This window comes from Xenopus laevis, chromosome 8S (assembly GCF_017654675.1).
Source record: "Xenopus laevis strain J_2021 chromosome 8S, Xenopus_laevis_v10.1, whole genome shotgun sequence".
In the NCBI taxonomy this organism is placed as follows: domain Eukaryota; kingdom Metazoa; phylum Chordata; class Amphibia; order Anura; family Pipidae; genus Xenopus; species Xenopus laevis.
This window is the reverse complement of record NC_054386.1, coordinates 22,242,757-22,314,845: the sequence shown is the minus strand read 5'-3', so window position 1 is coordinate 22,314,845 and position 72,089 is coordinate 22,242,757. Positions and strand designations below refer to the sequence as shown.

The window sequence follows — 72,089 nt, the reverse complement described above, 5'->3', positions numbered from 1 at the left end:
GCACTTAGGAGTTGCAGTGGCTCAATAGGAATCATATTAAGATCATTATCAACATTTGTTTTCTTGTTAAAGTTAATATTCAAGTTACTGATGGATCATACAATCTTATTAAAGAAAGAATATACTTTTATATATATAAAAAAAAAAAAAAGGTTGTGTAGTACTTGATGGCTACTTAATGTTTAAATTGAGTGTAATACAGCCCTGCCCAATTTTGATTCAAACATACGAAAACAGAATTTTTAAATATTTGTTTTTTTGATTACAAGTTTGTTAAGGCACCATTCCATGTCAAGGTAAACCCCACATGACTGTCCTAATTATTTACCTGCAGTCATGTTTTTTATGACCTAGCAACTCCTTGATTGGCTGAATTAATTACAGAGCAGAGAAAAGATTGTAGATTAATAATAAAATAGATGATAGAATAAGCCAGGTCTTAAGATGACCTTTGATACCCCACTGCACCCCACAAAAAAGTAGCAATGCAGACAGCAAATAATTTTAACAGGTTCAGTCTACATCTGGCCAACCTACTCCATTCTGTGCATCTTTGAAAATATTTCACTGACAATAAATGTTTCTATATTTGTCATTTTTATTATTTTCTTGTCCTTAACTGCTCCAATATTGTGACTGCAACATTTATGAACCACCTACTTTCTATTATGCTGCTATGGTTGTGTTCTTGGTTAACCAGTGATATCAGAATCCTCTCCTGAATTGAAACCACAAGAGCAGTACATTCAATTAATATGGATAGAGAATATGCATTGGATACCCTGCCTAAGAACATTGTAAAAAAAGAACAGACAGCCCAGACAAGCAGTATTTTCACATAAATAACAGAATGAGATCACTGGGTCGGTATCTGCAATAGATAGCAGAACACTACACACTACAGCACCTTGCCTATGGTATTTCAAGCAGAACATATATTGGTGGTCTTGAAGGACAATGCAGACTACAATCACTGTTGGGCACTTCCCCCAGAGATAATAATCTAAATACAGAGACCCCATGTTGGCACTACTTTCTTTTAAAAAATGAACCAGCCTTGGGTTAATTTTACCACTCACAGTGGGAATGAGAACAGGAGCATTGGCCAGGGATATCAGGATATAAGTGATTACAATCACTATAAGTTGCAATTTTAGCCCCCCACAGTGGTTAAAGATTTAGGTTTCTTTAATACAGTGTATAATCTAACTGAATATATATAGGGGTTCTAGACAGTAGTATCTATTATAAATAATGATAACTTGTCCATACAGACAGCTCTTTCATAAAAATTATAAAATGTATATGTTTTTATAATACACATGAATATCCTATTAAATTATATCCTTATAAATGGTGCTTAGTGATGCCACCAGTTATAATTGGAGCTTAGTGATGTAATTTCTGTTACATGACTCATTGAGACTTGTGTATTATAATAAATAAATCACAGCCCTGTTAAAAACTAAAGTATGAGACTATTAGAAGTAACCTCCGAGTTCCACGGCCCCATGCTTTTATATGGTCATGGAACTCCTTGGTGACTTATAATATCCGTATATTTTACAATAAGGGCTATATTATTCAATATATTAAATATTATGTGGGTTCTGTCTCTTTAGAAATACACAATGTCATGCTCTTCAGCTGTAAAATTAATAATTCGCTACTCAACGGTGCAAACTAATAGCAACAAATCACCATTCTGGTTTTTATGGTCTAGTGCCATTTTTATAAGGTTTTTCAGACTTAAGACTACATGTGACATTGATAACTCCCCTCTCTTTAAAGTATAGGGCTCATTAACAAGTGTAGTGTGTAGAGTGGGCACAAGTCGCCACAATATTTACTTACAAGGCAGCGTTTTTACCACAATTCCAGCATAATTGTGGATACGAGGTAGTGGTGCATTTCATGTACAGTACTTGCAGTTGAAGCATTGAAACATGCACAATTGCACATGTACTTTGACACATAGTAGAAGCAATTGCATCATGATCAGAATAAAGTGCGCTGTATAAGTTGACACAGAGGGATCCCCTGTGTCAATAGGTGCATTGCTCATAATTCTTTCAAACAGACTGGTGGGGCACATTGGCACCAAAATGCCTAGTTGCAAGAAGTGTGCTGATTCACATTTCTACTGTGACAAAAGCTGCAAAACTGCAACTGTGGTTGTACTTAATAAATTTGTCTTTATGTCTCTGGGACTCAAACAAGGCAACAGCAATGTAATGGAAATCAGCTACAAATTGCCTTTTGTAGACTCTTGTAGATCTTGAGTAGGTACAGTCTAACGGACCTTGCAGTCAGTGTTGGCAGGCCCTGGTCATTTTTGAGCATATTTTACTAGTACCTCATTTTTCTGTAGAGCAAAATGGGAACCCTGGGGACCAAAATCAAGATAGAAAACAGTCTGGAACCAAAAGACACAGGGGTTCTTGAAAAGAATTGATGACATAACCATGGTCTACAATGAAAATTAGGTTTGAAGATTTACAAGAGTCTCCTACCCCCAAGAATTGTTATCAAAACTTGTACTCTATTTGCATCTTTGTAGTCATCTTTCCTACTAATGTACTGAAGGCTGAATGTGCTTGTAGCACTAAACACAAAATTTGACTTCTCATTTTTTTTCCTTGTCAAGAAAGGTCCCAAAAATTGCCAGAAAGTTGTGTAGAACTTGGTGAAGACACAATAGTACAGAACACATGCTTAAAGTGGTTGTATTGGTCTTTTCAACAAAATTATTTGGTCCGCTGTATGTGAAATTCAGAATTGGATTCCACCTCCCACAGGGTGAGCAAATATGAATATCCACCCTCTTGCTCCCCTTAGTGCTCTAGCACTTGCACCCAGGGAACTGTAAGTGACCACTAATAACATCACCTCTAAAAATCCACTCCACTCGCCTTTTTCCTTTACAGGCATTCAGGGTCAGACTGGGCCCCCGCCGACCCAGACCTGCTGCCTGATGGGGCGCAACAAAAAAAAAAATATTTGCGGTGCTGAGGATTTTGCGCATTCATTTAGGGCCCCCAAGGTTTGGAACCCAATGGCTCCCAGATGAGCCAGCAGACCCTTCAGGCATTCCTTATGACTTGCAAACAGGAGATTGTAATAATTTACTTAGAATCCCCCTAAATTAATCCCATTAAATGGGACCTGTCACCCTAAAAATCTATTGAAAATCCTATTTTAAGATGTTAGTCAAGCAAAATAAACTTCACTTACACTATAAAATTGATGTGAGTGTTGTTTCTTTTAGTCTTGGAATTCACAATCACATCAAACAGGTAGGTGCCTTTTTGTGGACACTTTTATTAAGACACCCCAAAATCTTGTTTATTTGCCATAATGAGGCACCTGATGTCTATGACTATGCACTGGCTACACAGCTAGATGCTGAGAAAGAAGGGGGAATATGGGGAGTGCAGTGATATTTAGACAGTGCTGAGTAGAAAGTCAAAGTAATTGCTTGCCCTGCCTAAGGCATAGAGTGGGGACAGGCATTATATGATTGACAGCTGATACTATTAAAAAGTATATGATTTTTGTTCAATATGAAAAAGACTTTATTATACAGCTTTTTAGGTGATGGGGCTCCTTGAAGAGTACACATGGCTTGCGTATTTTTAAATCCCAACCTTATCAGCACTGAATCTCATCTTCCATTTATCTGCCAAGATGGTCAGTTTGCCCAATGCTTGTTGTAAGCATAGCAAGCCCTGGATGGATTCGAATGGCCTGTATATATCTGTGTCATTGGCAAAAAAAGTGATATGTTGCATTGAATACCTTCCCAAATGTAATTAATCAAACAATTAAATAAAATTGAACCCAGTACAGAACCTTGCAGCACCCTCAAAGAACTTTACTCCAATTAGAAAATGCAAGATTAACAACCATTCTCTGTACTCAACAGTTTAGCCAATTCTCTGTTCATCCACAATAAACATTAGGGGGTAATTTACAACCCTGGGGCAAGGGCACCATGGAGCACATGAGCCATCTGGGTTGAAGTTCCCTGCCCAGAAACATTTCTGTGAAACTGCATCAAAATCATTGCCAAATAAGCAGAGTTCTGGGAATAGCTGCTGTCTTGCAACTTAGGGTTGTAACTGGAGAATCCAGAAGGTTTCAGTCTGTTATAGAATTGATGTAACATTTCCTGAGTCAGGAAAATTTTAATGGCTATATAGAGATGTAAATTCAGCAGAAAGTGTGTAGCTGCTTTTGGGCAGTTGAATGCCATTCTGTCCTATGTAATGTAGTGTTCAGATCTAGTCAGTGCTGAGCTGACAATCACTTGTCTGATTTTCCTTCACAATGTCTATAGAACAAATTGAGTGCGGAAATAATTTTTTAGTCATGGATCCCAAATATTTTCTTCATTGAACATAGTGATTGCTACCACTTAATATAAAATCATTTGCATTGATAAATTGCCCCCACATACAATACATTTGCATTGTTGCTCTTAGCAACTGTATAGGCGCTATATATATCAAATTTGTGATCAACATACTAAGGGGGTTATTTAGTAAACTTCGAATGCAAAAATCTGTGATTTTTTTTTTTTATAAAATCAGACTTTAAAAAAAATATCACAAATTTTTTGGAATTTATTAAACCGCGAGCATGGAAAAGTCAGAATCAGAAAATCCGGCATCCCAGACCTGTCGATGCTGCATATAAGTCAATGGGAGAAGTCCCAATGATTTTTTGATGTGCGCTGGGTTTCGTGCACTACCCCAAAGTTTTCAGAGTTTTTGGGCAAAAAAGCATAAGAAATCTGAGATTTCGGGTGAAAAATTTGGAAAAATCGTGAAAATCTGAATTCTTCCTGCAAAGCAAATTTCTTGGAAAATTTAATAACAGATAAGCGTAAAAAACCCAAGCGGATTTGATTGTTTGTCGCAGAAAATGTTGAGATAAAATCGGACTTTGATAAATAACCCCCAAAGAAGAGATCTGATTGTTTGCTATAGCCCCAATGACTTTGTTTCATGATTTATAAATGACAGATATCCCAGTCTCCAAGCATTTTTAAGTATGACAAAACAGAATACACTGGTCATGGAATCATTACACTGTACTGTATTTTTGCCTTGCATACATCACATGATACATAATCTGACAATTCACCGTATATGGCGCATTAGTGTTCATAACTGCATACCGAACAAGTAAGTGCAATGCAGCTTTTCAGACAGTGCTTCCATCTTGAGACTCCTTGAACAAAGGTTCTTGTTGAGACTTGAGTTTTCTTAGTTCAGCTACAACCATTTCAGTGCAGAGAGAGAACTTCAGACGGTCACTGAAAGGTTTCCAATTGGTTATCTATACCGCATACCTTGAGGTCCTATGAGCAATGCATAAGAATTCTGCCACAGAGTTGAAAAAACAGCCATGGAGAACTAAGTGGAATTTGGTGTGTCTAGACCAAAGTGTAACATTCACTACTGACTTCAATGACTGAAAGTTCAGGTTCAAAAGTTAAGATTCCAGCGGTAGTTGTTTTTTTTTGTTTTCTGAACAGCTCTCTCTTCTAGTGAAAAATGAATGATGCTAGAATTTCCATCTTTACCTCAAAATCAGCAGTTATAGTTAAAGTAAACGTATTCACCAGTGTCTCATAACATATTATGCAATTATTTGTTTGTTTAATAAATGCATACAAGATGGAAGTCTTTGCATAGTTTATTGCTTTCTTGAATCCCACACTACTGATGGGAGACAACAGTGGAACAGGCAAGGAACCTGGACAGAACAGACTTTTTGCTATTACCAGTTGAGCAGAATTTGAGTATTTACTATACAAACATCTAGCTGCTGTATATGATTCCAGTGAGCACAATTCTCTCCCCGCAAGATAATGTTGATGTTTTGGCCATGGTCAGACTTTAACCCAGGTTATTTCACTCTCCCATAATTTGCCAGTGACCATAAACCAATTGTGAAAAGGTCCCTGACCTAGAGAAAGTGCTGGTTTTGCAAAATTTCTGCCCCTCAAAGGGTCCACGTTGGCATTTGCCACTGAAATGGAGAAAGCACAGACACAGACTTCCCACCTGCAATTTCCTAGACTGTAAAGGTGGCCATAGACGCAAAGCCACACGAGCGGATTTTTCCTCGATATGCCATTAACGAACATGGCTATATCGGGGGTAATCTGAACGTTCGGCCGCATGGCCGAACTATCCGATTACGATGGGTTTCCGGCGGGATCGGTCGGTTCAAAATCAAACCTGTCCGATCGACCAAACGACTGATCTCGGCCGGACGAAAGATGTCGGCACTCTCCACACACGATCCGAAAAGCGTATGAATCCTCGATTCGTACGATAGGATCTGTGTGTCTATGGCCAGCTTAAGGGCAGAGACACACGCCCAGAATCAGGGAGATTTAGTCTGACGATAAATCACCTCTTCTTCGGGCGACTAATCTCCCTGAACTGCCTCCCACCGGCTAGAATCTAAATCGCTGGCGGGATGGTACTCGGATCGCTTCATTTTCCAAAGTCACCTGAAGTTTCCTCATGAGGCAACTTTGGGCAACTTCGGAAAACAAAGCGCACCATTTCCCATCCCGTCGTCGATTATAGCCGGCCGGGAGGCAGTTCAGGGAGATTAGTCGCCCCGAAGAAGAGGATATTTGAAGCGCACCGATTGCCATCCCGTCTGCGATTTACATTCTAGCCGGCGGGAGGCCATTCAGGGAGATTAGTCGCCCCGAAGAATAGGAGATTTGACGCTGGCCAACTAATCTCCTCGAATCTGAGCGTGTCTTTGCCCTAAACAGTAGCAGATGTGATTAGAAGATAAGGACATAGACTAGTATGAATTTGCATACAACAAAAGAGAATCAGGTTTTTTTAATGTTTTACCAATGAAATCCTGCACCATACCTGTTAAGGGTTGTGCTGTTCATTTACAACATTTTATTGTTTGTGTGTTTGTTTCTGATGACAGTTTATGCAGTCTGTTTAAGCACTGCAACCCTTGTTTATCTGCCAAGTTCCTAAACTATACTATTTTAGTAGAGGGCTTGATTTAATGACCACGTCCAGACATTAGTGTTAAAAGGAACAGTAACAACAAAAAATGAAAGTGTTTCAAAGCAATTTAATTCATTTCATTATAAAGTACTGTTGTCCTGAACTGGTAAAAATGTTTTAAAAAGAAAGCTGAAAAAGGCTCAGGTTTACGTAGCAGAAAACAGATTAGGGCCTCTCCCGCCATGAGGCAAGTTGAGAACCTTGCCTCAGGTGGCAGTTAGTGGCCAGTTACAAGGGCCGGCAAAAAGCTGCCTGTAGAACACAATGGGATTCTGTTAGCTACTACTTGTGCCTGTTCTTTTTTAGACTGAATGTCTGGCCTCATGTCATGAAGCAAACACACCAGTTCTACCAGAGCATGGCGGATGGCAGCTCTACAATATCATTGAATCACTTTAAAATACTGGTACTTTAAAAAATCTTTTTTTTGGTGTTACTGTTTCTTTAAAGGGATACTGTCACGGGAAAAAAATTTTTTCCCCAAAATGAATCAGTTAATAGTGCTACTCCAGCAGAATTCTGCACTGAAATCCATTTCTCAAAAGAGCAAACAGATTTTTTTATATTCAATTTTGAAATCTGACATGGGGCTAGACATTTTGTCAATTTCCCAGCTGCCCCTGGTCATGTGACTTGTGCCTGCACCTTAGGAGAGAAATGCTTTCTGGCAGGCTGCTGTTTTTCCTTCTCAATGTGACTGAATGTGACTCAGTGGGACATGGGTTTTTACTATTGAGTGCTGCTCTTAGATCTACCAGACAGCTGTTATCTTGTGTTAGGGAGCTGTTATCTGGTTACCTTCCCATTGTTCTTTTGTTTGGCTGCTGGGGGGGAAAAGGGAGGGGGTGATATCACTCTAACTTGCAGTACAGCAGTAAAGAGTGATTGAAGTTTATCAGAGCACAAGTCACATGACTTGGAGCAGCTGGGAAATTAAAAATATGTCTAGCCCCATGTCAGATTTCAAAATTGAATATAAAAAAATCTGTTTGCTCTTTTGAAAAATGGATTTCAGTGCAGAATTCTGCTGGGGCAGCACTATTAACCGATTCATTTTGAAAAATTTTTTCCCATCACAGTATCCCTTTAAGTACCACATTGTAAACTGCCACTTCATCGTAAAGAAGGAATTGTGCAGACAAGGATTTCTTTCAAGTGCTAAAACGTAACCTGCCCAACTAAATGTAAATAAAGCAAACTAAATATACCTGACTCTTGCACCTTATATATTAATTGTATACACAACATCTGCAGGCGACTATTACATTATACATGAGCAGCAGTAATTTGTAGCATTATATGCTTATTTAAGCAACCAGTATGTTGTTATTTTTATAAAAGTTGTATGGGGAACTGCAATATGTGTGAATAGGCACACTAGGGAGAGGTAATGGCTTGGCTTTACCATGGATTTCTGCACATAATGTTTAAGATAATGAGAGTGTATCAAGCTACTAAAAGCTTTTAGCTAAAATACCATTTAATATGCCATAGTAGACCTGGCATTAGGTCATTTTAGCATTTCTTCTGTTGCTTGTGCATAAAAATACACTATACATGATAGGATGTCCTTCTTTCCTCTTATAGCAATATTTTTTTTTAATTCTTGTAAGACTATTATATTACATGTTTAGTTTTACATAAATATAATGAAATAATTGTGTGTTATATTTTTCCACATTTTCTTGTAATTATCTGTAAGTACAAAGTAATGGATCTAACTGTGCCAATATGCTTGTTGGATTACTCTGGTCCTGATATTTTACAGCCATCACCAAATTAGTTAAATAGTAGTTATGATAAAATATTATATATTGAGGTTTTTATTTGTTTATAGTGAAAAACACTTATTCTGATAAATTTGAAATTGTTGGTTCATTTTAATGTTGTCCAACACTTGGTGGAACAGATTTTGAATATTTCACTTTTTGGCTTAGTTATGGGCCACAATTGGACAGTACCCTGAACTATTAAAAAAGAAAAGAAGATTCAGCATGCAGAACATGATTTGTAAATGATCAGTCATTATTAATGGTAAAAAAGGTGTTGAACCCAAACACCACAAGCCGAGAGGTCTGTCTATATTCATTTGCACCTATGTTTTGCTTTAGGAATGTGGCCTTAAAGGAGAAGGAAAGGTTAAAATTAAGTAAGCTTTATCAGAAGGGTCCACCTAAATATACCAGTAAACCCTCAAAGTAATGCCGCTCTGAGTCCTCTGTCAAAATAAACACTGCATTTCTTTCCTTCTATTACTAAATACTAAATTCTATAGTTAGTATAGATATGGGTATATATAAATATGTGAAAGTAGGGAAGGGTGTGTGTGGATGCTGGGTTTACATTTGGAGGGGTTGAACTTGATGGACTTTGTCTTTTTTCAACCCGATTTAACTATGTAACTATTGTGTACACATTGGCTTCTGTATCATACTTCCTGCCTTCAGCTTCAAACTCCTTGCCCCGGGCTTGATCATGCTCAGTTTGCTCCTCTTCCCCCCTCTGCCTTCTCTGCTGTAATCTGAGCCCAGCGCTATAAGTGAGCAGGTAGAGATTTAGGCAGGAAGTGATGTCACACCAAGCTAATACAGCAGCTGCTATCCTAAACAAACAGAGAGCTTCTAGAGCTTTTTACTCAGGTATGGTAAAACATTCTACAGAATAAATATAGCATTCTAGCTTGCACTATTGCAGCTAATCTATTGGCGATGAAATGCCTCCGTAGCTTTCCTTCTCCTTTAAATGCCACTCCCTAATATTATTCTTACATTACTACATCATTACAGAGTTTGTAGCTCAAAAATCTTCGCCTATACTAACCTTTGTGTAAGTTGTATGTATTGGTTCAGTGGGGCTGAATTAGCACCAAGATTCTGAATAAACCCTCCTTATCCTACCCGTTTCCATTAGTTTCTCACTAATAAGATACTTATTTTAAGAATCCAAAGCAAAAAAAAAAAAGAAACCTTGGAATAAAAGATACATTTAATGATTCATTAAGGAAAGCTTTCTGCTCTTGACAAATGATTTGATGTTTAAAGGGGACCCGTCACCCAAACAAAATTTTTCCAAATCCTATTTTATCATGATAGTCAAGCAAAATGAACTTTAATTACACTGTATACATTATTTAAATATTTTTTCCATCAGTCTGGGAACTCATAATTATAGTAACCAGGAAGGAGCCATTTTGTGGACACTGTTATTAAGGCAAGCCTTGTATCATCTCAGAATCTTGTTTGTGCACCAGGGGACAGGGACCCAATGTCCATCCCCATGTCCTGGTTACACAATTAAATCGTTAAGAGAGCTGGGGGAATGTGGAGAGAGCAGTGACATCTAGGAAGTGCTGAATGGAAAGTGAAAGTAATTGTTTGCCCCGCCTCTATGCCTAGGCATAGAGGCGGGGAAGGCAATATTTGATTGACAGCTGATATTTTTAAATGAGTTTACAACAGCTATGAATGCTTTAATAAAAAAAAGAAATTGGCTTTCATGTTTAATTTAAAAAGGACTTTTATTATACAGATTTTTATGTCTGGGTGACGGGTCCACTTTAAATTTCAGAAGCAGGGTCATCTGGGGATTGACGTTTTCTTACAAATTTAATTAAACGTCGCAGAACCTTTTTGCTCTTGTATGCTTTTGCTGTGCTGGAGCAACTAAAAATATTTCATTTTTCACATCTTTATGGCTGCCTTAGGGCAAAAGTGAATAAGCAGGCAGCTTCTCCAGTAAGAAGACATTCAGCAAATCCACAGTCTTCCCTAGTATTGAAAATCTGGACCCATTTCACTTTCGCAAAGCTTTCCAAGTAACCCTATCACTTTAAATTAGAACCATTGCAAAAAAATCCGGATGCACACCTGTTTGTTGAAGCTGTGTCAAAAGTGATTTATTGAGCCCACATATACATCACAAAAGGGCAATGTTTCGGACCCCTCCGGGCCCTTTATCAAGGCCCTTTTTTGATGTATATGGGGGCTCAATAAATCACTTTTGACACAACTTCAGGTATGCATCCGGATTTTTTTGCAATTACTCTACTGACCCCTATGCAAGGGAAGGGTCTTCTAGGTAAGCACTCTGCACTAACAATAAGGGGCAAATTCATCAAGGGTCGAATATCGAGGGATTAATTAACCCTCGATATTCAACTGGGGAATGAAAATCCTTCGACTTGAATATTGAAGTCGAAGGATTTTGCGCAAATACTTCGATCGAACGATCGAAGGAATAATCGTTCGACCGAACGATTAAATCCTTCAAATCAAACGATTCGAAGGATTTTAATCCAACGAATATCCTTCGACCAAAAAAAGTTAGCCAAGCCTCTGGGGACCTTCCCCATAGGCTAACATTGAGTTCGGTAGCTTTTAGGTGTCGAACTAGGGGGTCGAAATTTTTTCTTAAAGAGACAGTACTTCGACTATCGAATGGTCGAATAGTCGAACGATTTTTAGTTCGAATTATTCGATTCAAAGTCGTAGTCGAAGGTCGAAGTAGCCCATTCGATGGTCGAAGTAGCCAAAAAAAAACTCTTAGAAATTCAAAGTATTTTTTATTCTATTCCTTCACTCAAACTAAGTGAATGGGCCCCTAAGTGTTATTTTTGGGATTGGGTTGAGCTCTCCATTATCGTGCATTTAAATTAGATCCAGAGAGGAATTCGATATGGACTTAATACCCCTCTTTTCTAAATCAGCTTCTAATATAATGAGATCTATTTTAAACATGGCATTCAATCATTTTGATTCCCAGCTATCACCGTGAAAACATTCAAAATACTGATTCTCCTTATATTGTTTGTTGGATCACTAGCTTCTTGTTTTGGCATTTTAAAGAAATGGACAACATAGTATAAATCAATTACACACAAAAAAAAAAAAATCTTTAACGGTTTCATTAAAAAATGTAAAATGAAATGGCACAAATTGGTAAGCACTTCAATATTTGATTCTTACTCCATTAGATATTTCAGTTCATTAAAGACTTTACCAGAGAATGACAGTGCCCGTCAAATCTTTGCTTTATGAGAGGGACACGCAGCCCTGAGTATTTTACTTGAACATCGCACAATGAAAATATTTTGTATGTACTTAATGGATAGAAAGAAAGGCAGGCAATCCCACACCACATGCAAGGTGACTGCTCCTTCCCTGTATTACAGTATTATTAACTGATTTTGTTCAGCAATATAAAGTGTCTAGAAGATATAAAAAGACAACACATATGACAACTTTTGCTTTTTTTCCCCAAAACTCACATCCTTCCAACACACAGAGTTTGGAGAGAGCCTCCATCTAAGATGTAGGGTTGAGTTTATATTATCAAAGGATATGGTAGCCACCGCAGTGCTAAGTATGATTGAAAAGCTTGAGCACAATAATTTTGCAGTGTGTGTTCAGATGTTGTTCCAAGGAGGGTCCTGCTGGCTGATACTGAGGTTAAAAGATATAAATAATTGTTAAACTTTCTTATTGTACCCTGGGTCCATAGGAGAATACCTCCTCCAGCTTACAAGCTATCTGCAAACTGCAAAATGCCATCTATAAAAATACTAGCTACCAGTTTTGAAGTGCATGTTTCCAGGTGGAGATCCATTATGTTGGAGTTACCCCCTACGTATGTTTTATTTTATATTTTATTAATGGGCATGGCCAATGCCACCGTGTTGAGTAAAAAAAAGAAACTTGAGCAGAAACATTTTATGGAGTGTGCTAACGTCGTTCCGGGGCAGGGTACATTTACCCTGACATGTAGGTTAGAAAGATAGTAATCATTAAAACATTTCATATTGTACCCATTGCCACAAAAGAAGGATACCTCTTCCAGCTCACAAGGCATTTTAAAACTTCCTTTCAGACAGAGTGTAAATAAACTGCCATCTATAGAAATACTGGGCACCATCTTGAGGTGCACATTTCCTGGTGGAGATTCTTCATAGTGCAGTTATCCCAGCAGGGTCTTTACTTTCCAACATTTTCCACTGCTGCTGGGGCTCTTGGCAGTCATTTATGGCACGGTAAAAGTCTATTAATAAATTGTACAGGATTCCAAAGGAATTAAAAGTCTGCTTTAAGGCACATGTCTTAATAACTCTTTTACAATGAGTAAGTGTTTTTGTTGTTATTTTTCGTTCATGAGAGTAAAATATACTTATGATAAGGGTTATTTTTCTCCCCCTTCCATACTGGAGGGGTATGCAACACAGTGAATCGCTGGCCCCTCCAGCACAGAAGGGGTTAAAGGTTACTGCTCAGGCAATCTTCGAGCCAACTCTGAGCTGCGAAATGGGATTAAAATGTCTATTTTGTGTTCCACTTTGCAGCCCAAAGCTTTGTCGTGCCATGTCAGAGCAATGATCTTCAGATTAGCCCTTTTAATTTTTCTCTTCAAGTAATGCTTTGCTTTCATGTTCCTCTTCTTTGGTTTCATTGGGTATGGAGCCATTCTCTATTATTGAGTGACGAATGAAGTCAGATAGCGTAGCCGTGTCTGAAGTGGAGATTTTGTCTTCCTTGTCTTCCTTTTTCTCTTCATCCACTGAATATTTTCTATAGTTCTCATAGATTTTTCGCACATCCTCTGGAAGATTCTTCTTTAAATCCTTGTTTTTTCTTTTTGTAAACTTTGAAGAATTGGAACCAAACTTGTTAATGATGTTGTCTTCAGAAACCCCTTGCCCATGTAAGGTAAACTGTTCTGCCCCTTTCAGTCTCAGGTTGTTGGGTCTGTTGTTTATGCTGTCTTGGGATGATGCCTTGAAACGCCCTGCCTCCAGCTCAGCAAAAACAGAGCGTTTTTCAGGTGACAGCATGTCTAGGGAGTGAGCTCTCTGGTCCAGTCCAAGCCTTCTGCGCTCCATACTTCTTATTGTGGCTGCTCTCTGAAGTTTGTCATGGATTTCCACACTGAGCCGTCTCCGTGTCTCTCTGATTTCTGCCGTGACATTGGCTTTCCACTCCACTGCATGTGCTTTTATTTCACCCACCTATTTAATAAAAAAGAGAATGATTACAGTGGATTCACATCTAAAATGAATGTATTTCAAATGATTCCACTACAGTTTTCATGACTTCACATACAAGTAGTAGATATGTGCGTCTCAATATTCCTACAAATATTCTCAGCAATCAATGCAACACATCACAGAAAGTTATATACAGTTAGGTCCATAAATATTTGAGCAGAGACAACATTTTTTTGGTTCTGTACATTACCACAATGAATTTTAAAGGAAACAACTCAGATGCAGTTGAACTGCAGACTTTCAGCTTTAATTCAGTAGGATGAACATAAAGATTGCATAAAAATATGAGGAACTAAAGTCTTTTTTAAACACAATCACTTCATTTCAGGGGCTCAAAAGTAATTGGACAATTAACTCAAAGGCTATTTCATGGGCAGGTGTGGGCAATTCCTTTGTTATGTCATTTATCAATGAAGCAGATAAAAGCACTGGAGTTGATTTGAGGGGGGGTGCTTGTATGTAGTGATGGGCGAATTTGCACAGTTTCTCTAAAAAATTTGCGAATTTCCCGCGAAATTCGCGAAACGGCAAAAAATTCACCAAACGGCATCTCATTTTTATCGCCGGCGCCCGTTTTTGACGCCGGCGTCCGTTTTTTTCCACATTTTTTGACGCTGGCAAATTTTTGCGGGCGTTTCGAGAATTTTTTCACCGGCGGCAAATCGCGCAAATTCACAGCGAATTCACGCCTGCTGAATAAATTCGCCCATCACTTCTTGTATGTGGAAGATTTTGCTGTGAACAGACAACATGCGGTCAAAGGAGCTCTCCATGCAGGTGAAACAAGCCATCCTTAAGCTGCAAAAACTAAATAAAACCCATCTGAGAAATTGCTACAATATTAGGAGTGGCAAAATCTACCGTTTGGTACATCCTGAGAAAGAAAGAAAACACTGGTGAACTCAGCAACACAAACAACTGGACGTCCATCTAAAAATGCCAGCACAGTTCTGGAAAAACATTATTTGGACAGATGAAACCAAGATCAACCTCTACCAGAATGATGGCAAGAAAAAAGTATGGAGATGGAGTGGAACAGCTCATGAAACATGATGGAGGCAGTGTGATGGCTTCGGCGTACATGGCTGCCAGTGGCACTGGGACACTAGTGTTTAGCCATCATGTGACACAGGACAGAAGCAGCCGAATGAATTCTGAGGTGTTCAGAGACACTGTCTGCTCAAATCCAGCTAAATGCAGTCACATTGATTGGGAGGCGTTTCATAATACAGATGGACAATGACTCAAAACATGCAGCCAAAGCAACCCAGGAGTTTATTAAAGCAAAGAAGTGGAATATTCTTGAATGGCCAAGTCAGTCACCCGATTTGAACCCAATTGTTGTTGAAGACTAAACTTTGTACAGAAAGGCCCACAAACAAACAGCAACTGAAAGCCGCTGAAGTAAAGACCTGGCAGAGCATTAATAAGGAGGAAACCCAGAATCTGGTGATGTCCATGAGTTTTCAACCAAGTATTAGAAATGAACATTTTATTTTCAGTTTTTTAATTCATCCAATTGCTTTTGAACCCCTGAAATGAAGAGATTGTGGTAATGTACAGAACCAAAATTAGAAAAAAAAAGTTGTCTCTACCCAAATTTTTATGGACCTAACTGTATATGTTTACTTCTAAGGAGGCAGTGTATCCCCTACAATAACTAAGAATGAAAGAAGAAATGGACTGAGATGTTTATTGTCTTTTCCAAGAGTGAACCAATACTTATAGATCCATTTGATTCCTGATCTTTATAACCTTTCCTGTGCTATTCTCATTGGTTTATTTAGGGAATACAGAAAGCATGATCCAGTCATTTTCCACTGTGGTGCCCTTTCTAATTCTAAGAATTCTTAATAACCTCCTTATAACTGAACACTAATGCTGCTTTATTATCTACAAGGTTTTTGCAAGCTCAGCAAATAATATGAAAGTAGATAAGATTCAAGATGCAACCTAATATGAGGGTTTGTATTTAGCATCTACAGTATAAACTCAACCAGTCCAGCACTTAAATACAAATAATTACATAGAGGCTTAGAAATCTGGTGAAATCACAAAACTGGCACTGGCAGATATTTGGAAATTATTATTAAAAGAAGCAGCAGCACTACATAAGAAAAGTCACAGGAATTGAAAAGGGGTTTAAGTATCTTTCTGAAGTAGCCAAAAAAAAATTTGAAATTCAACGTTTTTTCCTCTATTCCTTCACTCCAGCTAAGTAAATGGGCCCCTACAAATTTTTACCTTGGCCAACAAGCATTAAAATGTAACATGTTTCATACCCTTACTAGAGCAAGCCAGCCTAGTATTTAGTCATACTGTAACTTATTACGTGCACAAACATTTGGTCATTGTGTAATGGCGTTTCTACTTTGGAGAGGGAGATGTCATTCCATGTAGCAGAGCACAAATGCAAAAAAAACTGCTGACTTTGCATGGTGCCCTCCCAATTAAATAACCTCTAAAGTTTTAGCCAAGAACAAGTTTTTAAAGCAAATTTCGAAAATGGGATTGTTCCAGGCACAAGCATAAAAGCAAGATAAATCTCAAATTGCATTAGTTTTCCTTTTAAGGGCAGAGGCACACGTGGAGATTCAGGGAGATTTACCCGCCCGGCGACAACTCAATTCTTCTTCGGGCGACTGATTTCCCCCTAAACTTCCTTCCCGCCAGCGGGGTGGCACTCGGAGCCTCACAGGAAAACTTCTGGCGACTTCAGAAAATTAAGTGCTCCGAGTGCCATCCCGTCCGAAGACTAATCTCCCCGAATCTCCACGTGTGTCCAATATATTTTTCTTTTCTTTCCTAGCTGATGAATTAGAGCTCACTCAAATAACTGATTCCAGTACAAACAAAATCTAACAAAATAACTGCCTTTTGCACATATTCTGCATGTAGGGAGACAGGATTTCTGGTGATTTTAAGAATGAGCTCTAATACATTTTCTAGGCCCCCCTATAAGATATATTGGATAATTCATCGGACACCCAACTTCTGCGTGAAGACAGAATGAGGAGAAACAGATGCTGAGAGAGGGATAGTGAACATAAACTTGATTATTTCAGAAACAGTACAGAATTTTCCATTAATTGTATTAAGAATGTTTCTTATTTCAGTATGAGGAAACTATTATTACATTTTCATTTTCAAGATAGTTCGCCTTTAAAATATTATGTCCAGCAACCTAATCTAGGATAAATAAACTAGCCAGAGTATGACACACTTCTATCATTACAAATACCTATTTCAATTGATGGGCTACGGAGTATAATATGTTTGCCTGGTTAGCAAATGACGTAGATCTGTTTATACTGGCACAGAATGGAAATAAGACAACAGCTTCATATGGAACATTTGTTGCATCCCACCGACTCAGTTTCAGTTGCCAAGAAATGCTGTGAATTCAGCTGCATAAATCTAAGGAGGAGATGAACTAACATCAAATCTGTTAGGCAGCATAGCTTAAAATCTGCTTTTAAACTCCAGGATAATGTGCTAAACACTATTCAGGTGCTGTGGCCACAGCTATTTTATTAACATTTTTGGGGTTTTTTGTCTCCACATTACAAAAAGACCCTATATCTCCAATCCCAAGCATTCCAAATAATACAGCTAATGCCATATACTAAACATCTATTTCAAACCAAATAATATTAGACAAGCATATAAGAATTATAGGTTACTATAATGAATTGCTCATATAATCCCTACATAGGGGAGCATGGGAAATCTATAAGTGGCTCACAGCAAGTCCATTGTTTGTGGCTAAAAAAAGAAAAGCTTTGGTTGAGAAACTCAATTATCTAAAGAACTGTGTAATGAAAAAATAAAGGCTATGTAAAGCTCATCATTCATAGCTTACATAAGGGACCTGTTGGGCATTTAACACATGCATTGTTGCAGTTCTTTCAGACACTGCAACATAACTGAGCTAATATTTAAACATAACTGAGCTAATATTTTATTAAAGCTTCAAAATGTTTCAATAATTAATAAGATCCATTAGTCAATGTGTTAGATCTGTTAGACCCTTTAAATGAGGGGATCCTTGGGTGGGGGAAGCAACCACTGTTAACGTAAGTCCATGACCCCCCGCCTACATGAATGCAAAAGAAATCTAAAAAAGTTATTTCTGTTAGGATTATAAAATTAGCCTAATTATGATGATTATGTTTTGCTGGATAATTAAAATAGAGCTTGACATTGTGTGCATCAATTCGATAGCAGGGATGTCGCCAATTTACTACTGGGTACAGGCAACACTTCACTAGTGAAAGAGACAAATGCTAGCGGTCAGCCACACTCTATCGCCAGGTGACTTTTCACTCTGGCGAATGGACGTTACTCAGCGAATTCACTAAAATGCGGATTTTACTGAACGTTACCTCTTTCGCCAGACTTGCCTTCGCCAGCTCAGACCTGGCAAAGTGCAACGGAGTACATAGGACTTCCTCAATCCTCTGTTACTTACATCATATTTTCTGAGTGGAAAAACTTCTAAGTTCAAAAAACGCTGGCGTCTTTTCCTTTTTTCAGGGTGATAGGCTGCAAAAGTCCTAAAAAAATATTTTTGGGGAACAGGTTTCCCCCATACATTTTCTAACATATGGAACATTATTTTACAGTGGGCTCATGTGTAGGGTATTATAACAACTCTATTAAGGTTCCAAAGACGTCCATTCAACTTTAAATTTCCCACCGTATGCAAATTTGCATACGAATTTGCACTAGGCAGAATTGAACAATAGCGCATCTTCACTAGTAATTCTAGTGAAAATTCCCCAGCGTCCGTCAGCCAGGATGAGACTTCGCATTTTAGTAAATTAGCGTTGTCCCAGCAAATTTTCACCTGACAAAGTGTTGCACTTTCAACACTGCATGGTGCATTGGTGCCCAGGATTGTAGGGGGCCCATTGAAGCCCTAACTAATGAGCAATTCTAACTTATTTTGGTAAAAAAGGAGGCACAGACAGGGAATTTCCACATTTCGCTGCCAGCTAATAAATTCGTGAAACTGCAGCAAAAATTTCCCGGCGAAAAATCCCTGCCACAAAAAAAAACTTGTGCCACAGAATTGTTGTGCGCATAAAATTGTTGTGCATCAAAATTATTAGGACACCCATTGACTTTAATGCATTTGGACAAAATAGTTGCGCGTGTACAAGTTGTCGATTGCATCAAAATTGTCACACATCAAAATTATTTTGACGCCCATTGACTTCAATGCCCTGTCGCTGTTTTGTGAATTTTGCAGTAATTTTTCGACAATTCGAAACCCCACAGATTCGCTCACTAAAGGTCAACTTATCAATATTTTGGGGCCCTAAATTGAATTTGCTGTTGGGCCCAGTGAAATCTAGTTACTCCCCTGTACTTCCTGTGATTCCTGTACTGAAATGCCAAGCAGGGTTTGAGTTCTTTTTGGCCTTTATTAGCTTTGCTTTTGTTTGCCCTTTTATACTATAATTGAATAATATATTGTCATTGAGACTGAGCACCATCAATTTGTACTGTGTGCTATAATATATTTAACAATGCAAAATTACCTCTTCTTTCGTCTTCTTGGATATGACCCGTAACCAGTCTCCAATCATACTCAAGACAGCTGCAAAATAAGCTAGGCCAACCAAGATCCAGAACCACACCAAAGGCTTGTACCACTCTCGATAGGAGATGTCTGTGTTTCCCCCTGAATAAATGCATAGATATATGTTTACATTAGCAGTTTCTTATGGTTAGCCATATGGAACAAATGATTTAAACACAATAATTGGCCACATGAGAAAAGGTATGAAAAGCATCACTCTTGTACATACTGTACCTGCATCTACTGGGCAGCGTAGACTGATTTCAAGGGGACAATAAACATTTTAATTTTTTCCCTTGTATTTGTCTAATATATTTATAAAGGGAGTCCTTTGAATTGCTTCTTAACTGTGCTCTTTTGCACTAGAAAAGCCAATTTACATAGTAAGTTGGGTTGATAAAAAAAACAAGTCCCTGGATCAACTTTTCTGTAAATTCGGCTCCTACCAGGAGGGGCTTTTTGCTGCCACTGGTAAATTGCTTGGCGCTGCCACCTGAGACGAGTTTTGCAACTTGCGGCAAAAAATAAGCCTCTCCTGGTACCTTTAAGCACCAAATTTTTGTTTTTTAAACCAAAAATTCAGCTTTACCAGTGCAAGAGAATGCTCTTTTCCAGTGCACTAAGATGTGCTTCTACCCAGACCCTCCCTGGCACATGAAGAGTTAAGTGCTAGGGGGGCATGGGGAGCAGCATTACCTTAGAATCGTCACTGACAGTGTGTGTCTTATCTGTTTTTACATATATATAAATAATTCAATATATGGATAGATTTGTAGTCATAAAGATGCATATAGTAGAACAGTAACTACAGCAATTACTAACTATGCAGAGAAAAGTTTATAAAAAAGATAATGTGTCCACAGTTTCCTTCCTAACCTAATAAACCTGGGGGAAATGAGAAAGCCTGCCAATAGTGATGGGCGAATGAAGTCACCAGGCACGAATAAATTCACGACATTCCAGCAAAAATCTGCCACAACAAAAAAATAGTTGCACGTCAGTATAGCCGTGAGCATAAAATTGTCGCAAGTCAAAAAAATTTTTGGACACCCATTGACATTAATGAGTTTGAACAAAATAGTCGTGCGTGAAAAAAATTTGACGATCGGGTCAAAATTATTTTGAGACCCATTGACTTCAATACAATTCGGGAATTTTCATTAATTTTTCACAGTTTCCCAAATTTTTCGGTAAATTTGCAAATTTTCCGGCAAATCTGTAAATTCACCCATCACTACTTGCCAACAGAACTGCAAGTCACTGAGAATATTCTAGTTCAGCTATATATTATATACTATACTGTATAATCATTGCCAACCACCTCTGATTATAAAGAAAAATAATCAGAATTTCTTTAACTTCTTTAACAGTGAACATGCAGCCCTGTCCATGGGAACATGGGAACAGCCAAACAGGTTATGCAGACTGTATGAGACAAAATTCATGATTCCTCCTTGTCTTTTTCCCTGTCTTAATTAAACCAATGGGCCACTATTACTAATGAGAATAAGCATAATGAACGTAAAGCTGATATAATTGTAGGAGATAACAGCTAATGATTCTTTTTCATCTGATTAACTGTACTTTGTTGCAAATGTCATTGGAATGTGCCTGCTAACTGGAAAAACAGATGACAGTAAAAGTAACCATAGGCAAAATAATTACAATAGATTTTTAGCAAAAGTGGAAAAAGATGAAAATGGAGGGATTTACCATTATAAAATGTAACATTTCGGGCTCTTACAGACGAGCGTTTTTACCTGCGCTCCCCTGCGTTCCGTTTTTCTGCGTTCAGCCGCAGGGGAGCGCAGGGATAGACGCATTAAATTTTTTCCAATGGGGCTGTACTCACACAGACGCGTGTAGGCGCCAAACGCAGGTTGAGACGCAACATGCTGCATTTTTCCTGCATTTGTCGCCTACACGCGCCTGTGTGAGTACAGCCCCATTGGAAAAAATGTAATGCATGTATCCTTGCGCTCCCCTGCGGCTGAACGCAGAAAAACGGAACGCAGGGGAGCGCAGGTAAAAACGCTCGTCTGTAAGAGCCCTTCTGCTGAAATTAAAACACTGGACCAGATTGAGTAAAGATTGAACTAGGAAATGCAGAAGGATTCCCAGCACTGCGATCTAAATTTCTATTTAAAGGAACAGTAACACCAAAAAATGAAAGTAATGAAAATATAATGTACCGCTGTGCTGCGCTGGTAAAACTGGTGTGTTTGCTTTAAAAACTCATTTATATAAACAAGCTGCTGTGTAGCCTTGGAGCAGTCATTCAAAGCTGAAAAAGGAGAAAAGGAACAGGATACCCAGCAGATAACAGATAAAGCTCTGTAGTATACAATGGGATTATTCAGATCATATCTGTTATCTGCTGTATATTATGTGCTTAAATGGCTGCTTCCATGGCTAAACAGCAGCTTGTTTATATAAAATATAGTAGTGTTTCTGAAGCAAACACACCAGTCGTACCAAAGTTTTAATGTTACTGTCCCTTTAACAGATTTATTTCTGTCATGAAAGTGTTAATGAAATGATAAATCAATCATTGCAGTTACCTGTGTCAACTCATGAGAATGAGAATTTCAGCCACTTTGCATAGTGGAACACTGCAAATTACATGCAGGAAGGATTTAAACCATTACTGTACCCGCTGGAACCAATCATTCAAGTGGAGAATATAATTGAACGAGGAAGAATACAGCTATTTTTTTATGAGCGGTATGCATCAGAACCATCACCAGCAGGCTTTAAATTTGCTAGGAAGATATATACCTCTTCATAGGATCACAACATAACAAATATAATTTCTAAGGACACACTAGTCCTTTAAATGTGCCTGTGTGGCTTTGTGCTATAAAAGGCAGAATTTATTTTCGACAATAACGATATTGTTTAAAAAAATTATGGATTTAAATTTAGAATGAGTATTCTAACTTTGCTTATGGGATATTTTGGGTACCAAAAAGTACCTAATTTTGTAAAAAAAAAAACAAAATATTAAAAGTATTTCACACTTTTCTTCTAAAATGTGCTTAGTACAGGGAAAAACCTATGCTGAATCTCTGGTACTAAAACATTGTGGGGGTTATTTACTAAAGCTCAAAATCTTATTATTATTTTAATAAAACAAATTTGACCAAACTCCCATCCACAATTTTAACTTATTTATCAATAAAAATTAAATTTGGTGCTAAAAGACTCGGAAAAATAAATAAAAATAAAATCGTACAAATTTTCCGAATTTGATGTCCGAAAACTCCAAATTATTTGGATTATCACACGAAAACCACAAAATATTTTTCCAATTGGACATCTGCCTTGAACTCGGCAGGTTTAAAATGGAGCTTTTCAGATTTCGAGGCCTCCGGGTATAATAAATCTTGAAAAACTCAAGGTTTTTTTCAAAGGATTCAATGACAGAGATTCAATCTGACTTCTATACGAAGTTATGGCCTTGTGTTTTGCCATCCGCACTGGAGGAGGTTTAGTGCAGGAGTGGGGCTCCATTATAAACTTCACGCAGCACAGAATGATTCCCATGGTGAACATTTTCCCTGCCCATGGTTACATTTATAAGGCTGGATAAGAGAGGTGTATTTAATGTCCAAACAGAATTTAAGGGTTTTTTTTTACACTGCAAATGTCTATTATCAGACTGGCCCACTGGGACACCAGGGAAACTCCCAGTGGTCCCTCTGGGCCTATTTCATGGTCATTTCCTATGCCTTTATGGGAAAAAAGAGGCTCGATAATGGAAGAATAAAGTATAGTATGTAGAGAAAAGAGACTAGGAGGAGAGGAGCAATAATAGTTTGGAAAGTGGGCTCACAGTCTAAGGTTTACTGGTGGGCCCAAGGTCTAACATTTTCTAGAGGGCCCACGGTCTAAGGTTTTCTGGTGGGCCCACCATCTAAGGTTTCCTGGTGTGCCCACAGTCTAAGGTTTTCTGATGGGCCTACCATCTAAGGTTTTCTGGTGTGCCCACAGTCTAATGTTTTCTGGTGGGCCCCTAGCATCCCAGCCCAACACTGTACAGGGGTATTGCTCTCTGCGACCTATGAGCAAAATTTATGTTGTTCTTACTGCGACTATGACTAGATTTTCTGGTGGGCCCACAGTCCAAAGTTTTCTGGTGGGCCCCTGGAATCCCAGCCCAACAATATGGCAAAAATCACAAATTGCAAATATTTACACACTTACACCACAACTTTGGTGGCGGAGAAAATATTCGCAAAACAGTTGTGAATATAAATTGCTGTTAACACTATTTTTGCGCACTACAACCTCGCACAGTGGGCACACTCATGCAAACTCCCATCTCATTTGCGAAAATTTGTTCGCAATGCGAATTCGCAGAAAGATGGGTACAGCAGTTTTGCACAGTAGTGCAATATTTGTGTTCAGGAAAAAACATGGGCAATACAACTATTTGTGAATAAATATGTGATGCGCGAACTTTATAAATGATCCAGAGTGTCTGCCATCACCCTTATGGTATTTTTTTGTAGACCTTGAGAGCTGTCGCTGCTATGAAGACTTCTGTTTCTGGCATCTACTGCAAGGTTCCAGGACCTCTTGTACTGCTGGCAAATTGTACACCAGGGAATGGGTTATGGCACACAAGCACACTTACTGGCTCTACCAGACAATACAACAGCTGTGTTGTACAAAGACAGCAATGTAAAATACAGTGAGAGACAGCAGGGAAGGAATGCATTAGATAGAGGAATTTAATAAATTCTTTGAGAGGGGAAAAATTAGGTTGATAATATACCGTGGGTAAAGGACAGTTTAGTACAGTAAAAAAAGAAGAAAAAAGGTTTACAATTCATAAATATGATTAAGACCTTTATGCTTAAGATCTTGGAGGGGAAGTGCAATAAACTCTCACTGTTGGGCACTTCAAAGTATATTTAAATCCTCACCTTTTTTGCTTTTGCTGAGTAGACTTACCAGTGATATATTCCCCTTCACATCTATTAAACTTTTTATGTCTCTGTCCTTGGATAAAATATGTCATTTATTCTTTCCATACTGACACCCCTCCTCCCTCCCCCTTAGTTTATAATTAAAGCCCCTTCTTCCTCAATTCAGATATTTAACCTCTTCTCTCCCTTAAAATAGATTTCTCTAAATTGTTTCCAATTGTTTTCTTATTCTCTGGATGTTTAACTGCCCCTCTCATTAAATTCAAAGGGTATTAAGCTCTTTTCTACTACTCTTATGTAACATCTTGTCTCTTTACCATAACACCTTCCTTCATACTCTTATATAATCCTTCTCTGTTTCTATTTCTTAAATATATCTTCTATCCAACTCTTAAACTATACTACCATATTGCCCATCGGATTAAATTTAATCCTTCCTCTCCATAGCCTCAAAGCATATTAAATCCTTTATTCTTCAAAAAATGTTATCTACACAAACTAGTCAGAGGAAGAAAAATCACCATGATTTCACATGCTGTGAGAGTCGTCAGGAATAGACAGAAGGCTATGTTACAAAAGGGAGTCCCATGGGAGGAAACCATTGAATGGCAGCTCAACACATATAACATTTGGTCATCAACAGTTTGTGAACAAAATAAATGGATATGGACATAAACATTAATGGATAGTTGATTATTCAAGAAGCTGCAGTCTGGAGCACTCAATCCTCTTCCTCATTCAGATGTACAGCATGTATAATTCATAGGCAAATGAGGTCATCTAATAACAGTAGTGCTGTATGGAGCTGCTCCAGCACCCCAAATACTTAGCTCTATTGAACATTAACTCCTTACAAGCACCTTGTCATTTAAAATGTAATTAAAGGAGAAGGAAAGGTTAAAACTAAGTAAGCCATATCAGAAAGGTCCATCTAAATATACCAGTAAACCCCCAAAGTAGTGCTGCTCTGAGTCCCCTGTCAAAAGAAACACTGCATTTCTTTCCTTCTATTGTGTACACATGGGCTTCTGTATCTGACTTCCTGAGTCCAGCTTAAACCTCATTGCCCTGGGCAAGAGCATGCTCAGTTTGCTCCTCTTCCACACCCCCTCCCTTCTCTACTGTAATCTGAGCCCAGAGCAAGGAGAGACTCAGGCAGGAAGTGATGTCACACCATGTTAATACTGCAGCTCCTATCCTAAACAAACAGAGAGTTTCTAGAGCTTTTTACTCAGGTATGGTAAAACATTCTACAGAATAAATATAGCATTCTAGCTTGCACTATTCCAGCTAATCTATTGGCAATAAAATGCCTCAGTAGCTTTCCTTCTCCTTTAAGGTGCCCACATGACTTCTTCAAGTTGGATCTTTTGTATAATTGTATATAATACGTAAATAAGAAGCTTAGAGGTAAGCAGAAATAACCCATTGGAACAGCTACTGGAACATATTACTAATGTCTTTGAGCCTTGCTCAAAAAAAAGTATTTTCAGTTGAAGACTTAGTGGCTTAGGGTAAAGCGAGTGGATGAGGAATGAATTCAAAGCTGTTTCACTGCACTTTAAGAGTATTCTCTTTGGAAGGTGATATGTTATATATGGTGAATTTGGTGAGCTGCAAGCCATTACAAATACATGCAAATGAAAGTAATAAAAAAAACGATATTCCCTTATGACTGTGTAAGACTTGTGAAGCTTGTTTGAAAGTTTAATTTGCTGGGTTTAGTCTTAATACTAGAATACCTTGTCCTAAGTTGCCTCACGAGGAAACTTCAGGAGACTTCGGAAAGCCGAAGCGATCAGAGTGCCATCCCACCGGCAATTTACATTCTAACCAGCGGGAAGTCATTTATAGGGATGTAGCGAACGTCGGAAAAAAAGTTCGCGAACATATTCGCGAACTTGCGCAAAAATGCGAGCGGTTCGCGAACGGTTCGCGAACCCCATAGACTTCAATGGGAAGGCGAACTTTAACATCTAGAAAATACATTTCTGGCCAGAAAAATGATTTTAAAGTTGTTTAAAGGGTGCAACGACCTGGACAGTGGCATGCCAGAGGGGGATCAAGGGCAAAAATGTATCTGAAAAATCTGCCTGTGTGTGCTTGGAAGAGATAGTGTAGGGGGAGAGCTGTTAGTGATTTCAGGGACAGATGATAGTAAGCTTGCTGGCTAGTAATCTGCTTGATACTGCTCTGTATTGGAGGGACAGAAGTCTGCAGGGATTTGAGGGACATTTTAGCTTAGGTAGCTTTGCTGGCTAGTAATCTACTGTTCTCTTTAAACAACTGCCATACGTTGACCTTGTAGGCATTGTTTGCCCAGTTTTTTTGGACGCAGCCACTGAAGCACAGTTGCCAGAAAAAATATGCCATATAAATGCTGAAAATAGTAATTTTTCGCCATACGTTGACCTTGTAGACATTGTTTGCCCAGTTTTTTTGGACGCAGCCACTGAAGCACAGTTGCCAGAAAAATTATGCCATATAAATGCTGAAAATATAAATTTTTGGTTGCAGCCACTGAAGCACAGAGGCCAGAAAAATTATGCCATATAAATGCAGAAAATATGCATTTTTTTGGTCGCAGCCACTGAAGCACAGTTGCCAGAAAAATTATGCCATATAAATGCTGAAAATATAAATTTTTTTGGTTGCAGCCACTGAAGCACAGAGGCCAGAAAAATTATGCCATATAAATGCAGAAAATATGCATTTTTTTGGTCGCAGCCACTGAAGCACAGTTGCCAGAAAAAATATGCCATATAAATGCTGAAAATAGTCATTTTTTGCCATATACGTTGAGTCAACGTATGGCAAAAAATTACTATTTTCAGCATTTATATGGCATATTTTTTCTGGCCTCTGTGCTTCAGTGGCTGCGGCCAAAAAAAACTGGGCAAACAATGCCTACAAGGTCAACGTATACACTACTACAGCGGTGGATACGGATTACGTAAAATATATTATGGCTGCTTGAAAAAGTCACTCCGGTGTTTTTTCTGGAGACGGTAATATTATGGATATTTAGACAGAATGTGAACAAGGTCACACAGCTAGATGGCGGGTTGAAGAAAACAGTGTGCAAATAATGCCTACAGGGCAAATAATGCCTAAAAGGTCAACTTATACACTACTACAGCGGTAGTAAAATAAAAAAAAGTAAAATAAAAAAAAATGAATATTAAAAAAAAAAATTAAAGTTGGTGCTGCTGAACTACTAGGGAGCAGCAGATTAGCACACCAGTCCCACTCCCCAACACTGCTAGACTAATAGCACTGGGCTCTTATAGTAGTAGTAGTAGTAGTAGTAGTAAAACAACAAAAAAATAAATAAAAGCAGTCCTTACAAGGACTACTGTTATTGCAGCAGTCAGCAGATGAGATCAGAAGCAGGACAGCTGCCCACTGCAGCTACATACAGAGCACTGCAGTAGAAGGTAGATTACTAGCCAGCAAAGCTACCTAAGCTTAAATGTCCCTCAAACCCCTGCAGACTTCTGTCCCTCCAATAACAGAGCAGTATCAAAACGATTACTAGCCAGCAAACTTTCAACTGTCCCTGAAATCACTAACAGGCAGCAGCTCTCTCCCTACACTATCTCTTCAGCACACACAGGCAGAGTGAAAAAACGCTGCAGGGCTTCGGTTTTTATAGGGAAGGGGAGTGGTCCAGGGGAGAGCTTCCTGATTGGCTGCCATGTACCTGCTGGTCTGGGGTGAGAGGGCAAAAAAAAGCGCCAACAATGGCGAACCCAAAATGGCGAACGTCGCGCGACGTTCGCGAACTTCCGGCGAGCGCGAACACCCGATGTTCGCGCGAACAAGTTCGCCGGCGAACAGTTCGCGACATCTCTAGTCATTTAGGGGAGATTAGTTGCCCGAAGAAGAGGCAATTTGTCACTGGGTGACTAATCTCCCAAAAAAGTCTGAACTGATTAAAAAGTGGTCCAATAAGATCAGCGCAGCTTCTATAGGACTTTGAAAACTTTTAATTGGCAAATTTTTGCATTAGAGATTTCATGGTTTTTACACTACATAGATCATGAATGTCAGGAACTACCTGGAATCGAACTCTGGACTATATACTTTCAAGTTCCTGCATTACCTCACTGAGCCACTGGAGACCTTTGAGATTGGACTCGATGATAGACACTGTGGTTTCCTTATGTGTTTGCTCAACTCCTCCTCCTTCATCAAACACATGTGGGTATAGCTTGCCAATTAAGCGGCTTTATAAGCCTGTTGCAAACCATGCCCAGGTGCTTGATCATTAAGCGTCACAGCCTGTTTCTACAGACCTGAGATTTCCTGCATTTGTTCCTGATTCCGGCCTTGTTCCTGAATCCCCATCCAGTTCCCTGTTCCTTCTTTGTGCCTGTGTTCTCTGCTCCAGTTCCCCTTACCTGCTCTCTGTTGGATCTCCTGGTAATTGACTTCGGCTTATTTACTGGACTACCCCCTGCCATCAGCCTGCATCCAACCTCATCCTGCCATACGGACTTGTTATTGCCATCAGCCTGCCCCCGACCCCAGTCTGTTTCTCGGACGTGCCTTTATTGTTGCCTGCCCTTGACCACTGGCCTGGTGTAAGAACTTATATTATTTTTTATCTTTTGTTCATCTGTTATATTACCATAATTTTCATTATTAAAATATTCTTCAGCATAACATGTTTCCGGCCTATCAAAACCTCAAATACCCACTGTACTCATGTTATACAGCATCAAGGCTCCTACCTGCCAGCCACTCACCTGTGGTCAGTCTTGACATTGAATTTGCAGAGCTTTTAAGAAATATAGGAAAAACATAAATGTTTCAAAATTTTTGGAAAAAAACGCATTTCCATTGTTGGCAACTTGGCCCCTTAGTCAAGCTGTTTCTCATCATTACTAATAATGAGCATGCTTAAATAAACCACAGTTCAACAGCAGTTTACATCTTTGTATTTTGTTGTAATATTAAAGATAATATTGGCCTGTGGGATACTGGGTACCTGTTATTTACAGCATCACTTCACATCGATGGATAGCTGCTGGGAGTTTCTGTTCAACTAACTTTGAGGGCCACCAGTTGGGACACCTCTGCAACACATTATCTATTATTATTAACATGTATTTATATAGCGCCAACATATTGCTTAGCACTGTGTATCTACTCATATAAGCTTCAAAATGCTCAATTTACCTGCCACATAATCTCCAAAGCCAATGGTTGTAAGAGTAACCACCACAAAGTAGATCGATTCCAGTTCTGTCCAGCCTTCGATCTGTTTGAAGATGACAGCAGGTATGGTCACAAATACCAGGCAGCCGGCCACAATGAACAAGATTGTAGAAATGACTCTGATCTTCGTTTGGCTCACCTGCTTCTTCTGGAAAGAGAGGTACATAAGTCCATTGTAGGAAGTTGCATGCCTTGGCGATCTGTGGGGAAAATCTGTATTATTTTGCTATTAGTAGAAGCGTGTCTGTTGAGTCACAACCCCAAACATAAATTGAACTGTGTGAGGGATCTACTGTGGAAACAATTTAGTATAAGGTTTCAATGTAGGAATATTATAAATAAATCCTACTTAGTTTGGCCTTTTTTTGTTTATCTGATATCAATGATTTGTGATTATTGGGTATTTTCCCAAACATATTACATTGGTCAGCTGCATCACAAGTAATTTGCAATTATATTAGCTAGTAAAACTGTCAGATTCTACTGTATTTCATAGCAGAGGTCATATTTGCATTATTATTGCACTTCCAGTCATGGGAGAGGTATCAAAATGACAGTCAAACAAAACGGAGAAGGTCACTTGATTAAAAAAAAAAAAAAAAAAAAATAATTGATGAATCTACAGCAAAATGAATTGGTCCTTTGGTGACCTATCACTCTCTCCTCTGCATGTCTGTGATGTAAGTGGCTATCAATGTTAATTGTCTGGGATAGAGGCAATCAAATGGGAGGAAATAAAACTAGTAATGAATGTTTTCATTTTTTATGGCAAATCTACAGAGTGCATTTCCCACAGCATACACTTGTCTATAACAGTTTTCTTTCATTTTGACCACATCAGTTATAGATCCACTTATCTAAAAAAAAACTTAAAAATAATGGGAATTAGAATCATTTTGTGGAAAAAACTTTCTTTTTTAGTTTGTAAGGTTATTGATCTGGCAAGAACTAAATGCAACTTTTATCGTGAAAAAACGGCTCGAATAATTCTTTTGCAAGCAAATTGCTCAATATTTAACGTAGGTAGGTACCCCATAAACATGTATGCAAAAATGTCTTAACTATTAAACAATAATTTTGTATTGAATGTAGATATACATTACTAAAAATCTGATAAGAATGAATAGGAAGTGTGATGAGCTCTAATTTCACACTTTGCTAAATCTGCCCATTACTGATTAAGTGATGCCAGAAAATCATGGTATTGATATTAAAAGACGTCGGAAAATAAAAAGCTTTAGAACATGAGTTCTCCCTGGTTTGTGAAGCATCTCTTTGTATTAATTTGGTCTAAACATCCATAGATGCACAGATGTGTTTTGCAGTTTTGCTTAATTGCCACTCATTATTCAACTAATTCTTTTTTTCTTGTCTTTTAAAGAGCAAAGAACGTGTGACTTGTGCCTAATTAGGTGACAGTTTAATAGGAACAAAGAGAAATTACATTGAAAAATCTTGGATTACAATCAAAACGCATAAAAAGGCATAGAAATTACCAATCACCAGTCAAATGAAAAATATAATATACAATCCTGCCCTACTACTAATAAATAAAAATATCTTTATATATCTTTATATACCATTATCTTTTGTAACAAAGGTGTAATTACCAGTTAAATATATTTAAAAGTAGAATAATGTACAAAGGAAGCAGATCCTTTACTCTGTGATAATACATGTTATATTTCTCTTTGTCAAATATAATATAGTAAATATATAATATAGTTCAATATAGAGATGCATAAAGGTCCATAGATGTATAGATGAGTCTGACATATCATAAACTACTACTACTACCATTTCTCTCTATAGTTTGGTGACCAAAGCTCAAAAATGATAACATTTTTCTGATAAGGATATTTGCTTTGTAGTCCAGGGCCGTATTTATATATAGGCCCCCGAGGGTCTGTGCCTAAGGCGGCACGGTTTTGGGGTGCCTATTATTTTCAGTTTTTTTTTAAACCATCCCCACTCTCCGCCACGGATTCCTATAGATCTCAAGACACGGTCAATAAACAGCTTGTCTAAAGCACCCTCCTATTTCATGATTTTCATTCAGATATTTATTGTGTTAAGGTTACATAACAAATAGTTGTTTCTGAAATATAGCAATATACAACTTCTCTCATAAATAATTGTAAGAAATATAAATAAATATAATATATAAATATAATATTTGAGTAATTTTTCCATGGAACAGAATGCTAACAATGCTATTATGGATATAGATCATAATAGGACATCATCACTAAAAGTAGACCTTGCATTAGTAAAGTATGGGCACTCCTGGGATAGGGGGTCAAAGGAAGCCTGCGGAAGTGATGTCACTTGCACAACGCAATGATGTCACTTCCACTGAACGCGTCAAGTGCCGTCAACGCGTACGGCACCTGCTGTCACCGCGTATGGTGTGTGCCGCCAACGTGCACGACATAGGGGTATGTTTTTGTGTGATGCTTAGGGCAGCATCGGACCTAAATACAGCCCTGTTGTAGTCACAACCAAATTAATTTTTATCCAGATTATCCCTTATATATATTTGCACTTTCTTAGTAAGAACACAGTCTCCCTTTACACGGCTATATATGAAGTTGGTATAATAACGCTATCTTCATACAGTTTGCCATTCGTTTGTAAAACGATTGTGTCTACGGGTACTTCTATTACCAAAACGTTATAATTGCTTGTCTAGATTCCCATTCTGTACCTTCTCAATTTGCACCAAGGAAAGTCAGACATTTTAAATGTTTGATTAAGGAGCCATGCAGTTTTTTTGTTTTATACAAATGAAATGACAAGAGATGTAAGGAGGAGTATAAAAAAAGATTTATGATGGAAGAGAAAAGGCTCACTAGTCAGCTATGCAGTAAACGACATCTGGATACTCTGTCTGTTTAGCAAAGTATGAATAAAATTAAATTAGATCCCATTTCAGATTCGGTAAATGCTGCATCTTGCTTTCAGACACAAATATGAAGTCTCTTGATTATAATGTTCTTTTAAGGCAAGGTGATTGATTGTAAATAACCTAATTACATCTGCTGTGGTCATACTATTTAAATCCATTGAAGAGGTAGAGAAATCTGAAGTATTAGTTTGGGGAATAATCCCAAGCATCCCAAGCATTTGTGGGGAGTTGAAATTCTGTTACTTGAGTGCTACTAAAAAAAGTTCAAATGAAAAGAATGCGGGGAGATCATTTTGGCACATAGGCATACGTAGCTAAACAGAGGATAGATAATATGGGAAAGCCCCACTTGGAGAAGGTTTTCTACACTGAAAAATTGATTGCTTTAGCACAGCTTTGTGACTGAATTGGTAAGGTCTACTAAGGTCTACTGACATTTATATTAACATAAAATCAATATAAAAACAAGAGGGTTGAAGTATTGGTGCTGGCCTTACCACCCGACATTGCAAATATTCAGTAAAAACAGAGCATATGGATATCTAAACAGTATGCAACAAGGGGGTTAATTGTATTACAAGGTACTATTGACATGTCTCAAATTATCAAACATTTCAGGACACACTAGGCCCTCCCTCAGTGATGATCATTTCATCGGATTTATATGATCATCTCTGCAGTAGATATTTAATATTTCTGTTTCACAAACAAGCTTAGTTATTTTTTTCAAACTTATTACAAACTTTTTATTATTGGTATCTGCATGGTGGCCCCCCAATCCTAACCAATATCTACATACAGGAATGAGACCTGTTTACAGAATACTCTGGATCTGGGGTTTTCCAGATAACAGATTTTTCAGTAATTTGGATCTTCATACCTTAAGTCTGCTAGAAAATCATGTAAAGAATAAACCTAACAGTCTGGTTTTGCTTCCAATAAGGAATAATTATATTTCAGCTTGAATCAAGTACAGGGTACTGTTTTGTTGTCACAGAGGAAAAGGAAATCATTTTAAAAAATTTGGATTATTTGGATAAAATGGAGTCTATGGGATATGGCCTTTCCGTACTTCGGAGCTTTCTGGATTAAAGGTTTGCAGATAATAGATCCCATACCTGAACTATAAATAAGGGTCAGTAAGGGAGTTAGGAGTCTTTGAAAATGTCATCTGCTAATGTATCATGTTGGCCAGTTCATGTTTCAGCAAATGAAGACATATAAGATGAGCCGTATCTCAATAGAAAGGCGGCCATACCTCGTAAGCTCTCTATCCATTTGTCCCATTGGTCACCTTAAAGGAGAACTAAAGCCTAACTAAAGAAGTAGCAAGAAATGTTGTACATTATGTTTTGGGCTTCTGTACTAGCCCAAGGCAACCACAGCCAGTTAGCAGTAAAGATCTGTGTCTCTAAAAATGCCACAGTAGCTCCCCATCTTCTTTTCTGCTGTATATTCTGCTGTATATTCTGCTGTATTAAGAAAAGGATGCCATAGACACAGATAAACACTATATAAAAATATAATATTAGAAGCACAAACAGTTCCTAGAATTCCTTTACCAAAATGGCATGCTATCTATAACCCTGAATATGGGCACTCTTTATACAATATACAAGATAAAACAGCCCGTATGTATAAACATTGCTTGACCATCTTTACCTGACTAATTTGAGAAATTAATCAAATCCTTTCTTAGGATTTTCACACAAGTCCCCATTAATTCTGGCATTGTAACCAAGGGCTAATTTCTATATACAAAATGAATCAAAAATGATGGCCATCTGCCTAGAGGTTGTTGCCAGCACTATTTCTGGTAAATACCGATCTGCACTTTTTAGACAGATATGAATGCTTCAGAATCTTCTATTTATAATTGTATGATGAGATTTCATGCAGGGGTTTCTGGGCAATAAAATAAGAGAGAATAGCAGAAAACATATGTGCTTGAGAAGAAATGAATATTTATGTTAATTGGTCCATTCATTCTTCTTGGTTCAATTTAAACCCAATAGAGGCACCTAAATAGATCCAGAAAATTGAAAAAATGCCTTTGTTTATAGCCCCTTGTGATGACGCTAATAACAGATATTCCTTTGATACACACCCTCTTTATATGCTAATGAATGCATATTATGGATTGTTTTACCCATAGCTTGTCTCACAGAGATTAAAGCACATACCGCATGACCCTGCTTTGAAATGCCTCAATAAGCTTCCCATTCCTGCCATATAACATTTGTGGAAATGCTTCCTTATTGAAAAAAATACAGGAACAAACTGTTCTAATAGGTATATTAAGTCATAGCTTAATGTTTTACTGGTTCACAACCACAACAGAAGGTGGAAACTGCTGTTCACCTTGAAGAGTGCAATCTATTCAATCTATTCTCATTTGTACAGAGAATAGAACAACACTGAACTGGGAAACATAAATAACTGTTCCTATTAATTCAGGTTGATGATTATCAGCCCACTGAACAGCTCAACGGAAAGCTTAGGTCACTGGCAATGGAGAATGATGACTAACACTACTCTGGAGAATGGAGTTCAACGTCCCTCATAAAACAGTTAGACTGCTATTAGCCCCCACAACTTTAGGTTTCAGAACTACAGAAGCCAGATATGAATTAGTTACATGAATATGCTGTTCAAGTAATGAATCAACAGCAAAACCATCAGTGATCACTGGAACTGGTTAGGTTCTGTCTCCAGTATCAGTAAGGACCTTCACAAACTGTTTTAACAGTAATAATAAATATGGACCCATCAGAAACAGAATAGTTATTTTAATCCATGCACATTCTGCACTCTAAATCACATCTAGTTGCTTAGATCAGTACAGATTCACTTACATAAACAAAGTGTACAACCCATCATGTACAGTAAAGTACAATGACTGAGCATGTCAGTCCTACTACATCAGATTGTTTTGCATTGCTTAATGGGAACTCACATCCGACTAAAAATAGTAGATTTGTACTGCGTTAGAAGTTATTTTTTAAAAAAAAACCTTCACTTACCAGGAAAACTTTCTCAACTCTTGCTATACTTTTTCCAAAGATTGTCCCCAGCTGGTCTCCAATTCCAGCCAACAAGAAGCCAAAAAGAGGAATCCCGAATATTGCATAAAGTATGCAAAAGATTTTCCCTCCTTCAGTGCTTGGTGCAATGTTTCCAAATCCTTATAAGAGGAACATACAATTAAACAAAAATAATAGCCATTCATGCTTCCAATTCAAGTTCCCACACATAACTTTGTATAACTTTCTGTAACTTAATTTTACATTATTGGATACCATATATATATAGATAGATAGGTATATTTGTTTTTACTTCTAATATTGGTGTGTATGCAACCATCTCAGGTTATTTTGCCTGATCCTGTGCTTTCAGAAAGAGCCAGTACTTCATGATGAAACTGCTTTCAGGCAGGTTATTGTTCCTCCCACTCAATGTAACTGGAAGAGTTGCAGTAGGACTTGGATTTTTACTGTGCTATATCTACCAGGGAGTTATCTTGTGTCAGGGCTGTTATGGTCTATTTTTTTTATGAGAAATGAATTATCCTGCATGTGTTTTTGGAGTGTGGGAGGAAAGCAAAGTACCCAGAGGAAATCGACACTAACAGTGGGAGAGCAAGGCAGCAGTGCTAACATTTGTTCTGTCTTTTTATCCATTAAAAGTGCAAGAGTTTCTATAAAAGAACATCAAAACTCATTTGCACTTTTTACTAAATATCTGTGGAGTGTATTATGATCTTTTCATGGTACCAAAGCTGAAACCAAAACATGACTATTATACTCAAATAGTGCGATTCTTTGCCATTAATGAGAAACTGGGAACGTAGGTTGTTTTAAAATCGATATTCTGTCAATAAGCAAAATGCCTTAGTGGGATGAGACCAGAGATATAGCTTGCCAGTTGTGGGTCTGAGAACAAATCCTTTACCCATACACTGTTCATGTGCTATGACCTGGACAGATGTCTCTTATACACCAGGCAGCAAATTACACAATCATGCAATGATCATTTGGGGTGGTTATTTATCGAGGTCCGAACTTATCTCAATATTGGCTGCTACAAACTCTGATCTAAGCCACTCGGATTTGCTTTGCGGTAAAAACTCAGATTTTCACAATTTTTTCAGAAGTTTCACCCGATTTTCACGTTTTTCGCCCAAAACCTCTGATTTTTGCCCAAAACCTCCGAAAACGTTGGGGTGTGGCACGAGACCCAACAAAATCATTAGCACTTCTCCCATTGACTTATATGCAACCTCGACCGGTCTGAGATACCGGGATTTCAGATTCTGAGTTTTCCAGCCTCTGGGTTTAATAAATTCCGAAAAATTTGTGATTTTTTTAAAAGCCTGATTTTAAAAAAAAATCCAAATTTTTTTGCGATTTTTGCATTCGGGGCTTAGTAAATAACCCCCTTGGTGTTATAACTGTTCTCCTCCTTGTTCTGCTCCCACAGCAGTTGTGAAAATCTCACAAAAAGACAGTAAAGAGACAATAAAAAGAAAGTAAACAACAAAATGATAATACCCGCGACAGTCCTTGGACTAATATATAATATAATATACTAATATAATATATAATTGTCATAAAACGCTGAGGAATTGAAGACTGGGTTAGATGACTGTGGTGACGCACTTTATCTCCCTGTGCGGTGGGTACAACAATTAGGCTCATGATTCCTAGCACCATGATGTAAAGCTCAGAATACTTAATAATACTATGAAATTATCTATACAACTAGGGGTGTTATAATAACAATACAACTGTTTTTGAATGCAATGTGACAGTGTCCACTGAACTATAGAAATGCTTTGCATTTAAATAACTAGAAAATACCTGACATTAAATTCAGCAAATTAAATTCATATCTAAACCATGTTTCATGACTTGCAGCTTGTGCCTGAGTAAGTATAGTACCAGCTGGTCTTTTAGTTTATGAACAGATGGATGCATGTTGGTTACCTTTGCCCATATTGTCCTATACAAAACGGCCATTTTATCGCCTGTAATTTTATGTGGAAATAGCATTTTATGTATAAAATCAAGTACTCCACTATCAACTGATTTTTAGATAATGCTAGAGACAATGTTTGCCCTTTAAGGTAAAAACACAATAAGCTCTGTATATAATTAATTGTTTATTTGGTTGTTTTTGTATGTAAATCGGTATGTTCAGTGTTGACATTCATTTATTGTACGGTGCTTTATAAATAGGTGTTACTACTACTAATAATAATATAACTCATCATGTTAATCCGGTTTTTCCAGAACGTAGACCATAAACTCTTTCAATCTCAAATTGCAACAACTGATTTGGGTATTTTTCATGAACTTTGCTGGTATATTAGTCAGGTATTGAACATTCACCATTCATTGTGCTCTTGAGTCATTTCAACTCACCAATAGTCGTAATTACAGTTCCAGCAAAGAAAAAGGCACTTCCAAGATCCCAATGGCTGCTTCTATTAGAGTAATTCCCAATGGGGTTCACTCCAGCATTATCAGCATCAATGGCTGTCTGCAAAGAAAAGCAACAACATTTAATGATTATTCACCCAACATCCACACTTGTCATCATGTCAGACAAAGATCCCAAGACATTCATTTCACAAGAGTATTTATAATAGCCATGCATTTTGCTGAACATTTTCAACACCTCATAGGTCATTTGTGTACTGGAGCAATCTAACCGCAAAATAATGTTGTGGCATTGCAATCATAAAACGTAACTGGATGCTGTTTTTAATAGGATGATATGCCACCCATATAGTCCAGTACAGGTGTTGGACAAGCACAGTACACATGAGAGAACACATTTAAGTGCATTCGTAAGAAAACATGAGACACCCGTTTCCCTGAAGACTTTAAAATTGATTTAGGAATAGAAGAAAACAAGCACACTGTATGTACTTAGCTATTTAAGTGCACAGTGCGCAGTTAATCTTTTTGCACACTTCTAGCGATCCCTTTGGGAAATCTGTACATATTTTTATCTCTTACAAAATTATGCTGCTCTGTATTACACAGCCCATCTCTGGCACAGTATTGCTAGTCTGGATGGTGACAATATTGATGCTCTCTAAAGGTAATATGTGCATTGTCCATCTCGTGCACTGTAGTTCTGGTTTGATACTTCTTATAATGGCACAGTCCTCATGCATTATATTGCTGGGAGAGTAAGATAAAGCCCTTCTCTTGCAACATGTGCTTTTCTACCTATGGTTATATAATTAACAGAACCCTAACTATAACAAGTACTTTATGTCCGCCTGTGTCTTAGGTGTGTTCATTTTAATTATGCAATGTGAACTGACTGTTTAATGCTTTTACAAATGGTTTCCTGGTGATAATTAAAAATCCTGAAACATATTTGCTGAGAACTCTTTTTATATGCAAGAATATTTACTTTCTAATCCCTCGTGGATTTGCCAATCTTCAGATAGCTACAGTATTTGAAAGTCTTTGCTATTTAAAATATATGGTCTTGCTTGCTCTATAAAAACAGACGTTTTTGGATTTTTGAAATTGTTTTTGCCTAAATAACTAATCATTAACATTCTAAAACTCTGTTTGCCTAATGAATAACTACTCCCTTATATACAGGTAAAAAAGTATAAAACTCAACAAATCAACAAATGCTATTAGGTTTCTTCTTTCGCTGATCCGGTATGACCTTACCGATATAAACAGTGCACTTTCTAATGCAATTCATTTGCACTGGCCCACAGGTTGGAATCAAAGCTCTTAAAGCTTTTAAAGCATTCCTACCAATCTTAAAAAGGTGTCAGCAGGGAAATAAACGATTTATTTCACCTAATATTTTATTCATCTTACAACCCTGCCCCCAACCAAGATGCATCTAGAAAGAAGACAAGAACACAAACATACAGGCAGGTCGTTACTCCGCAGCCAAATTTCCAAGGCAGTGGTCTCTAACCAATGGCTCCTGAGCAACATGTTGCTCCCCAACCCCTTGAGTGTTGCTCCCAGTGGCCTCAAAGTAGATGCTTATTTTTGAATTCCAGGCTTGGAGGCAAATTTTGGTTGCATAAAAACCAGGTGTACTGCCAAACAGAACCTCCTTTATGCTGCCAGTGCACATAGGGGCTACCGAATGGCTAATCACAGCCCTTATTTGGCATCTGCAGGAACTTTTTTCATGCTTGTGTTGCTCCCCAACTCTTTTTACATTTGAATGTGGCTCACAGATAAAAAAAAGGTTGGGAATTTTCCACCTATATGGGAACATCCCTGCTGCCTCCACCAATAAAACAGTATCTCATAATGACTATGTTTATTCTTTTTCAACGTCTCTTCCTTTTGTACGTGTTTGTGTAAAATTGAACATTATAAGAGGGATGTCTATCTACACTGTAATTTGTGCCATAGTAAATAAACGGATCTTCTACCAGTAAATGAACATGTGCAGCTGCGCCACCTGTGTGACTCCAAGGGGAGTCATTTAAACCAATTCAGTAACAACCTGCCTCTGTTATAGACACAAAACAAATGCAATTGGAATAAACTGTCGTTGAGACTGGCTGCTATTAATGTTAAAACAAAAAGGTAGTGGGAGCACTTACCGGCTTAGCTGCTCTCCAGTGTGCTACACGTTAGCCGTGATTAAGTGGCGTGAAGCCACGAAACACGTTGATCGCATGGCCCCTAAACATGTCTGGGCACGCTACATTTGGATTTTAAATATGCCTAATAAATTTTTATTTTAATGAACTACTTCTGGCCTCCACTGGTGCTCCGTATTCTACAATTTCTGCTATTAATGTGACCCACAGGAAACAAAAATACTTTTATTTTTCTATATGTGTATTTTTCTTCTTATACTAGCCTCTAGTACAGTATAACTCTGCCAGGATATGATTAATTGTCATTATTGCCAGAGTGGATACAAGGATATATATTTAAGTTCTTGATTATGGGAGTCCTTGCTGTACCCACTTATAATTGCAAGCACAGTACCCCACTTGTAATATACATGTAGGAATAGCTCAAGTTTGCTTAGTTCCCTACTGTTCTTTCTACTCCTCTGCCTCAGATGTTTCTGTCCTTCTTATGCTATGCTTTACAGTTATATAATTATGGTCATTATGCATTTCTTCCTCTCCTACTTCCCTCCAATTTTTGTTCCCCTTATTTTCATTTCTCATAAATGTTTTATTCCCCAATCTTTCATGCACCCCCACCCGATTTTTTTCATGTGTCCCCACCTCTTTTATGGGGTATGACACATATTATCTGGAATGCTTGGGATTTAGGGATTTCCGGAGTAGTGGTCTATCTGTAATCTGCCCTGTTACTTTTTTCCCAGAGATACTTTGGGCTTGTGTATGGACAGTGTAGTCAAATATTTTGATTCGGGTATACTGTACAATGAGCAATGGCAATGGGATGTGCCACCATCCTACAGTAATCCCAATTCCCAGGAATTGCTTGGGTAATTTCAGGTTTTGAGCATGGATGGTATACCTATGCCAGAGGATTTGATGATACTCTACATACACAAGCCCAAGTCAACACAAAGGGGCAAATTCACTAACCTTTGGAAATTCGCCAGCGATGGCTTCACGGCTTTACTTTGCCAGGCAAAAATTCGCCAGGACAACGCTAATTCACTAAAATGAGAAGTTGCATCCAGGGCGCCGAATGATGACGAAGTTTCGCTAGCATTAATTCAGAAAGCAAAGCGAAGTTGCGCTAGCGTTGCCTAATTTACATATGGCGGGAAGTTAAATTTTAAATGAACGTATATGTTGCAGCAAATACATTACACTGCACAAGCCCAGGGAACCTTAATAAAATAAAGCTGTTATAATGCCCTACACATGAGCCCAGTGTATAGTTTATGTGCCATATGTAAGGAATTGTAGGGGGGGAGCTGGGTACCCTAAAAAAAATTAAGATCTTTTGCAGCCTTTCACCCTGAAAAACTGAAAAGTCGCAAGCGTTTTTTGGGACTTTTTCAATTTTTTTTTGAGAAACTCCTATCAACTCTATTGCACTTCGCCTGGTCTGAGGTGTCAAAGGCAAGTCTGGCGCAAGAGGTAACGTTCATTAAAATCAGCATCTTAGTGAATTTGCGTAGTTACGTCCATTCGCCAGAGCGAAAATTCCCCTGGCGTCAGAGTGGGAAGTAGCACTAGTGTCTATCTCCTTCGCTATTGAATTTACACCAGCGCCCATTAGTAAATCGGTGAAGTCCCAAAATGACGTCACGCTGGCGAATTTTCACCAGCATTAGTCCCTTCGCCCTTTAGTAAATTTGCCCCAAAGGATCCCTGGTAAAAAAAAAAATATGACGTATGACTGTTACTTCCCCCAAGCTGGAAATTCACATATTCATATCCCCCCCCTAAAAGTAGCACTAGCTTGGGGGAAAGTAACACAGATATATGTGTGGGTCCGCCCTCAGAATTAGCCTTGTCTTGTTTCAAACTGTGTGGATTTAACACCTGTATATTAATTTTTATTTGATTATTCTTTTTAGAAAATCAATCACATACATTACAGTTTGATGGGTCTAATTGTACTTTGTATCCCTTGAACCAGGCTTGTGTTGTTCTGTAACAACAAAGTATTCCCACCTTCACCATTTCTTGTACAACTCCAGAAAAAGATAACGATTTAATAAGAAACGTCCCTAACCTGTAATCCCTGCTGTGTGTGCATTCCCCACTAATGCCAAGTCAGTGTATGTTCTGGGAGTATAACTCTCACCATCTACGCTCAGTTGTGCAGTGTTGGCTGCCTCTTACTGCATTGCAGTATATCTCCTGCTTTCAAACACAGAGTTAAGCATTGTAATACCAGAGTTTTACTCGTAACCCCTTAAATGTTTATAATATCTGCAGAATAGCATCTTGGTCATCTTTTTGACAGAAAAAGGGTAGACAAAAAATATAATTTTGATTACAATAATGCTGCTGCCCTGTTAATTTACATTGCCACTTTATGTTCATTTGGTAATAGGTGGCGCATCATACTATGCAAGCTGCAACATAATCAAAATTTTGTGTCTTCTTATATACATAATAATAATATTTTTCTGTTTATTGCCCTATATCTTGAGCTACGGTTTTTTAATGTACTCACTACAGGAATGAGCAAAAAACAAAGCTCTAACTGTAACAGCAAGTCGTATTGGAGTAAGAGACGCAGCTCTGTCAATTGATTTGTTGGTCTAACCGAGCATGTATATAATCCCTTGGTCTGTTTGTGAACACAGTCAGGAGGGACTTCCGTCATTTAAAAGGAACAAAATCCTACATCTACAAACAGGAGTATGTTGAAGTCGATGTGGACCTAGCTTCAAATGGGCATGCTCAGTGGGATCTCAGAGAAGAGGAACTAAAGTGGCTCAAGATGCTGCTCGCCAACCCTTGGCCTTCACTACTCAGATTTATAGAAGACTGTAGAAGAAATGGCTGTGTTTTGCAGGTCCTAGCTGGTGCAGTTTGAAAGGGGGAGGGTGGATTTTAGAGGGGGACCAGTTATCACAAAGGGTTTCATTTTTTTCCAAAATTACTGTTTTGGGATAATCACATATGATTGAAAAAATGTTTTATGATAGAAAAATGTATTAATTATGGCTTGTTTCGTGTAGTTTTCCTTAAAGGGATACTGTCGTGGGAAGAATTTTTTTTTTTTTCAAAACGCATCAGTTAATAGTGCTGCTCCAGCAGAATTCTGCACTGAAACCTGTTTCTCAAAAGAGCAAACAGATTTTTTTATATTTAATTTTGAAATCTGACATGGAGCTAGACATATTGTCAGTTTCCCAGCTGTCTCCAGTCATGTGACTTGTGCTCTGATAAACTTCAGTCACACTTTACTGCTGTACAAGTTGGAGTGAAATCATCCCGCCCACCCCCCAGCAGCCTAACAACAGAACAATGGGAAGGTAACCAGATAAAAGCTCCCTAACACAAGATAACAGCTGCCTGGTAGAGTTAAGAACAGCACTCAATAGTAAAATCCAGGTCCCACTGAGACACATTCAATTACATTGAGTAGGAGAAACAACAGCCTGCCAGAAAGCAGTTCCATCAATTGATTTGTTGATCTAACCGAGCATGTATATAATCCCTTGGTCTGTTTGTAAACACAGTCAGAGGAGGGACTTTAGTCATTAAAAAAGAACAAAATCCTACATCTACAAACAGGAGTATGTTGAAGTTGATGTGGACCTAGCTTCAAATGGGCATGATCAGTGGGATCTCAGAGAAGAGGAACTAAAGTGGCTCAAGATGCTGCTCGCCAACCATTGGCCTTCACTCTTTACTGCTGTACAAGCTGGAGTGAAATCATCCCACTCCCCCCTCCCAGCAGCCTAACAACAGAACAATGGGAAGGTAACCAGATAGCAACTCCCTAACACAAGATAACAGCTGCCTGGTAGATCTAAGAACAGCACTCAATAGTCAAATCAAGGTCCCACTGAGACACATTCAATTACATTGAATAGGAGAAACAACAGCCTGCCAGAAAGCAGTTCCATCCTAAAGTGCTGGCTCTTTCTGAAAGCACATGACCAGGCAAAATGACCCGAGATGGCGCCTACACACCAATATTACAACTAAAAAAAATACACTTGCTGGTTCAGGAATCAAATGTTATATTGTAGAGTGAATTTTTTGCAGTGTAAACAGTGTAATTTAGAAATAAAAAAACTACATCATAAAAATCATGACAGAATCCCTTTAAATTCAAGAACTGGTTTGTGAAATATGTTTATATAAGAAACAGAACTTAACCATATTCATTAGCAGTATTTTATATAATTTTTTTTTTTTTTTGGTGTGATGAGCATAATAGTGGGTTTTTGTAAAATGCCTGCAAGATGACTCAGTGTTGATAATTTTTCTCTTAACTGAGAGTGTGGAGTGGGCATTCTAATGGCTTACTGACAACAATATTTCATAAAAAAAACTAAATTATTTTACAGAATAGGCCATCTTTTTTTTACCACTGACACTAAAAGCTTGCACACTGTATATACCCTTAAGCCTTACGTGGCACTGTCTGTCTGATGTCCTTTTTATGAGCTAAAAAGTTAAGTTGGATTAATTCTTCTTCATATTAATGAAAACTGACCCTCTGTCTCTTTATATGTTTTACTCTCTATGTTAAGCCAGTCACATGTATCTCAAGCAAGAGTGTAGTAAATGTATATGAGGCATTCAGATAAAAGATACCAGGTACCAGGAAAGAGAGACCTAGAAATTGCCCTTAACATTTACAGGGATATGTAATAAATTTGCCCAGATGCAGTTACTGATAGCAATCAATCAGCAGGTAGCATTTATTGGTCATCTGTTTAAAAGCAAACAATTTATTGGCTGCTATGATTTATTGCTCCTGGGCAAATTTAGTGCTTGTTATTACATTTGGGTGGTAAAGATGTCAGGTATTGCTGGGATTCGAGCCAGGGACCTTTGGGTTTCTGTCTCGATACCTTAACCATTTGGCCAGGTGAGCAGCCTGTAGGGGTGCTCTCTATGTGTTGCCTGGCCTCTGCAGTCCCAGCCCAGCTGCAGCCTGATTGGCTTCTCCAGCCCCAGGTCAGCTGCAGCCTGTTTGGCATCTACAGCCCCAACCCAGCTGCTGCCTAGTTTAATCAGCCAATCAGGGCTGACTCTTCCCTATTTAAGGGCAGCACTTAAACCACTCCTTGCCAGAGCATTGCATGGTTTCTCCCTAGTACTGCGGCAGCGCTCCTAACTAGGTAGTTCTAGCTCTTGCCCCTTTTCCCTTATTATTCTGCCCTGCCTGTCCTTGTTTTGTCTTGCTTTACCCTATCTTGTACCTTCCCAGCCTTGACCTTAATCTGACCCTGCCTTGCTTGTTCCTGATTTCTGCTTCCTGTTCCACCTTGCCCTGAATTCACCTTGTACCGACCTTGTCTTGCCTGTTCCTGATTCTTGCTTTTTGACCCTGCCTTGTACCTTGTCTCTCTCTTGCTATCTTGCTCCAGTCCTCTCTTGCTCTGCTCTCTTGCTATCCACTCTAATCTCCTTCTGCTCCTGTCTTGCTATCCGCTCCAGTCTCCCTCTGCACTCTATCCCCAGTTTGATCTGATCTACGCCCGCACCGTCCTGACCCATCCAGTCTGTTCCTGTTCCACTCCTGCCCCGTCCAGTCTGTTCCTGTTGAGTCGTCGCCCTCTTCTTCCTGCCTAGTCCAGTCCTGATCCGTCCTGTTCTGCACCTGTTCCAGACTGACTCTTCGCCCTCATCAACCTGTTCCTGCATTCCCTTCAAGTGTTCCCTAGGCACATACAGCTCCTGCCTCAAAGACTCGCCCTTTCCCTTCAGTCTCCACAGCTCCCCCTACCTAATCCTTGACAAAAGTAGACTGTTTGATTCCAAATCTATTCTACTACACAATATTCCACACCACTATTTCCAAGTAAGAACAAACTGTTTGTGTTCTGGTGACAGTACACCTTAAAGTGTATAAACACAAGTGTCTCCTTACATTCACATTGTGTTCATGTTAAGCCACATTAGCTGTCAGCTCTTCTCTGCCTATGTGTATGTGTGCACCATTTACAAATCGCCAGAACACTTAGGGGCACATTAACTAACTGTCGAAAATTCGCCAGAGTCCACTTTGCACCCAGCGCAACACTTCTCAAGCCGAAAATTTGCTTAGACAACGCCAATTCACTAACATGCAGAGTTTTGTACTGGGCACTGAATGCTGGCGAATTTTCGCTAGCGGTACATCGGTAATGTGAGCATTTCAAAGCAAAGATACGCTAGCGTTCATTTCTGCCTAGAGAAAATTCGCTAGAGATCGTGCGCTCAGGTTAATTTGCATATGAGGGGAAATACTTTACATTTACACTGTTTATTACACAAGCCCAGGGAACCTTAATAAAGACAATAGAGTTGTTATATTGCCCTACACATGAGCCCACTGTATAGTTTATGTTCTATATGTTAGAAAATGTATGGGGGAAACCGGTTACAAAAAAAAATGTAAGGACTTTTGCAGCCTATTGCTCTGAAAAAAGGAAAAGTGGCCAGCGTTTTTTGAACTTTGATCTATGCACTCCATTGCACTTCGCCTGGTCTGAGCTGGCGAAAGAGTTAACATTCAGTAAAATCCGCATTTGCGGATTGTTGCCTGGCGATAGAGTGTGAAGTACTGCTAGGGCCTGTCTGTTTTACTAGCGAATTGGTGCCTGCACCTTATAGTAAATTGGCGATGTCCCTACAGGTGGTAACGCTAGCGAATTGTCGCTAGTGTTAGCCACTTCGCCCTTTAGTAAATCTGCCCCTTAAAGCAGAAAAAACTGTCTTGGTCCCCCATCTGACATATACTGAAGAGAGGGCAGAGAGAGAGAGAAAGAGAGAATCATTGCCTTTTTGTGTGTACTTAATGGAATAGGCTAATTATAGGTTTACAGTTTCTAAATTATTCAGATCTTTTTGTTCTAAAAATAATTTCAACTAAAAGTGTTTTTAAAATACTGATCAATCATCACTAAATGCACTAGGACTAGGTTCTGTGCAAGAACAAGCTGAGTATGGAACCAATCATGTGCTTGCCTTAAAGGAAAACTATACCCCCAAAATGAATACTTAAGCAACAGATAGTTTATATCAAATTGAATGACATATTAAAGAATCTTACCAAACTGGAATATATATTTACATAAATATTGCCCATTTACATCTCTTGCCTTGAACCACCATTTCGTGACTCTATCTGTGCTGCCTCAGAGATCACCTGACCAGAAATACTACAACACTAACTGTAACAGGAAGAAGTGTGGAAGCAAAAGGCAGAACTCTGTCTGTTAATTGGCTCATGTGACCTTACATGTGGTTTGTATGTGTGCACAGTGAATCTTACGATCTCAGGGGGCGGCCCTTATTATTTAAAATGGCAATTTTCTATTTATGATTACCCAATGGCACATACTACTAAAAAAGTATATTATTATGATAATGGTTCATTTACATGAAGCAGGGTTTTACACATGAGCTGTTTTACTCAGTATCTTTTAATAGAGACCTACATTGTTTGGGGGGTATAGTTTTCCTTTAAGGTGGCCATACACGGGCCAATAAAAGCTGCCGACAGACCGTGTTGGCAGCTTATTGGCCCGTGTATGGGGCCCCCCAACGGGCTTCACAAATCGAGATCTGGCCGACTTTCGGCCAGATCTCTATCGGATGGGACAAAAAATCCCGTCGGATCACGCCCGCATCTATTCGTTGATGCGGTCCCACGATCTGACCGCCCGTTAGGCATCGTTAGGATCCGATCGTTGGGCCCTAGGGCCCACTATCGGATCAGCCCGATATTGCCCACCTCAAGGTGGGCATATCGGAGGGAGATCCGCTCATTTGGCGACATCGCCAAACGAGCGGATCTCTCCATGTATGGCCACCTTTACTTTCGCTTCTTATGCCACATACTTTTTCTTTGCATTCCATTAAGTCAAAATCCACAATGAAAAAGTATTCTTTGTCCATGCCACCCCCACATCATTTAAACAGAAAATTCTGCTGGGAGATGGATTGCCAGTGCGATTTATTTGCCCTTTTGATACACCCCCATTTTTAATAAGTTCTAGTAAAACAAAACAGAATTTAAAAAAACAAAATCTTATTGCTGTATTTGCACTAAAACCTTGCTTGCTTCTGGGTAATGTCAAACATCCAAAATTACATTTCTACCAGGATTAATGTTAATTGCCAGTAGTAAAACATTAGCAAGGCAACTTTCGGGCTATTACACAATCCATATGTTTAACCACCAGCCATTTACATTAAGGCCAGTAGAAATGTAACTTCAGCCATTTAGTCGCCTGCACTGGAGAAGATAAGGCAATGGTGATATAATGTCCCATCTGTCAGGGCCCTTAAGGCAGCAGTACATAATTTAATCATTGCTGACAATTCTGCCTCAGTGATATGGTCATGTATAACACCTGCATGGGGCTGAGTTTCAGCAGACAGTCCTGTGATCAGAGTGCAGATGGTCGGCCAAGGCTTTCTCTTTCTAGGTGAATGGGTCATTTCAAAATGCATAAGCAGCAGCTTCCTTTCCTTGAACTCAGCTTCCCTATTTTTGAATCAACCCTTTCACAACCAGCCATACAGAACAAGATCTGCTTCTCTACAAATCAGCACATCTTTGACCCATATAGCCTTCTATGTGGTGGCTGAATCAGGCTGGCCTGAACAATTAGCTCCAAAGCCAACTATCCCATCACATCACACAATTATTAATCGTGGAGGGCATTATTTTTGGGGCATCTACAAGGGGCAATGGACTACTAACTGACTATAAGAAAAATATTTGTTCAACTTATGACCTCACACATTGCAAGGACTATTTCTATAGCAGGGATCCCCAACCTTTAGAACCAATGAGCAACATTCAGAAGTTAAAGGAGGTGGGGAGCAACACAAGCATGAAAAATGTTCCTGGCCACCCAAATAAGGGCTGTGATTGGCCATTTAGTAGCCCCTATGTGGATTGTCAACCTATATTGAGGTTCTGTTTGGCAGTGCATCTGGTTTTTATGCAATTAAAATTTGCCTCCAAGCCTGGAATTCAAAAATAATCATCTGCTTTGAAGCCATTGGGAGCAACATCCAAGGGGTTGGAGAGCAACATGTTGCTCACGAGCTACTGGTTGGGGATCATTGTTCTATAGGCACCTATTTTTTACTATTATTCTAGAAAATAGTACTAGTATCCTAATATGGTCTGTTTGTCAAATTAATTTCCTTATATATATAAATTTGTACCACCCCACGTTTGAAATATTGTAAACCTTTTCCTCTAGAAATACTACTGGCCTGTAGGCATTGATATTATATTACAACAAACTAAAAAAACAGATGAGCTTCCCACTTCAAATGCCATAGACAATAAGAATTATATCCCTGATCTACCGAGGCCTTATTGCTCCAAGGCAATATGCTATTACCCTGATTTGATCAGATTTCTGGTTGGCACGGAATATATAATTCAGAGAAAGTAATGGGTTAAGCATTTCCCTGAAGACTGAGGATCATATTCCAAGATGCTGTGCTACAGAAAGTCTGGCAAAAGAAGAAACTTTCTGAGCAAGGTATTCTTTAACTTTAACTGGTCAGAACTAAAGAAGTAATAGAGCTATGGGGTCTGTTATCTGGAATCACTGGGACTTGGAGCTTTCCAAATACGCATAAGAATTGTTTGCTTTAACAAGACTAAAGGTGGCCGTAGACGCAAAGATCCTATGGTACGAATTGAGGATTCGTATGATTTTCGGATCGTGTGTGGAGTGTGCCAACATTTTTCATTTGGTCGATCGGACAGGTTTGATTTTGACCCGACCGATCCTGCCGGAGCCCATTGCATATTGTAATCGGATCGTTTGGCCATACGGGTGAGCTTTCAGATTACAACCCAATATAGCCACGCTCGTTAATGGCATATCGGGGAAAGTATTTTATCTCATACTTATGGTTAGTAGCAAATAAGATGGGGCAGATTTATCAAGGGTCGCATTTTGAGGTATTAAAGCCCTCGAAATTCGACCATCGAATTGAAATCCTTCGAATATCGAATTCGAAGGATTTAGCGCTAAAATAGCATTTGATCGATCAAATAAAAATCAAACGATTCGAACGATTTTTAGCGATCGATAGAAGGATTTTTATTCAATGCCAAAAACTTTAAAAAATACACTGGAAGGTCCCCATAGGCCATATAGCAATTCGGGAGCTTTAATTTGGCGAAGTATTGAAATCAAAGGATTTTTAAAGAGACAGTACTTTGACTATCGAATGGTCGAATATTCGAACGATTTTTACTTCGAATAAAGTAAAGCACATCTTCGATGGTCGAAGTATCCAAAAAATTACTTCGAAATTCGAACATTTTGGACTTCGAAAATTCACTCGAGCTTAGTAAATCTGCCCCAATGTTGTGTTATAAGTTGCTCTCTATAGTAGATATGGCAAACACAACATTAAGGGAGTTATTTATCAAAGTCCAATATTATCTCAACATTTTCTGCTACAAACTCCGATCAAATCTGCTAGGGTTTTTTATGCTTATTTATTATTACATTTTCCCGAAAATTTGCTTTGCGGAAAAAAATCAGATTTTCGCTTTTTTTTCGGATTTTTCACCTGAAAACTCCAATTTCTTTGGGGTACTGCACCAAACCCAGTGCCCAACAAAAAATCTTTGGGACTTCTCCCAGAAGACTTTTATGCAACCTCGACAGGTCTGAGATGCCGGATTTTCAGATTCGGACTTTTCCATCCTAGGGGTTTAATAAATTCCAAAAAATTTGTGATTTTCTAAAAGTCAGATTTTTATCATTCGGAGTTTAGTAAATAAACCCCTTTATATATAATAAATTCTGAAAAATTTGTGATTTTTTAAAAGTGAGATTTTATTTAAAAAATCACAAATTTTTCGGGATTTTTGCATTCGGAGTTTAGTAAATAACCCCCTAAGAAACTGAGTGAGAGTAGAGCATATTAATGCAACACAGTTTTCATGCAGAATACATTCCTGTTTAGGTAGTTTATGAAGCAAATCCCCTCACCTTGATAAGCGCATCCAGCTCTTGCTGTGTGACACAGGGATGATTGAAGAGGAAATCTGCTTTTTCTTGTGCTATGGTGCTTTTCTGGCTGCTTTCAAATGGCTGCTCAAGAGCCCGGAAGACAAGACCACCAGTCACCAAGTAAACCACCACCACAACAAAAATTGCCACAACTGTTTTCCACTTCATGACTGAGCGCAGGCCACTGGTTGCGTTGTCCATAGTGCTTACCAAAGTAGCCCGGGAGCATACTGACATTCTAGGGGTGGCAGTTGGTGTAGGGTAATGATGATGATGCCCGTTTGGCTTTGGTTCAGACGGAGGTTCGGGCGGTGGGGCTGGGGAGGGAACAGCCGAGGGTACCGCCACTGTAAATGAAATAGAAAATACCAGACGTTAACTGCAACTGAACCTATGGACTCATGTCGTCTATGGCTGGAACAAACAGTATGGATTTATTTGAATATAGTGATGCCATTTTGTCTAACTATTAATCAATGTCTTTTGTGTCAATGTGCTAAAAATTCTTTTGTCACCATTACAAGCCTATTTATGCTTTATCTAGTTGTCATGCACCAGAGAGCAATACAACGTATTTCTTACACACTTTAATCAATAGGTATTATGAGATAGCAAGGCCATTGGAAAAGCTTCTGTGACCTTAGCACACATCCCCAAATAGAAAAGTCACACGTAATCCAGCAAACCCCTATACCCATATATACTTGTGTATTATACTTGTGTATAAATAATATATACTATATTCTTTAATATAATGTATATTATTACATCAAAAGCCTGAGAACCAGTTGCACATAAGCGACACTACCTGACTGATGCCCTGCAATCTATTCACCTAAAGATTTAATCAATTTTAATTATCAGCACTGATTAACAGTCGCTCAAAGCAAAAACATTTGATTAATTGCCACTTCCTGATTTAGAGAATGAAAATATTAAACATTACTGCAAAGATGCAAATGCAAGAGTTTATGCATTATAGACACATGTACAGAATTCATAACAGAATACATTGTTACCCAGAGCTTTATTTCAGCAGCACAAAAGGGCTTGACATGTAGTCCCCAGTACCTATATATTGCAATATCCAAGAAAAGCAAACACTGTACATATATAACACTTAAATACTCATTGGGTCAAATTCACTAACCTCCGAAAATTCACCAGGAATGGCTTCGCTCACGGCGCAACACTTCGCCAGGCGTAGATTCGCCAGGACAATTCTAAATCACTAAAATCCGAAGTTGCGTCCAGAGCGCTGAACGCTGATGAAGTTGCACTAGCGTTATCGTGCCAAGCGAAGTGTTGCATACGGTGGGAAGTTAACATTTAATGGACATATATGGTGCAGCAAATAAAATAAAATAAAGTTGATATATTGCCCTACACATGAGCCCAGTGTATAGTTTATGTGCCATATGTTAGGAAATGTAGAGGTGAAGCTGGTTACTCTCTTTTTCAACCTATCACCCTGAAAAAGGAAAAGACACGAGCGTTTCTTGGGACTTTGAAAAATTTTCAACTATTTTTTTAGGAACTCCTATCTACTCTATTGCACTTCGCCTGGTCTGAGGTGTTGAAGGCAATTCTGGCAAAAGAGGTAACGTTCAGTAAAATCCGCATCTTAGTGAATTTGCGTAGTTACGTCCATTCGCCAGAGCACAAATTTGCCAGGCGTTAGAGAGCGAAGTACCGATATCTCCTTCGCTAGTGAAGTTACACCAGCGACCATTAGTAAGTACCGAAATGACGTCATGCTGATGAATTTTCACCCACGTTAGTCACTTTGCCCTTTAGTAAATTTGCCCCATAGTACCACACAGGCTATCTCTTACCTTGGGAGATCAATTGCCCAAAAAAGAGGCGATTTGTCGCTTGGCGACTAATCTCCCCCAGTAGCTAGGTCTGCCACCACCCTAAGGGTTAGTTCACCTGAGGAGATTCGGGGAGATTTTGCCGCCTGGCGACTAATCGCCTCGTCTTCTGGGCGACAATCTCCTTGAACCGCCTCCTCGTGTCTTCCCATCCGCTATAATGAAAAGTCGCCTGCGCTAAAGCCCAAAGCTTCCTCGTGAGGCAGCTTCAGGCGACTTCTGAAAATGCAGCACCGCGTGTGCTTTAGCGCAGGTGACTTTTCATTATAGCGGATGTGAAGACACGAGGAGGCAGTTCGGGGAAATTGTCGCCCAGAAATCGAAGCGATTAGTCGACAGGTGACGAATCTCCTCAAATCTTCTCGTGTGAACTAACCCTTAGGGGAGATCAATTGCTCAAAGAAGAGACGATTTGTTGCTGGGAGACTAATCTCCCCCAGTCTCCACGTCTGCCACCACCCTTAAATATATCAACTAGGAGCAAAATGCTGAACTTGATGTTAGCTACAACAAGAACATTGCCCAAGCAAAAATACATATAGTCAGCAGCCTTTTAGCGATTGGCTGCTAAGCATCACCTACTCCTGGGCCTTAACCACAGTCACCATTTGGATTTCCATGTATGTGATTAAATCATTTCAGATCAGTAACGGATGCGACCACAGTTTAATGTTTAATATACACATAAATTATAATTTCAAAGTGGTGTGCAAAGGGACTTTAAAAAGATTGAGTGTAATTTAAAGAAACAGTAGTGATGGGCGAATAAATGCGCCTGGCACAAATTTTTTGCGAATTTCAGCGTTTCATTTCCAGTGAATAAATTCTCGAATCTCCCGTGAAAATTCATTTTTCACAGTTTTTTAGTGAAAACCTTGAAATTTCACGATTTTTGAGTGAAATACTTCAAATTTCCCGATTTTTGAGTGAAATCCTTCAAATTTCACAATTTTTGAGTGAAATCCTTCAAATTTCACAATTTTTGAGTGAAATCCTTCAAATTTCACAATTTTTGAGTGAAAACCTTGAAATTTCACGATTTTTTAGTGAAAACCTTGAAATTTCACGATATTTGAGTGAAACGTCCGATTTTCACGATTTTTTGTGAAAACCTTCAAATTTCACGATTTTTGAGCGAAATCCTTCAAATTTCAAGATTTTTGAGTGGAATCCTTCTAATTTCACGATTTGTGAGTGGAAACCTTTGAATTTCACGGTTTTTATGGAACTTTCCGATTTCACAATTTTTTGCAGTTTTGCGAATTTTGCAGGAAATTCGCAAATTTTTCGGTGAAGCGAAACAGGAGAAATTCGACCATCACTAATAAACAGCCCTTTCACTAAAATGCATTTTATGTTATTTTACCTACCCTGGAAGAATATACAAACTAGAGGATCAGGCCCGGATTTGTGGAAAGGCCACCTAGGACCGGGCCTAGGGCGCAAGGATTTTAGGGGGGCGGCATGCTGCCCAACCACACCCACATTGGTTCAAAAACACTGGGGATGCGCTGGAGATACGATCATTTTTTAAATTTCCCGTGGGCCAATCCCCATTGCTGCAGTCCAGATAATGAAAATTCGCACGAATAAAGGGGAGGGGACAGGAGCAACGAACGCCAGTGGGCCTAGGGGTGCCCATTATATAAATCCGGCCCTGTAGATGATAAACTGGAGCACACCAAGATTATCTACATAATATATGGGTGAGTTTACAAGTTTGACTAAAAAATATATATGTATATTATATAATAATGTATATGTAGATTATTTCTTTGTACCACGAGTGCTAATTTAGTCTACCTAGTATATTCACCTTTTATAATCACAAGTATTTTGAGATGTACTACTGATGTGTGATGTCATCCCCCTCATGAAGTGCTTTTTAAATTCAGTAGCATGTTTTTTTGCTTTTTCATTTTGTGTATCTATTCTTAGTAAGAAACAATGACAAGAGAACAAATTTCTGGACTTGGATTTGCAGAACAAGGAACAGGCACAAATGCATTTGTTCCTTAAATGAGCTCAGTGCTGTAGGGCAGTGTTTCTTAAACGGAGTCTCACTTGGAAATCTCCTGAGACTTGAATGAAAAAATGTCCGTAACTACTACAGCACAGCCTGCCCTAAGTGCCAAAATTGTATTTTATTTGTTCTGTTCTAGTTTATTAATTATTTGCCTTCTTCTTCTGACTCTTTCCAGCTTTCAGATAGGGGTCACTGACCCCATCCAAAAAACAAATGTTCTGTAAGGCTACAAATGTATTCTTATTGCTACTTGTTATTACTCATCTTTCTATTCATATTCTTGTATCTTATCCAATCAATGCATGGTTGCTAGGGGAATTAGGACCCTACCAACCAGATTTCTGAAATTGTGACCTTGGAGAGCTGCGGAATAGAAATCGAAATAACTCAAAAACCACAAATGATAAAAAATTAAAACCAATTGCAAATTGTCTCAGAATATCACTCTCTGCGTCATACTAACAGTTCATTTAAAAGTGAACAACCCCTTTAAGTCTACTAGAAAATCATATAAACATTAAATAAACCCAATAGGCTGGTTTTGCTTTATTTTTGAAAATTTTGATTATATGGATAAAATGGAGTCTACGGAAGATGGTCTTTACGTAATTTTTAGCTCTCTGGATAATGGGTTTCTGGATAATGGATCCTATACCAGTATTAAAGAGGTGAATTGGCAACCCTAAATAAGATGTAAAGTTTAAATATGTGTAAAGTTGGTTAGATAAGTATTTGTAACTGGAAAATGCATGCAAACATTTCATTATGCCAATTAGTGATGTGCGGCCTGCTACAATCCGCGCCCGCCCGCACCTGCTTCCGGGGTCCTGTTATAGACACACCCCGCCAATGACGTCACAAAAGGGCGGGGTGAGCAGACGCGAGACTATAAAACCGGAACCCAGAAGTCGGATGCCGGCATTAGAAGGTGGCCGCGAGGAGCACTGCGAGGTCGACCCGAACACGCCTGACCCGCGGGTCCCGCGGGTATCGGGTCGGCCCACACATCACTAATTCCAATCAAGAAAGTATGTTGTTTTATCTGTTATACCTAAATTAAGTGTTCCACCACAAATCAGCCACTTCCTCCTTACAGACAAAGTTTACGTTATCAATTAGCGTCCATTCACTCAGTACCACAAGAAAACAGCATTTATACACCTTTCTGTTACACACCACTTACCAAGCTGTGCAGTAGTAACCTTGACTGCAAAGGACATTGGATTGTCAGCAATTGGTTCAGATGGGTGATAAGCAAAAGTGTCGCTGATACCGTATTAGCCGTCTGAAATGGCCTATTCTATCAAATTTACTTGTACAACAACATCTGGAAGTTCTGCAATTATGCAGTGCTGCAAGAACAGCTACAGGGATGCACATTACTTAGCTACAAAAACACACACTGAAAAGTAGATTATGCTTTGAATTTTTGCCATTTGTTAATATTAATTATACTTTTTTTTAGGGGGATATTTATCAAAGTCCGAATTTATCTTAAAATTTTCTGCTACAAACTCTAATAAAATCCACTCGGGTTGTATGCTCTTATTTATTTTTATTTTATGATTTTCACTATTTTTTCGGATTCTTCATACGATCTTTGTGATTTTTTTCAGATTTTTCACCCGAAAACGTTGGGTATTGCACAAAACCCAGCGCACATCAAAAAATCATTGGGACTCCTCCCATTGACTTATATGCAACCTCAACATGTCTGAGATGCCGGGTTTTCCAATTCTGACTTTTCCATCCTCGGAGTTTAATAAATTCCAAAAAAATTATTAAAAGTCTGATTTTTATTAAAAAAAAATTACAAATTTTTCGCAATCCCCTTAGTATGTAGTAGAGAGTGATATTCTGAGACAATTTGCAACTGGTTTTCATTTTTTATTATTTGTGGATTTTCAGTTTATTCAGCTTTTTATTCAGCAGCTCTCCAGTTTGCAGGTCCAAATTACCCCAGCAAACATGCATTGATTTGAATAACAGACTGGAATATGAATAGGAGAGGACCTGAATAGAAAGATGACTAATAAAAAGTAGCAATAACAATAGATGTGTAGCCTTACAGAGCATGTGTTTTTAGAAGGGGTCAGTGACCCCCATTTGAAAGCTAAAAGAGTAAAAAGGCAAATAATTAAAAAAACTATAAAAAAAAATAATATGCGGGTGCACATCCTGCGCCCAGGCCCGCAAGCATTTAGTTCCGTTACTGTAAGGCATTTACATATCTGCGCAATATCCATGCAGCTACATACAACTCCATCTATAACAACATACTAGATTTCCATATCACAAAAGCAGAATATTCACCCACTAGAACACAATCATTCACAAAGAGGGAAAGAGCAAACTGCACAAACATGAAAAAGAAGGAATTTCCTATAATAATGGTGTGTTTTTCTCCATTGAGATTTTTGTCCTAAAAAAAATAAAAAATGTCATTATTCCAAGACACACAAGCTATTCCTCTTATTGCTTTTCTGTTGGTCTGGTTCCTTTTTGTTGCACTTGTCAGTAATTCCCTAGAGACATTGTGGTAGTGTTCTGAAATGGATTACAGGGTGGTTTTCTTTTTTTTTTATCTTGCTTTATCAGGCTCAGGTTCCTTTCTGGGTGACATTTTGATATATACTGCAGTCTGCACACCAGACCATTTCTGGGGAGGGCTGAGAAATGCTGAGCTGCCAGCACCACGGGGAACAATTTGTGGGGAAAACACATGAATGAAAATACAAACCACATTAAGGGGATTATTTATTTAAAAAAACTATGTACAAAAAGGGCATTCAGTGTCTGACACAGTGTAGGTTGGGGTAGACTTACCCAAATAAATGGGGGTCCAGGTGCTCAAGCCTCAGACCTTCAGCTCAGGGAGGCAAACAATTGCAAAATAGAAAAAGGTTGGCACAATCCGGACCACACTCCACAAGTTGATGCAGTAAAAAAGTATTTATTTAGGCAAAAGACATCACAGCAAAAAGCCTTTTTGCTGTGATGTTTTTTGCCTAAATAAATACTTTTTTACTGCATCAACTTGTGGAGTGTGGTCCGGATTGTGCCAACCTTTTTCTATTTTGCTGTTATTTATTAAAGTCCATTTTTTTCTCATTGGAAAAAAACTATTTTTAGTGGTAAAAAACTTGAATTTTTTGTGATTTATTAAAGCCCGGGGGCAGGGTCAGACTGGTGGGTGCATGGCCTACGCCGTGCCCCCACGCCCCCTCCAGGGGCCACCACCCCCCTCGCCCCCCGAGCGTGCATAAATGAAACCTACCTTCAACGCTTCTGGGGAAGAAGATCAGTGACGTGGGGGAAAGTTGGCGAAAAACGGGTCTGGGCCAGCGGGGCCAGGGGCCACCAGGTTTTTTCCCTGTGTCCAGTCCGACCCTGCCCGGTGGTGTTGAAAGTCTGAATAAAAAAGTACTCAGACCTGATAAGTTCATATAGAATGTAGCCTATGATTAAGTGCCCACGAAGCACAAAACGTGTAAGGCCACCCTCTGAGATGTTCCTTTTGGCGTAATAAAACAATTTTTACTTGCATCATATTTTGGAGTGAAGTCCAGTTTTTTTGTGCCAGCCTACAAGTGAATTGAAAATGTATTATATTACCTCCCCAAGCTGAAGGTCTGGGGCTTGAGCACCTGGACCCCCTGTTAGTATTGGTAAGTCTACCTCACTGCTTACAAGTCTAAAATATTGGATACCCCATTTCTCTTGTTACCCCTTTTATATAATGTAAGTTCATGTAGATATCCCGAAGATATACTGATTTGTACACTGGGTTTCTGTAAAAATCGCGGTATTCGGGAGTCAAATCTGAAAAAGTCGCAGTATTCGGCCAGTAAATACGAAAAAGTCGTGATATTCAGGAGTCAAATCAATCAAAGAAGTGGATTTTTTCACAATTTTATCGAGTTTTTTCCAGAACAAGAAATTTCCAGAAAAATTTATTGATAAATACGGGGGGGGGGAATCCTCGCGGATTTGGTCGGAGTAGTTTTTTGGATTTTTATAAATAACCCCCTAAATATTGTGTAATTTTTTTACATTTCCAGTATATACATCAGAGGTGTCCAGTCTGTTGCGATACGGCTGCAACTCCCAGCATCCTACCAAAGGCTGTTGAAAGGATTAAACATGATTTAAAAATAACTGGATACCTGTAGGTTGGATACCCTTTATTTATGTATTTCTCTTTCTAAGATGGAGGTTCAAGGCTTCCTGTATTTCCAAGTTTCTTTCTTGTGACGGCAAGCTACACTAAATTAAACTGTCACAATTTCACATTAATTATTGAAGTGCTGCTGCTGTCTTTTCATAAGTTCATTGTACTCAGCAGGCACCTTACTCTGCAAAGAACAGATTTTCTGCTGCGTAGTACACTTTATTTACCTGACTTATTGACATTGGAACACTTGTAATTGCCAGCAAATGCAGTAAATAGTCCCACTGCACTGTATAGTAAATTCTGAGTAAGAATTTCACAAGCAGAGCACAAAACTTTTTTTTGGAACACAGACAGACAAAAAATTTCCAAATGCCAATGCAAGTGCTGGAGCAATAAGCTTAGGACTAGTGATGGGCGAATTTGTCCCACTTCGCTTGAAAAATTTGTGAATTACCGGCGAAATGGCGAAAAATTTTCGAAACTTGAATTTTTGACACTGGCGTCAATTCACAGGTGTCAAAATCGACGTGCGCCTATTTGTCCAATCGCATTAAAGTCAATAGGCGTGCGTTACATTGTCGCTTGCGTCAAAATTGTTGCCGGCACCGGAATTGTTGTCGGCGTCAAAAAATGTTTGACACTGATGAAAATTTGCCAGCGAATTCTTGCGGTAGTTTCATGAATTTATTCGCCAGCGGCAAAATGCGGAAATTCGACACAAATTTGCGCCTGCCGAATAAATTCACCCATCACTACTTAGGACATGACTCATTAGCTACATTCACAATACATGGCGACTATACATCCGATTCAATTCAATTTCAATCCTGTAGTAAAAGTTTCTAGGACAGTATCTATGACAATTTCTATAGCATTACCTTCTAGAGCAGCAGCCGCTAATGATCAGAAAATGTGATTTTCTATGGGCACGGGCCATTGTTAAAAAGCCCATTACAAGAAATAGAGGGGGGAATTCACAAAGGTGCAGATATTGAGACAAATTAAAAGTGGAGATAAAAGTGTCAGATTTTCCACCAAATTCACAAACCTCTATCTCCACTTTTGTGAATTTGTCTTGTACATTTTTTTTTAGCTCTCTTTTAAAACAGGTTAGGTGAACTTAATTACTGAAACAAATACATGATCGTAAAAAATCATTCTCTATACATGTCCTGCCAGCTTTATTGCTGCCTTAGCCAGGATAAGAAAATCATTTATTGATTTGCAATGCAATAAATCCACTATTTTGGATTCGGCCAAACATCCGAATCCTTTGCAAAAGATTTGGCCGAATACTGAACCAAATCCTAATTTGCATATGCAAATTATGGCTGGGAAGGGGACAAAAAAAGTTTCGTGATTTCCCTCCCCATCCCTAATTTGCATATGCAAATTAGCATTTGGTTCAGCCGGTCAGAAGGATTTGGCCGAATCCTGCCAGAATGCCGAATCGAATCCTGGATTCGGTGCATCCCTATTTATTGACCAAAGGTATAGTGTTATGAAAAATCTTGGCTCCTATATGAACAATTGCCACATGGAATGCTGTAGTAGAAATCCCTAACTTTGTCATTAGAAATTTAGATTAGTACAAACTCACATGACTGGGGGCAGCTGGGAAACTGACAATATCTCTAGCCCCATGTCAGATTTCAAAATGAAATATAAGAAAATCTGTTTGCTCTTTTGAGAAATGGACTTTAGTGCAGAAGTCTGCTGGATCCAGAATAGTACACCAGCGCTCCAGAATTGGACGCCAACCCCTCCCGACCCCGGTCCTTACAAAAAATTTGGCTCTGCACCAGTCCCCGGGCCAAAAAAGGTTGGGGACCGCTGCCCCAAGAGACCTGCTTGCCTTAAACAGTTACAATTGTTTCTTTGCTTATCTTAAATTGTGACAAATGTATCTAAGTGCACCTGCCACATATCTGGGCTCTCTGCCAAAAGTCAATTAAGTTTTAGAAACTTCATATCTTTTTGTGGTTGATCAAAGAGAAAGTCAAAGAGAAAGCCGGGAACAATCCGAGACTGCAGGCTGATCTCTCAAAATCGGGACTGTCCAGCGAAAAACAGGACACTTGGGAGGTATGTAAGTATAAATATACTGTATATAATTAAATATCACTGATTAAAAGTTTCTAAGAAAAGGACATTCTACAACATAATAAAAGATGAACTACCCCTTTAAAGTATTTCCTTTTGCATAAGCAACCAGCAGGTGGGAAATTATTCTAATTTATGTACCATACAATTTGTATCACTGTTGACATGCCAATATTTTGCCTTAAAGTGCGACAAAGGTGACAAATGTAGCAGGATTTTTTTGAATAGAAATTGGAATATAAATAAGCAGTACAGGAATCCAGCCATTCTCTTACCTGTATTGCTTGTTTGAGGTTTGCTATTGTAATATCCCTGACATTCCCGAAATTAGTACAATAATAAACTACCCAGCTAAGTTACAAATAAGAATATCTATAAAAAATCTCAAAAGAGCAATATTTGGGATAAAGTTTCAATTAAATGAATTGATATCTTATAAATATCCGATGGGATTATAAATGTAATAATGAATAGCCAATAACCCAAGTTTGAAATTGTCCAAGCCTTTTATGGCATAAGGCGAATGTTTCAGATTTCTAATGTCCAGTCAGACAAGCTGTTCGATAACATTATTCAGTTATTAATTCCTGCTTCAGTGCCACAATTACCATCCAGTTACTATACAAGGCACAACCTTCTAGCAGACGTTAAATGAATCAGGGAACATTGTTAATTTCATTATTCAAATAATAATTATTCAAATAACCGCTTTAAATGACTTTTAGTAATTCCTTTCATGATTTGTTTTAGGAGTGAGAGATTTTGAAATGATTGTGAGTTTCTTCCCTAAAGCAAAATTGTATTCACAGTAACCTGATGAACACGACTTCTGAGCTGTTCTCATCAATAGATGTACAATGTAATAAACCCATAGAATAAGCCAAAGATTCTGCTGTTGAGAGATGCAGGCAAGTCTATATGAGAGTTTAGATAAAGCAAATGATTTCAAGTAGATCACAAAAATAGCATGACCATTCCTTGTATGAATATTTCATCAGGACATAAAGTACAACAGCAAAGAAGATTGGGAACACATTGAAGAATACAGAACACAAAGTGTTATAATGCTTTTCAAGGATTTTCCGAGTGCTGGGTCTCAGCTGCAAAGCATTTTGTGAAAATAACATGTAAATGTCAGTATAAATACTGTATGTACAAATATAAGATAATAATAATAATATATAGGACTCTTAAAGGGCATGTAAAGGCAAAAGAATAAAATCCCATTTTTACTTTCTTTAATGAAAAATAAACCTATCTCCAATATACTTTAATTAAAAAATGTGTACTGTTTTTATAAGAAACCTGACTGTATGCAGTGAAATTCTCCCTTCATTTACTGCTGTGGATAGGAATTGTCAGATGGTCCCTAACTGCTGAGCAGGGAAAAAATCATACTTATGAACAGCAGGGGGAGCCCCCCCCCCTTACGTTCCAGCCATGCAGAACTCAAGCAGCTTTGTTTATGACGATCCCTAAGCAGCCCAGACCACACTGAGCATGTGCACAGTCTTAGTCTTGCAAAGATGTTTAACAAAGTTACAAGAAGCAGTTCCCTTAGTTCCAGAAGCAGTGGCAGCAGTTTTTTCTTCTTGTGCCTGCTCACTTGCATGTCTGTCCTCTGCGTATTGGCAGCGCATGCGCACTTGCGTGTTGCGTCCTCGGCATATGCGCAAATGGTTGGGGGGCGCGGTGGTCGCCAGGTTGCCTAGGGCACCCGGCCGACTTGGCCCGGCACTAGCCTGCTTTACAGAGGGCATCCAACACAGTCTGAACTCTGTGCAGGTTAAAATCCCAATCTGTACTGTGTATCACTACATTATCTAAGTATGCAGCTGCATACTGTTGGTGAGGTTTTAAGATTCTATCCATAGTAGTGATATGCGGGCTGGCCCGATACCCGCGGGTCGGTCTGGTTCAGGCCGACCTCACACGCTTCTTTTCGGGTCGCGACCTTCCAAATCCCGGCTTCCGAGTTACCGGTTGAGCTTTTATAGACGCGCTTCTTGCCCCGCCCCTTTTGTGATGTCATGGGCGGGTCGGTGCCGGTCTATAAAAGAGACCCAGAAGTCGTGCTCAGGTGGGCACAGGTGGAAGGGCAGTTGGCGGGCGGGTCAGGAAAAGCTCAACCCACGCATCACTAATCAATAGCCCTTTGTAGGCCAAAGAGCTTTGTACTGGAAAGAACCCCCCAGGAGTGACAAACAAGACCTGGAGAAGCTGATTCACAGACCTGAAGGAGAACTGACTTCTGCTGCCGGAGTTAGTGCAGACAATATAAAATGATATGCAAATACTGCTTTGAATTATCATTGTATTTACAAATATCTTTAATACCAATGGAAATGTCTAATTAATGTGTATTGGCAAGTTTAGAATTATAATTTATTTCACTATGCAAAAAACAGTTTATGGGTGGGCATCCGCTTTAAGTCTACAACACAGCATTTTAATAGTAATAGTTGGTAGTACTATGTCTTGACGCATCCAAAGCATGCAACGTGGGATTTGCACTCTTGTAAAGAAACAGGAGCTGAAAGCCTTTCCTGGGATTAGTCCATTTTAGGTGGCAGCAGCTGCAGCACGATGACATTTGAGGATAAATTATCGGTTCACTTTATGGAATGAGCTCAATTGTGTATTTTAACTATACATTCCAAAATACTAACTGCACTTTAATGGATAATAAAGATAGTAGGATTTATAAAGAGATCAGGAAAAGTCACACTCATAACAACACTTGGCATGTGAACCCTTGCTTTAATATGCTCCAGGAACTCTTTGTGACTTCTAGCATCCTTATATATTTTTTGCATGACAGACTGCTCCCTTAATACATTTTTACCAATCAAGTCAAGAAAAAGGAGTAGGGGAGAGGTGGCAGGCAGAAAGGTGGAGAGTATGGTCAATTTGATTGTCCAATTAAACAAATTAAATGTCACCAAGCAACGGTATTTCTATAGAACTGTATATAATTAAAGCTTAGACTTAACAAATATTTATAGTGCCCTAGAGACAGACAGGGTATAGGTGCATGCAAAGGTCAGCGAAAGGCACTTTATCCAACACACACATACATACCCCTGTATCCCCTAACACCAAAACATTTGCACTACCTGGCCCTTCCCATTGGTTGAGTTATATATATATATATATATATATATATATATATATATATATATATATATATATATATATATATATATATATATATATATATATCCTATCCTGTCTGGTGCACTCTTAACCAATCTCGCAACTGCCTGGGTGCTGGTGAAAAAGTATCATACAAAACAGAAAAAAATGCACTCCAAGGGCTTTATAATGGAAAAGAAAAGTTGTGTTTATTTTTCAACGTTTCGCACCTTAACTTGGGCCGTCTTCTGGATTAGAGTACAGCTGCCTTCGAATATATATATATATATATATATATATATATATATATATATATATATATATATATATATATATATATATATATATATATATATATATATATATATATATATATATATATATATATATATATAGGTGAAGAATGGTGGCACTCACAGGATTTTCAGGGAAAATAAAGAAAAACTTTTTATTTAACTCGACGTTTCGATCCCTCACAGGGATCTTTCTCAAGAGTATACAAACATGCTGTAAATATATGGGACTGTAAATATATATATATATATATATATATATATATATATATATATATATATATATATATATACAGTATATATATGTTCAAAGGCAGCCGCACTCTTATCCGTATTTTCTGTATTCTTGTGGGTGCAGGTTAAAGACCTTTACTGCATAATTAATCACGGTAGAACCGCACTCCAAATTGTAGTGAACCAAGTCACCTTTATTTATCTTATAGTGTCCAAGATTATATATATATATATTATATATATATATATATATATATATATATATATATATATATATATACATATATATATAACAAACAAGGGAAAGTTGTGCTCACCACTATTTTTTAAAACCATTAGGCGGGGGTGCAATGAGGCTGTGACCACAAAATACATATAGGTGATCCCACTGGTGTCTAATAAAAGGGCAGCCAAGTATGGAGGTTTACTTTGAAAGCAGCAAGTTAAGTTGCAGGTAAAACCAAGTCCCTTTGTAAAATGTATAATGAAGCAATAGAATTCTTAATGAATCAGATGAAATTGAGCATAGGACTGGCCAGATATGGGATGACTTTGACGTAGTTGGCCAGCTTAAATATATTGCAATATATGGACAAACAATCCCTGTTTTGTTTAAAGGGTAAGGCATTTTTTAGTAGCAGTATGCACAAAATGTCGCTGTCTTAAATATATTGATAATGGGTTGAGTGCAGAGGACTCTTGTATTTGACTATATATATATATATATAATAGATGCACATATTTTCCACTGAGATTTTAGCAATGCATGAACATAGAAGTACGGCACCTATAACTAAAAAAAGAGTGTATAATTCACAGTCATGACCACATGTCACTTAAGAACCCTTTATCTGTTCCTCCTTTGAGCACAAGGAACAGAAGTTTGTAGACAAGCCCAGCCCTGGGTTGTTTTCCTGCGCTATGCATATTTATAGGATGACTGTATTACTGCAGAAATGTAACTTGCTATTGAAATATTAATGGAACACAGTAAACTGTCAGATATCCCTATGGGCTGCAATACAGAGCAAGTTTAGCACCAGCTGCCTGTGGCACACACTGCAGCAGCTGGCCAAGTGGAGGCATTGCCCTGGGAGGGCATAAGACAAACAAAAGCATCTGAGACCAGTAGACAGGCACGCACAACCCAGCAAGTACGCTGGCAAAACATGGAAAACACCAGAGACAAACATCCTGTGGTTAATGAGCTTCGACACCTTCATAGATACTGACTTTATACATACTACTGTGGGTGTAATGGGGACTACATGCAGGGGTGGCAAAACATGCAGATTAAATGGCTCAGCAAACAATGTTAGTCAGTCCTTATTATTGGATGAGAGAGAAACAAAACCCACCTTGTGGATCCCAATTCACCTGCTTCCTCGGGGTCTCTATAGGGAATTTCATCTCTCCTGTAAATGTGCACCAACACCAGACAGAAATCCCAAACTGAGCTCTGTTCCTGCTGCTGCAGCACCACTAGCAGCTTCTACACAAACATCTTGGTGGAGTCTGCGCTTTGGGCTGGGCAAATCAGGGCTTTTCCAGACAGGAGTCACATCAGATGAGACAATGCTAACCAGAAGTGGTTGGATTGTAGACAAAAAAGGGGGGAAAGGTGGTCCTATGATAAGATCAGATCCGAGCAGTAGGCTGGTCCCCTTCTGGATTGGAGCAGACTGTTGTCCATAAGATGGACCACTGCAGCATTTACCAATATGAGTAAGAGATTGCAGTGAAGAGATCCAAACAGACTGGAAGGAGCTGCCTGACCGGTGTGTGAACAACACACATAGAGAACATCAAAAGCAAATGAGCAGCAGCCACAAGCAGGAGGCATCTGATCATAAGCAGATTTTAATGAAGGCATGGGGAGGCTAAGCCTCCTCAAACCCGCGGGGCTAATTTCATTTAAAGTAATGGGGACTGGCAAAATTCTACTTCCCTGCACTCAAAAACAAGCAAGTCTGTGGAGACTGCACACGGGGAGTCCAAGCTGGTGTTGTGCAGTTGGGAGGAGGAGGAGGAGGGACTGGTGGCACATAGCTTTGACTTGTCCCAGCTGTCTGTGAGATGAAGATTCTGCAAGGGTGAAGTGACATCCCAAGTATGTTTATTTTCACTTGCCAGCCTAGTTACATTCATAGATATATATGTATATTTATATATGTTAATTTAATTACTGTGTGTGAGTTTGTATGCACGCTTCACAGTTAGTTTGTGCTTTTGTGTTCTGGGGCAATATATACACTAATATATATGCATAGAATGGACCAGCACACCGTTTTCTTCAATCAAACGTGTTTATTCAATACACACTGTGCATCCAACGTTTCGGCCGCATCCGGGCCTTTATCAAGGACGGAACGGGCCGAAACGTTGGATGCACAGTGCACAGTGTGTATTGAATAAACACGTTTGATTGAAGAAAACGGTGTGCTGGTCCATTCTATGCATATATAAAGACTTTGACCGAGCACCCGGCCTGGAGAAAAAAGTGGACAGAGTGCAGATGTTTGTACTATAATACACTAATATATATATATATATATATATATATATATATATATATATACATGCACATATATGTGGTATACATATGACCATACATATATACATAATGGTTGGATGAAGCCATTCATACTGGCATTTGTTATGGGGACATTATACATGAAATTGGAAATGCTTTTATCGTATATCTTAAAATATGTCCTGGGGGTATGACACATTAAAGGGATTTATTAAAGGGATGATTTTTATGATGTCGTTTTTATTTCTAAATTACACTGGTTACAATGCAAATAATTCACTCTACAATATAAAATTTCATAACTGAACCAGCAAATGTATTTTTTAGTTTTAATATTGGTGTGTAGGCGCCATCTCAGGTCATTTTGCCTGGTCATGTGCTTTCAGAAGGAGCCAGCACTTTAGTATGGAACTGCTTTTTGGCAGGCTGTTGTTTCTCCTACTCAATGTAACTGAATGTGTTGCAGTGGGACTTGGATTTTACTACTGAGTGCTGTTCTTAGATCTACCAGAAAGCTGTTATCTTGTGTTAGGGAGCTGTTATATGGTTACCTTCCCATTGTTCTGCTGATGGGCTGCTGGGGGGAGGGGTGATATCACTCCAACTTGCAGTACAGCAGTAAAGAGTGACTTAAGTTTATCAGAGCACAAGTCACATGACTGTGGGCAGCTGGGAAACTGACAATATGTCTAGCCCCATGTCCGATTTCAACATTAAATATAAAAAAAATTTGTTTGCTCTTTTGAGAAACGGATTTCAGTGCAGATTTCTGCTGGAGCAGCACTCTTGAATTTTGAAAAAAAAACATTTTTTCCAAGACAGTATCCCTTGAAGCTGGTAATGCCTTTATTCAGAACTGGCTTTGTCTGTGTAGAGTATTAGCCTCCCTAAAACATCTGCCTACTACAGAAAGGGAGAAGTAGGGAAGTTGTAAGGATGGGAGAAGAACAAGGGATTTTCTTGCACACAAACACACATACTAAAGGCACTGGTCAGGCACAATTGTGCCCATGGAGTGATGTGAATGGAAACTGGGTGCTGAGAAGAATGAGGTGACGGTACTTACTGGTGCTCAGTGTCTGGGAGAGGTGGATGCCGTGCTGTTAGGAGGGGTTTCTGGATGTAGCAGATACGCTTGGATGGCTAGAGGCACATGGCTGCAACATGGGATGTCCCTGCGGCAGAGGGAGGCTTTCTCCACATACATATTCTAATAGAGGGAGAGGGGCACACAATGGAAAGAAAGCAGCCTACACGGGCTTCCCTCGTCTGTACGAAGACTAAAGATCAGTTCACTGTCTGCTGCTGCTGCACATCTCCTCGCACTGTTTCAGTCTGTGCAGAATCGCAGTCTCTCACGGAAGCATCTCTGCTCTGAGGCTCAAAGCTCAGTCTCCTCCCTGGGCAGCAGGTGTATTTGTGCCCCCGCCCACCCACAAGCAGGTAAACATTGTACGTGCTAATGCCAAACAGTTAGCAACTCTCATCTCAGCCTTTTCATCTTTGCGACATAGGATTCCTCTGAAAGAAGCAGCCATTGTGTGACTGTTACCCCCGAAGCACAGACACAAGGGATTATTTGCGCCATGTCTGTATCAATCAGATGTGCATTGGCCTTACAGACACAAAGCTGATCCTATATTCAGTGCTTGTCAGTCTCTGCTTTATCTCCCAGCACTACTGGTGGAGGGGTGTTAAAAATTTTAATATTTTGTGCCTTAGCAGATGCAGTTTCTCCCCTGGTACAAGATCCACCCCCCCACACACACACCAACACACACACACACACACACACACACACGGCTTCTCCTGCATCTTCCAGCTCCACCTGCTGCTGCACTCCAGGGCTTCCTCTTACATCTCCTCCTGCAGAACAGAACATTGATTTTCACTATGGAACCTGATAGAGTAAATGAACCCTTCTACACGAACTAGCACTTGTGATATGAGGGAGTTATTTATTGTGGGTGTAGTAGATAGTAGCACAAACTGGTCACCACAAAATGGTAATGCTCAGTGACAGGGGACATGCAGCTACTTACAGTGTCGGACTGGCCCACTGAGATACCAGGAAAACTCCCGGTGGGCCCAGTTGTCAGTGGGCCTCTTGCTTCTAACGATTTGGCCTATTTCATGGTCATTCCCTATTTCTTTAAGGGGACAAAGAGGCTTAATAATGGAATAATAAAGTATAGAATGTAGAGAAAAGAGACTAGGAGAATAAAGAGATTGAGGAGAGGAGGTATATTTGGTTGGAAAGTGGGCCCTCAGCCAACGTCTTCTAGGTGGGTCCCTGGTATCCCAGTCCGACACTGGCTACTTAACATAAAACAGCTCTCATTTTACTTTTCTCTCCTATGTATCTCAAAATATTGCTTTTCCCAGAGATGATGGTGTAAGTAATTGGTACTAATTGATACAGAACTGCATTTTTGGGAGGGGCACATAATACTTTTGGTCATGGTGAGTGCCACATTGCAGTTTGTTACATAATAAGCTGGGATGACTTCCCTATCAAGTTACTGATAAAATACTTAAAGGGGATGTAAAGGCAAAAAAAATTAAATCCAATTTTTACTTTCTTTTATGAAAAACAAATCTATCTCCAATATACTTTAATTAAAAAATGTCTACCGTTTTTATAATAAACCTGACTGTATGCAGTGAAATTCCCCCTTCGTTTTACTTGCTCTGATTGCTGTGGATAGGACGGTCCCTTACTACTCTGCAGTTTGATCATACTTTCAAACTGCAAGGGGGAGCCCCCCAAATTACTTCCCAGAACTCGAGTAGCTTTGTTTGTTTCCCTGTAGAGCAGCCGGCGACCATGTAGAGATTTGTATCCGCAGACCCAGTGCAGTCTGCATATTCTGATTATTAATCAGTCTTGCTGTATCAGCTTCTAAAGCAGATATTATTTATTTGACTTGTTCTGTTTATGATGATCCCTAAGCTTAACCTCCCAACTGAAGTGCAGATCACACTGAGCATGTGCGTAGTCTTGGTCTTGCAAAGATGTTTAAAGATGTTTAACAAAGTTACAAGATGGCCCCCTGCAGCCAGCTTTGAATTAGGTTTCTGGTGCAGTGAGTTCATGTTTATATTTAGTATACAAAATACAGCATTTCTAGCATTATACTATTTTAGACTTTAGTTCCCCTTTAAAGAGGTTGTTCACCTTTGAGTAAACATTTAGTATGATGTAGAGAGGGATATTCTGAAACCATTTGCAATTGGTTTTCAAATTTTATTATTTGTGGTTTTTGAGTTATTTAGCTTTTTATTCGGCAAGTCTCCAGTTTGCAGTTTCAGCCATCTGGTTGCTAGGGTCCAAATTACCCTAGCAACCATGCAGTGATTTGAAAAAGAGACAGAAATATGAATAGAAGAGGCTTAAACAGGAAGATGAGAAATAAAAAGTAGCAATAACAATAAAAATGTAGTCTTACAGAGCATTTGTTTTTTAGATGGGGTCAGTGACCCCCGTTTGAAAGCGAGAACGATTCAGAAGGAAGGCAAATAACTTAAAAGCGATTAAAAAGAAAAAATTAAGACCAATTGAAAAGTTGCTTAGAATTAGTCATTATATAACATACTAAAAGTTAACCTGAAGGTGAACCGCCCCTTAAATCAGTATTCATTGAAAGGGTTTCCAGCAAAATTCTAACCACAGCCCAACATTACCTAGACCTTGCCCTTAAAAATTTTCTGATGATTAGGGCTGGTATAGGAGGGCCAGTGGGGCACTGACTGAGAAGCAGTGTCTTGAGAGATGTTTTCTTCCCAAAGTTTAGGAGGGCCCTAAAATGATTTTGCTGTGGGCGCAGTAACTCCTAATTATGCCACTGGTACAACCAGTTTTTGTTTTTTTTTTACTTTTTATTTACTTTGTTTTAATTTTTATTTACTTTTATTTGTAAAAGTATTAGAAACTCCCAAAACAGCTAACATGTGCATGCTTACCCTAAGATTGTATGAAAATGAGAAATGTAAAACATGAATTCTGACCTGTTTAAGTAATACTGAAAGCATCACCAGACTTTTTTTTGTTATATTCCTTAAAGGAACAGTTCAGTATTAAAATAAAAATTGTGTAAATAGATAGGCTGTGCAAAATAAAAAATGTGTCTAATATAGTTAGGCAAAAATGTAATGTATAAAGGCTGGAGTGAGTGGATGTCTAACATAATAGCCAGAACACTACTTCCTGCTTTGCAGCTCTCTTGGTTTCTACTGATTGTTTACCCTGGTTACCAGGCAGTAACCAATCAGTGACTTGAGGGGGAGCCACATGGGTCATAACTGTTGCTTTTGAATCTGAGCTGGATGCTGAGGATCAAT

At 38.8% G+C, this 72,089-nt stretch overlaps 1 protein-coding gene across 2 annotated transcripts; it reads right to left on the bottom strand.

Annotated features, from left to right (window-relative positions):
* Window positions 1–11,601: 11,601 nt before the first annotated feature.
* kcnk10.S (potassium channel, two pore domain subfamily K, member 10 S homeolog) lies at window positions 11,602–69,785 on the bottom strand. Of its 2 annotated transcripts, none has more exons than XM_041574956.1 (7): window positions 68,815–69,785; window positions 51,356–51,723; window positions 38,170–38,287; window positions 35,770–35,930; window positions 29,800–29,986; window positions 19,641–19,783; window positions 11,602–14,055 (listed from the first exon to the last, which is right to left on the bottom strand). In XM_041574956.1, coding segments are annotated over exons 1-7 (1,590 nt in total). In that variant the 5' UTR covers window positions 68,816–69,785; the 3' UTR covers window positions 11,602–13,443. The 2 variants fall into 2 exon arrangements, with proteins under 2 accessions (XP_041430890.1, XP_018087923.1); XM_018232434.2 differs by lacking the exon at window positions 68,815–69,785 and adding an exon at window positions 66,574–67,333.
* Between the last annotated feature and the right edge of the window lie 2,304 nt (window positions 69,786–72,089).

What these genes read in the sequence shown, in the direction of transcription:
- kcnk10.S (XM_018232434.2), bottom strand. Translation starts at nt 66,625, where the DNA reads ATGAAATTCCCTATAGAGACCCCGAGGAAGCAGGTGAATTGGGATCCA. An exon ending in GGTGAATTGGGATCCACAAG is followed by an intron (nt 51,724 to 66,573) that starts GTGGGTTTTGTT and finishes TTTCATTTACAG; the next exon opens with TGGCGGTACCCTCGGCTGTT. An exon ending in AACTGTAATTACGACTATTG is followed by an intron (nt 35,931 to 38,169) that starts GTGAGTTGAAAT and finishes TCCTCTTATAAG; the next exon opens with GATTTGGAAACATTGCACCA.